Raw genomic sequence first — 72089 nt, 5'->3', positions numbered from 1 at the left:
TATGGATGGGTCCTGTCATTTTATCCAATCTGCAACCCTGTGTCATTTTATGGGCGCATTTACGCCATTCACATTGCGAGTGATTATTGAAAGATATGTTTTTATTGACATCGTGTTGCCTTTGAAGTCTTTCTGTGTATAGATTGTTTCTATATTTCTGTTCAATGATATTCTTAGGATTTTTTCTCTTTTATAGGACCCCCCTTAATATTTCCTGTAGTGTCGGCTTGTTGGTTGCATAGTCTTTTAAGCCTTGCCGGTCTTGGAAACTCTTTATCTCTCCATCCATTCTAAATGTCAGTCTTGCTGGATAGAGTATTCTTGGTTGCATGTTCTTCTCATTTATACTCTGAATATATTTTGCCAGCCCTTCCTGGCTTGCCAGGTGTCTGTGGAAAGGTCTGACGTTATTCTAATGGGCTTTCCTCTGTATGTAAGGAGCTTCTTTGTCCTAGCTGCTTTTAAGAGGGTCTGTCTTGAAACATAATTCCTCATTTTAACTATAAGGTGTTGCGAGGACTTTCGAGAACCTAAAATCTTGGGGGGAAATCTCTCTGCCTCTAGTACATGAATGTTGTTTCCATTGGTGAGATTGGGAAAATTTTCATAGACAACTTCTTCCACTATATCTTCTAGACTTCTTTCATTTTCCTCCCCTTCAGGGATTCCAATAATTCTGACGTTGGAACGTTTCATGGCATCGTTTATTTCCCTGATTCTGTTTTCGTGGCTTCTGAGCTGTTTGTTCCAGGCTTCCTCCTGATCCTTTCTCTCTATCTGTTTGTCCTCCAGATCACTAATTCTATCTTCTGTCTCAGTTACCCTAGCTTTTAGAGAATTTAGATTAGATTGGAACTCATTGAGAGCATTTTGAACATCATCCCTGGTGGCTTTCAGTTCTGCCCTAACATTGTGAACATCATCCCTGGTGGCTTTCAGTTCTGCGCTAATCAATTCTGTTTGGTCATCCATGGCTTTCTCCAACCTAGCTATTGCCTGGATAATTGTTAGTCTGAATTCCTTTTCTGACATATTGTCTATGTTGATAGCCATTAGCTCTGTTGCAGAAGGCCCATCCTCTGTATTTTTCTTCTGTTGGTATTCCTCCTCCTAGTCTTTTTGGTAAGAGATGACTGAGCAGATGCAGATGGACTTATTGTTTGTGGTTCAGTCAATGTGCACCCTGGAACGCTTCTGTGCAATCAGGATTCCCCACCCAAATGAGAGAAAAAAGAAAAGGAAAAGAAATAGAGAAGAAGAAAGAAAAAAAAAAAGGGGAAAGAACAAAGGAAAAAAAAAAAAGAGAGAGAGAGAGATATAGGAAAAAAAGGGAAGATAAAAGAGAAGGCTCAGCCCAAATGGGCCACAAGGTAAGATTTGTGGAGTATACAAACAAAAACAGACAGACAAAAAGAGTGATAAAAGTATATGACAAGAGAAAAAAATATGTATATATAAGCAAAAAAAAAAAAAAAAGGGGGGGGAAGAACCTCATCAGAAAGAACCCCAAGTATAAGGTTTATATATTATCAGGACAAACACAAATTCACAGAAACACTGACAGAAGGAAAAATTGGGAGAGTGGTTATAAATTATCAGTGTGGGTGAGGAAGGTTAATTTGATTCTTCCTGAAGGTATCTTGATATTTTTGTTAAGGGACTCAAGTTTCCTAAGTTACAGGGGGATTAGAAACTGGTTTGCCTATAGGGGTAGCATTGATTGGGGAAAGGGGATTACCTTGAAGTTTAACTCTATATGTAGAGTAGAAAATAAAAATTCAAAAATAATAAACTAGACTAAACTAAGTTAAAATTAAAAAAGAATTAAAAAATAGAAAAGCAAAAGAAAAACACGGGTGTATGTATCAAAAAGTTCAGGTTAGAAGGTTATTAAAGTATTTGATGTACTGGACATCTCAGTGTGGTGGTAAATAGGTTAAAAAATTGTCTGTATGTATAGAAAAAAGAACCAGAATATTGGTAAAGAGTTAAAAATAAAAGTTGTATTTATGAAGTAGTGGTGGTTGTTCTCTTGTAGTCTTTTTTTTTCTTCCTTCCTGATTGGTTTTCTGGGGGAGGGGCCTGCCACATGGGTTTTCAGACAATGATGTTCCCTGAGTTAGGTCCTCCCGCTCCCCTCAAGGGGGTGAGCTCTGAGGAAACTGTTTTTTTCAGCCTTTTGTTCTTTGGAGGTTTTTATGTTCTTTCATCTGCTTTCTCTTGCCTTGACAGCTTTTGATGGTTTTTGGAGGTTTAGAGGAGAGCAAACTGCACCCCGACCTCCCTCTCAGAGAGAAGCCTCAGAATGTTTTGCAAAAGCTGCTGGCAGAAAACTGTGGAAAGAACCAAGATGCCCTTCAACGGATGAATGGATAAGGAAGATGTGGTACATATACATAATGGAGTATTATGCCTCCATCAGAAAGGATTAATACCCAACTTTTGTAGCAACATGGACGGGACTGGAAGACATTATGCTGAGCGAAATAACTCAAGCAGAGTGAGTCAAGTGTCATATGGTCTCACTTATTTGTGGAGCATAACAAATAACATGGAGCCCATGGGGAGATGGAGAGGAGAGGGAGTTGAGGGAAACTGGAAGGGGAGATGAACCATGAGAGACTATGGTCTCTGAAAAACAACCAGAGGGTTTTGAAGGGGCGGGGGGTGGGAGATTGAGGAACCAGGTAGTGGGTAATAGGGAGGGCATGTACTGCATGGAGCACTGGGTGTGATGCCAAAACAATGAACACTGTTATGCTGTAAATAAACAAATTAAAAAAAAGCTGCTGGCAAGGTCGGTTCTGAGTCACTGTTCCTGGGGATGCAGGAGCTGCTCGTTGTACCCAAATCCAGGGCAGCAGTGGCTGTCTAGGCAGTTCCAGACCGCCAGAGAGGTTCTGAGCAGAGATCGCACACTGAGATTTTCCCGCTGTCCCGGGCTGGGAATGTCTGGTTTTTCCGGATGCCAGCGCTCCAGGCTAGCGCCTATGAGCACCTATCCCAAGGGAGGGTGTGGGACGCGTGCGTTTCAGGATTGCCTTCTGGCCAGGCTCCCAGCCCCTCTCGGGAGCCAGACCCCACTCATTCTCGGGCGCGCTGGCGTTCAGGCGCACTGGCGGCTCAGGGACGGAGACCTGATTTCTCCGCCGCACTCTGTCTCAGTGCCAGGGGAGGCTGTCCTGGGTCCGGGGACTTAGGTCCCTGACCCTAACCGCCCAGGTTCCCACTATTACCCCCCGCGATCCTTTGCTCTTTGTTTTTTGAGTGCTTTCAACCAGACTCCAAGTTAATGCTGGTCCCCAGATGCAGGGCACTCTCCTATTGGGGTATTACTTTCCAATCAGTCACTTCTGGTGGCTCCCTCCCCCTTTTGTTTATCTTCGGATATCAGTCAGATGCTCCCTGTGTGCTTTACCTGCCACTGGCGTCTTCTTCTCCTGTAGAGATCCAGACGTGTATAATTCTGATCTCAGGCTGATTTCATGGGTGGTCGGAGTTCTTTGGTAGGTAATCAGCTCACTTTAGGGTACAGGTTGAAATGGTGTCTCCTCCTACTTCCCCGCCATCTTGACTCCCCCGAGGTGTTCTTTATAGATTCTGGATATCAAACTTTTGTCTGTACAGTCATTTGCAAATATCTTCTCCCATTCAGTGGATTGCCTTTTTGTTTTGTTGACTGTTTCCTTTGCTGTACAGAAGCTTTTGATCTTGATGAAGTCCCAAAAGTTCATTTTCGCTTTTGTTTCCTATGCCTTTGGAGACATATCTTGAAAGAAGTTGCTGTGGCTGATATCGAAAGGTTATTGCCTATGTTCTCCTCTAGCATTCTGATGGATTCCTGTCTCACGTTGAGGTCATTTATCCATTTCGAGTTTATCTTTGTGTACGGTGTAAGAGAATGGTCGAGTTTCATTCTTCTACATATCGCTGTCCAGTTTTCCCAGCACCATTTATTGAAGAGACTGTCTTTTTCCATTGTATATTGTTTCCTATTTTGTAGAGGATTATATGACCATAGAGTTGAGGGTCCATATCTGGGCTCGTCACTCTGTTCCACTGGTCTATGTGTCTTTTTTATGCCAGTACCATGTTGTATTGGTGATCACAGCTTTGTAGTAAAGCTTGAAATCAGGTAACTGATGCCACCAGTTTTTTTTTTTTTCTGTTTTTCAACATTTCCTTAGCAATTTGGGGTCTCGTCTGATTCCATACAAATTTTAAGATTATTTGCTCCAGCTCTTTGAAAATACTGGTGGAATTCTTATCGGCATGGCATTAAAAGTATAGATTGCTCTAGGCAGTATAGACATTTTAACAATGTTTATTCTTCTGTCCCAAGAGCATGGAATGGTCTTCCATCTTTTTGTGTCTTCTTCAATTTCTTTCATGAGTGTTCTGTAGTTCCTCGAGTACAGATCCTTTACCTCTTTGGTTAGGTTTATTCCCAGGTATCTTATGGTTCTTGGTGTTATAGTAAATGGAATCGATTCTCTAATTTCCCTTTCTGTATTTTCATTGTTAATGTATAAGAAAGCCACTGATTTCTGTACATTGACTTTGTATCCTGCCACGTTACTGAATTGCTGTGAGTCCTAGTAGTTTGGGGGTAGAGTCTTGGGGGTTTACCATATAAATAATCAGGTCATTTGCGCAGATAGAGAGTTTGACTTCTTCATTGCCAATTTGGATACCTTTGATTTCTCTTTGTTGTCTGATTGCCGTTGCTAGAACTTCTAATACTATTTTGAAGAAGAGTGGTGAGAGTGGGTATACTTGTCATGTTCCTGATCTCAATGGCAAGGTTGCGAGCTTTTTCCCATTGAGGATGATATTTGTAGTGGGTTTTTCATAGACAGATTTTATGAAGTTCAGGAATGTTCCCTCTATCCCTATACTTTGAAGTATTTTAATCAGGAATGGATGCTGGATTTTGTCAAATGCTTTTTCTGCATCCATTGAGAGAACCATGTGATTCACCTTTCTTCTCTTATTGATTTGTTCTATCACATTGATTAATCTGTGAATGTTGAACCATCCTTGTAACCCAGGGATGAATCCCACCTGGTCATGCTGGAAAATCTTGTTAATATGCTGTTGCATCCTGTTTGCTAGGATCTTGTTGAGAATCTTAGCATCCATATTCATTAGGGATATTGGACTGAAAATCTCCTTTTTGGTGGGGTCTTTACCTGCTTTGGGGATCAGAGTAATGCTGGCTTCATCAAAAGGGTCTGGAGGTTTTCCTTCTGCTTCAATTTTTTGAAACAGCTTCAGGAGAATAGGTGTTATTTCTTCTTTGAAAGTTTGGTAGAATTCTCCAGGGAATCCATCAGGTCCTGGGCTCTTGTTGTTTGGGAGATTTTTGATCACTGCTTCAATCTCATTACTAGATATTGATGTATTCAGATTGTCAATTTCTTCCTGGTTCAATTTTGAGAGTTTATAGTTTTCCAGGAATGCATCCATTTCATCTAGGTTGCTTAGCTTATTGGCATATCACTATTGAGAATAATTTCTGATGATTGTTTCTACTTCCTTGGTGTTAGTTGTGCTCTCTCCCTTTTCATTCATGATTTTATTAGTTTGGAATTTCTCTCTTTTCTTTTGGATTTTGTGGCCAATGTTTTATCAATCTTGTCAGTTCTTTCAAAAAACCAGCTTCTATTTTCATTCATACATTCTACTGTATCTCTGGTTTCTACCTCATTGATCTCTGCTCTAATCTTGATTATTTCCCTTCTTGCATGTGGAGTTGGTTTGATTTGTTGTTGATTCTCCAGTTCTTTAAGGTGTAGAGACAGCTGGTGTATTCTGGATTTTTCAGTTTTTTTGAGGGAGGCTTGGATGGCTATGTATTTCCCCCTTAGAACCGCCTTTTCTGTATCCCATAGGTTTTGGACCAAAGTGTCTTCATTCTCATTGGTTTCTATGAATTTTTAATTTCTTCTTTGATCTCCTGGTTGATCCAAGCATTCTTAAGCAAGGTGGTTTAGCTTCCAGGTGTTTGAGTTCCTTCCAAACTTTTCCTTGTGGTTGAGCTCCAGTTTCAAAGCATTGTGATCTGAGAATATGCAGGGAATAATGTCAGTCTTTTGGTATTGGTTGAGTCCTGATTTGTGACCCAGTATGTGGTATAATCTCGAGAAGGTTCCATGTGCACTTGAGAAGAATGAGTATTCTGTTGTTTTAGGGTGGAATGTTCCGTATATATACCTATGAGGTCCATCTGGTCCAATTTGTTCTTCAATGCTCTTGTTTCTTTTGATTTTCTGCTTGGATGATCTGTCTATTACTGAGAGAGGTGTGTTAAGATCTCCTACTATTAGTGTATTCATATCAATATGACTCTTTATCTTGATTAATAGTTTTCTTCTTTTTTTTAAAAGATTTTCTTTATTTATTTGACAGAAATCACAAGAGACGCAGGCAGAGAGAGAGAGGAAGGGAAGCAGGCTCTCCGCTGAGAGAGAGCCCAATGTGGGACTTGATTCCAGGACCCTGAGATCATGACCTGAGACGAAGGCAGTGGCTCAACCCACTGAGCCACCCACGCGCCCCTTGATTAATAGTTTTCTTATGTAATTGGCTTCTCCCATATTGGGGGCATAATTATTTACAATTGTTAGATCATCTTGATGGATAGTCCATTTAAGGATTATGTAGTGTCCTTTCTGTATCTCTGACTACAGTCTTTCATTTAAAATCTAATTTATCTGATATGAGAATCGCTACCCCGGCCTTCTTTTGAGGCCCATTGGCATGAAAGATGCTTCTCCATCCCTTCCCTTTCATCTGGGTGTATCTTTAGGTTCAAAATGTGTCTCTTGTAGACAACATATGGATGGGTCCTGTCGTTTTATCCAATCTTCAACCCTGTGTCATTTTATTTATTTATTTATTTATTTATTTATTTTTGTTTGTTTATTTACAACATAACAGTGTTCATTGTTTTTGGGTGGGAGGTTGAGGAGCCAGGTGGTGGGTAATAGGGAGGGCACGTACTGCATGGAGCACTGGGTGTGATGCCAAAACCCTGTGTCGTTTTATGGGTGCATTTATTCTATTCACATTGAGAGTGATTTTTTTTTTGAGAGTGATTTTTGATAGATACGTTTTTATTGACATCGTGTTACCTTTGAAGTCTTTCTGTCTATAGATTCCCTCTATATTTCTGTTCAATGATATTCTTAGGATTTTTTATCTTTTATAGAATCCCCGTTAATATTTCCTGCAGTGTCAGCTTGGTGGTTGGATAGTCTTTTAGGCCTTGCTGATCTTGGAAACTCTTTATCTCTCCATCCATTTTGAATGTCAGTCTTGCTCTATAATGTATCCTTGGATGCATGTTCTTCTAATTTAGTGCCCTGAATATGTCTTGCCAGCCTTTCCTGGCTTGCCAGGTCTCTGTGGACAGGTTTGACGTTATTCTGATGGGTTTTCCTCTGTATGTAAGGAGCTTCTTTGTCCTAGTTGCTTTCAAGAGTGTCTGCCTAGAATTATAAGTCTTCATTCTTACTATTAGGTATCTCGAGGACTTTCGAGAATCTATAATTTTGGGGGAACCATTCTGCCTCTAGTACATGAACATTGTTTCCATTCGTGAGATTGGGAAAATTTTCATAGATAACTTGTTCCACTATATCTTCTAGACTTCTTTATTTTTCCTCCCCTTCGGGGATTCCAATAATTCCGACATTGGAGCATTTCATGGCATCATTTATTTCCCTGATTCTGTTTTCATGGTTTAAGCTGTTTGTTCCAGTCTTCCTCCTGATCCTTACTCTCTATCTGTTTGTCCTCCAGATCACTAATTTTATATTCTGTCTCAGTTACCCTAGCTTTTAGAGAATTTAGATTAGATTGGATCTCATTGAGAGTATTGTGAACATCCTCTTTCTCTATATGTCCAAAAGGCAGAGATGACCCCTTCCAATAGGGACCAATACCCAGCATATAATACTAAATATTGCTAATCATAGAGCCAAGAAAACTATCCTGAGAGCACCCAGGACCAAGAGCTTTCTTATGTAGGAAGGGAGGCACACCAGAATAACATCAGACCTGTCCACAGAGACCTGGGAAGCCAGAAGGTGATGGCAAGTCATATTCAGGGTACTAAATGAGAAGAAAATGCAGCCAAGCATGTTTTTTCCAGCAAGGCTGTCACTCAGAATGGATGAAAGAAAAAGAGCTTCTAGGACAGGCAGATACTGAAGAAATATGTGACCACAAAGCCATTCATGAAAAAATATTAAGGAGATTCTATAAAAGAAAAAGACCCCAAGATAATATAGACCAGAAATTTATAGAGACAATCTATAGATACAGGGACTTTACAGGCAATATTTAATGCACTAAATGCATAACTTTCAATCATCGCTCTCAACCTGAATGGCCTAAATGCTCCCTTGAAGTGGCACAGAATTTCCGATTTGATAAAAAGAAAGGAACCATCCATATGCTATCTACTAGAGACTCATTTTGAAACTAAAGACACCTCCAGATTGAAAGTGAGGGATGGAGAACAATTTGTCATGGCACCGACCTCAAAAGAAACCTGGGGTAGTAATACTCATATCAGACCAATTACATTTTAGACCCCAGACTGTAGTAAGAGATGTAGAGAGACATTGTATCCTATGTAAATGGTCTATCCAACAAGACAATCTAACAATTGTAAATATCTCTGCCCCCAACATGGGAGCATCCAACTACATATGCCAGCTATTATTCAAAATCAAGATTCATATGGATAATAATAGTAAGAGACCTTAACAATCCACTCTCAGCAATGGATAGATCATGCTAAGCAGATTCATCTTGTGTAAGGAGAAGATCAACAAAGAAACAAGAACTTTCAGTGACACAGTTGGTGCCATTGACACCATAATTGTGTCAATGATACAATTCCAATGACACATTGGACCAGCTGGACTTTATAGTTACATACAGAACATTCCACCTTAAAACAATAGAATACTCATTCTTCTCTAATGCGCACGGAACTTCTCTATAAAAGACCACATACTGGGTCATAAATCAGGTCTCAATTCCATACCAAAAACTGAGATTATTCCCTGCATGTTATCAGACCACATGCTTTCAAACTGGAACTCAAACACAAGAAAAAAAAATTGGAAGTAATTCAAATACTTGAAAGTTAAAGACCATCTTGCTAAAGAAGGATTGGGTCAACCAGGAAATTAAAGAACATAATCAATTCATGGAAATTAATTAGAATGAAAACTGATCAGTTGAAAACCTATGGGATACAGCAAATATGGTCCTGGGGGGAAGGCAGAATACATAGCCATCCAAGAATCTTTCAGAAAAGTAGAATAATCCAAGATGCACAAGCTAAACTTATACTTAAAGGACCTGGAGAAAGAACATCAAATAAAACTTAAACCAAGCTGAAGAAGAAAATAATAAAGATTATAGCAAAAATCAATGAAATAGAACCCAGAAAAACAGTAGAACACAGAAATGAAATTAGAAGCTGGTTCTTTGAAGGAATTAATAAGATCACTAAACCTCTGGACAGACTTATCCAGAAGAAAAGAGAAAGGACCCAATGAAAGTCATGAATGAAAGGGGAGTGATCATGACTACCACAAAGGAAATAGGAAAAATTATTAGAAATTATTACCAACAATTATATGCCAACAAGTCAAGCAACCTGCATGGAATGGATGACTTTCTGGAACTTATGGACTACCAAGACTGAAACAGGAAGAAATATTTATTTATTTTTAAAGAAATCTCTACATTCAATGTTGGTCTTAAGCTCATGACCCCTATATCAAGAATTGCATGCTCAGGCTGCTGGCTGGCTCGAATGTTGGTGGAATGCATGACCCTTAATATCAGGATTGTGGGTTTGAGCCCCCGTAGGAAGTGGAGATTACTTAAAAATAACATTATAAAGCAAAACAAAACAAAACAAAACAAAACAAAAAAGGAGTTGCTTGCTCCACAGACTGAGGCAGCCAGGATCAGCTTGACTTTAGATTTAAATATAAATTCTGTATTTTTAAAATTATAGATTCTGACTTTGAGCCCTTTGTAGATTAAGATATAAAAAATTAATTCATCAAAGACTCCACTCCCTAACTACTAGAACTCATACAGCAATTCCGTAACGTGGCAGGATACAAAGTCAATGTACAGAAATCAGTGGCTTTCTTATACATTAACAAGGAAAATACAGGAAGGGAAATTAGAGAATCGATTCCATTTACTATAGCACCAAGCACCATAAAATACCTGGGAATAAACCTAACCAAAGAGGTAAAGGATCTGCACTTGAGGAACTACAGAACACTCATGAAAGAAATTGAAAAAGAAACAAAAAGATGGAAGACCATTCAATGCTCTTGGATTGGAAGAATAAACATTGTTAAATGTCTATACTGCCTAGAGCAATCTATACTTTTAATGCCATTCTGATCAAAATTCCACCGGTATTTTTCAAAGAGCTGGAGCAAATAATCCTACAATTTGTATGGAATCAGAAGAGGCCCCGAATTGCTAAGGAAATGTTGAAAAACAAATACAAAACTGGTGGCACCACATTACCTGATTTCAAGCTTTACTACAAAGCTGTGATCACCAAGACAGTATGGTACTGGCATAAAAACAGACACATAAACCAGTGAAACAGAGTAGAGAGCCTAGATATGGACCCTCAACTCTATGGTCAAATAATCTTCGACAAAACAGGAAAAAATATTCAATGGAAAAAAGACAGTCTCTTCAATAAATGGTGCTGGGAAAACTGGACAGCTATATGTAGAAGAATGAAACTTGACCATTCTGTTACACCGTACATAAAGATCAACTTGAAATGGATAAAAGACCTCAATGTGAGACAGGAATCCATCAGAATCCTAGAGGAGAACATAGGAAGTAACCTCCTCGATATCAGCCACAGCAACTTCTTTCAAGATATGTCTCCAAAGGCCAAGGAAACAAAAGCGAAAATGAACTTTTGGGACTTCATCAAGATCAATAGCTTCTGCATAGCAAAGGAAACAGTCAACAAAACAAAGAGGCAACCCATGGAATGGAGAAGATATTTGTAAATGTAAGTGCAGAAGAAAGGCTGATATCCAGGACCTATAATGAACTTCTCAAAGTCAACACACACAAAATAGATAATCCTATCAAAAAATGGGAAGAAGATATGAACAGACACTTCTCCAATGAAGACATACAAATGGCTCTCAGACACATGAAAAAATGCTCATCATCACTTGCCATCAGGGAGATTAAAATTACAACCTCATTGAGATATCACCTTAAACCAGTTAGAATGGCCAAAATTAGCAAGACAGGAATCAACGTGTGTTGGAGAGGTTGTGGAGAAAGGGGAACCCACTTACACTGTTGGTGGGAATGCAAGTTGGTGCAGGCACTTTGGAGAACAGTGTGAAGAGTCCTCAAGAAATTAAGAACAGAGCTTCCCTATGACCCTGCAATTGCACTGCTGAGTATTTACCCCAATGATACAGATGGATGAGCGCCTGGGTGGCTCAGTGGGTTAAAGTCTCTGCCTTTCGCTCAGGTCATGATCCCAGGGTCCTGGGATCGAGTCTTGCATCGGGCTCTCTGCTTGGCAGGGAGCCTGTTCCTCCTCCCTCTCTCTCTGCCTGCCTCTCTCCCTACTTGCCATCTCAGTCTGTCAAATAAATAAATAAAATCTTAAAAAAAAAGATACAGATGGAGTGAAACGAAGGGCCATGTGTACCCCAATGTTTATAGCAGCAATGGCCACGGTCGCCAAACTGTGGAAAGAACCAAGATGCCCTTCAACGGATGAATGATAAGGAAGATGTGGAACCAAGATGCCCTTCAACGGATGAATGGATAAGGAAGATGTGGTACATATACACAATGGAGTATTATGCCTCCATCAGAAAGGATGAATACCCAACTTTTGTAGCAACATGGACGGGACTGGAAGAGATTATGCTGAGTGAAATACGTCAAGCAGAGAGAGTCAAGTATCATATGGTCTCACTTATTTGTGGAGCATAACAAAGAACACGGTGGACATAGGGAGATGGAGAGGAGAGGGAGTTGAGGGAAACTGGAAGGGGAGATGAACCATGAGAGACTATGGACTCTGAAAAACAACCAGAGGGTTTTGAAGGGGTGGGGGGTGGGAGGTTGAGGAGCCAGGTGGTGGGTAATAGGGAGGGCACGTACTGCATGGAGCACTGGGTGTGGTGCAAAAACAATGAACACTGTTATGCTGAAAATAAATAAAAAAAAAAGAAAAAAGAAAAAAAAAGGAAAGAAAGAAAGAAAAAAAAGGTGTGGAATTTCCATGTTTGTCTGAAGAACTATCTCAAAAAGGTCAATGTCTCAAGCAGAGAGCCTCTGATACTGATGCAGTAGGACCCCAAGGCCAGTAGCCCACAGAACTGGGGGTTCATGATGACCGAGTAGTGTAGGGAGTGACAGATGGCCACAAAGTGGTCATAGGCCATCATGGTCAGGACCAAATTGTCCAGGATTCCAAACACAATGAAAAAAATATGTATCTGGCTGAAGCATCTTTCATATGTCTTGGCTTTGCCATGAGTAAGACTCCTTCCCTTACTACATGAGTCTGAATGTTCAGCAGAATTTTGGGGATGGTGGTGGAGGTGAAACAAATGTCAGTAATGGACAGATTGGAGAGGAAGAAGTACAGGGGCCTGTGGAGGTGGGTATCTGAGCAGATGGCCAGGATGATGAGCAGATTTCCAGTGAATGTGACTAAGTATATGGACACGAACAGCCCAAAGAGCATGAATTGAGCCTCCAACTTTGTTTAAAATCCTAAGAGGAGAAATTCTGAAGCACATGTTTGATTTCCTGATTCCATGTGGATGAAATAACTAGAAGGAAAGAAAAAAAAATCAGCATTCAATGATCATCACATTGACAGCACAGAAATGTGATTGCCTTTCATTTCCAGAAAATCAATTAATAAAACTACCCTGTTTTTCCATAGTTGGTGAATTTGAAATGCTTTCATCCTTCACTTGCTTCCACTGCCATATGGAAGTGTAGTCCTATTTCCAAAGCAGTCATGCCCCTTACAGCCCAGCTACTAAGAGTGCAGTCCATGGACCAGCAGAAGCAGCATTGTCCAGAGCTTCTTTGCAGAGACTCAGGTCACATTCAGACTTGCTGAATCAGAATCCACACTGTGACAAGATCACAGGGGATTCCCCTGATTTTTCATGACTGAGTAGAATTGTTCTAGAATATCTGTGGCTTTCAGTCTTTCAACTTTTATCTCCTCATATTTATTTTCCCCTACTCCTTCCCTCAAACCTCCTTACTTCATATGTGGTCAAGTAAAGGAGGACTTCATATGTGGGCAAGTAAAGGAGGACAATAGTGAGTTCTTTTTTATACCATCTGTGTGGAGTCAATAATTTTCAACCAATAGTCTAACTATTCCAAACACTGTGTATGAATCCTACATTCAGTTTTTTAGTGCAAATATCTTTAACTTTCACAGTGATTTGCATTGCTTATGTGGCCAGATTATATTGCATAGTCATTTTGTGGCACTCTTTTCTATGTCATTGGAAAGCTCACATCTGGCCCCCTGCTCCATAGGAAGCTGGCTTCTCCCTCTCCCACTCCCCCTGCTTGTGTTCCCTTTATCACTATGTCTCTCTCAGTCAAATAAATAAATTAAATAGTTAAAAAAAAAGAATTGGTATGCATACATATTCACACACCAACACTTCAAAAAGACCTGTCTGGGTACCTGGTTAGCTCAAATCAGTTAATTGTCTGAGTCTTGGTTTTGGCTCAGGTGGTGGTTTAAGGGTCATGAAATAGAACCCAGTGTCAGGTTGGGCTACCAGTATGGATATTAAGATTAGCTCTTCCTTTCCCTCTGCCTCTACCCACACCCTCTCACTTAAATAAATCAATAAAACTTTTAAAAAATTTAAAAAAGAAAAACTGCCCACAAAATTGTTACATATTTAATGTCAGAAAATATTGATGGAGTAGAGAACTCCACCTCACAAAAGCATTGAAAATACTGGGGACAACTGTTGGCCTCAACATTATCAGGAATATAAAATATAGTTGATGGTTTCAAACAAGAAAGTGAACCTTTGGTTCCTCATTAAATTCCCTTACTACATGCGTGAATCCACAAACAGAGGAGTTCTTTTGTAGAGGGAGCAACCTTCCTCAGCTTCAGCCTCTCCTCTGAAGAATGCCCAAAGAAACAATCCCAGAGTCCCTGAGATGGGGTTTCCCCACACTCAGAGGGAATGAAATACACATCAGTTCGATGCCCATTGAAATCCTGGTACCTTGGTTCAGAGTTATGCTGATGCCCCCTGAATGCACCCAACCTCATCTAAGACAGTCCCAAGAGCATTCCCATGTCTCTTATGTTGATCCAGTAAGGGAAGACCCAAAAAGGGAAATTGTTTCAAGGTTCAGAGACAAAGAAAAATGACACCCATCCAGAATCGGATAATGTTTCAGGTTACAAACTGCAGGGCTCTGAGATCTGTCTTGTCAAATTCATGTAAGATCAGTATATAAAAATTCTAACAGCTCCAGGAAATATTAATTTGAATACCAAAGTAGTATCAGATGGTGACTTGTTCTTTGGAGCACCAAAATTAAAATTCATACAGCTAACCAAGATGGTGCCATTAGTTGTTACTACTTAGGAATCTGAATATTCTTCTAGCTCAGATTGGATAGGTACTTTTAACTGTGGTCAAGGTTTGTTGCCAATTTTTTATCAGCACACATTAATAACTGAGACATGATAATAGTATCCTGACTCATCCCTCCCACAGTGTGGCCATTACCCATTATGTGATTCTGGTAGTCTACATTAAGGGACATTACATGTAACTTAAAATATATTCTGGATTCCTTGAGGTGAATTGGTTGCACACATTGCAGTCACACAATGTGACTTTCATGAGAATTGGGATATCACTGTTTTTTTGCCTTCATGTCAGGAAGGGTCATGCTTCTAACAAGCAATTGTTTCTTTTCATGTTATAGATACTGTGACTCTTGTGATTGATCATTGAGCAAGAGGTTGCTTACATAACATATCCATTCTCCTCTTCCCTGTTATTAGAACCTGATTACACTTGGAGGTGGTCACACACCAGGTAAGATACTATATTTCCCACCTTCTATTTCAATCATTGATAGTTGGTAGAGAGTATAAGAAGCTATTGAGTGGGGATACTGGAATGTTCTTTAGAAGACTTTCCCTTCTCAAGCTCCTCCTTGACTAGAATTCACACATGATACTGGGACTCCCACAGCTGGCATATCTTGGAAAACCACACACTGTATATGTGGAAGCAGAGATTGAATGAACCCTTGTCCCTCATGTTAACATAGAGACACCATGTTCTTTCTTTGATGATGGAGACAAATTAAACTCTAATTGAATATGGACACTCTTTGGTCTTAGTTTTTCCATCTGCATAGCCAAATTCCCTAACAGCACAAAGACCTTTGTCTTCATTGAAACTCTCAGAGTCATACCAGAGGCCCAATTTTGACAACAATGTAACATTTCATCATAGATATTTGGTTTGCTCATGTAGTTATTCACCTGATCTTGTGTCTTCTTTCCTTTGGCCACAATCTTTCTCTGGTCATGTACATTTATTTATTTTATTTTATTATGCTATGTTAGTCACCATACAGTGCATCATTAGTTTTTGATGTAGTGTTCCATGATCCATTGTTTGTGTATAACAATACATTTGGGGGCACCCATGTGGCCCAGTCATTCTTCCTGCCTTCAGCTTGGGTCATGATCCCAGGGTCCTAGGATTTTGTCCCATGTTGGCCTCACTGCTCGGTGGGGAGTCTTATTCTTCCTCTAACCCTCTCCCCTGCTCATCTCTCTCTTTAATAAATAAATAATATAAAAAAACAATACATTTAAAGTGTACTGTTTTGTCCTAAGTATTGTGTAGGTTCCTAAAATTACTTTAGAATGTGTTATGTGGATGAGTGAATGAGTAAATAAATCGCATTTCTTTTTTTTTTTTTTTTGGACCCATTGTTCTTTTTTTTCCCCCCCTTTTTATTTATTTTTTCAGCGTAACAGTATTCATTCTTTTTGCACAACACCCAGTGCTCCATGCAAAACGTGCCCTCCCCATCACCCACCACCTGTTCCCCCAACCTCCCACCCCTGACCCTTCAAAACCCTCAGGTTGTTTTTCAGAGTCCATAGTCTCTTATGGTTCGCCTCCCCTCCCCAATGTCCATAGCCCGCTCCCCCTCTCCCAATCCCACCTCCCCCCAGCAACCCCCAGTTTGTTTTGTGAGATTAAGAGTCATTTATGGTTTGTCTCCCTCCCAATCCCATCTTGTTTCATTTATTCTTCTCCTATCCCCCTACCCCCCCATGTTGCTTCTCCATGTCCTCATATCAGGGAGATCTATACACAGAAAATTATAAAGTACTCATGAAAGAAATTGAGGAAGACACAAAGAAATGGAAAAATGTTCCATGCTCCTGGATTGGAAGAATAATATTGTGAAAATGTCTATGCTACCTAAAGCAATCTACACATTTAATGCAATCCCTATCAAAATACCATCCATTTTTTTCAAAGAAATGGAACAAATAATCCTAAAATTTATATGGAACCAGAAAAGACCTCGAATAGCCAAAGGAATATTGAAGAACAAAGCCAAAGTTGGTGGCATCACAATTCCGGACTTCAAGCTCTATTACAAAGCTGTCATCATCAAGACAGCATGGTACTGGCACAAAACCAGACACATAGATCAGTGGAACAGAATAGAGAGCCCAGAAATCGACCCTCAACTCTATGGTCAACTAATCTTCGACAAAGCAGGAAAGAATGTCCAATGGAAAAAAGACAGCCTCTTCAATAAATGGTGCTGGGAAAATTGGACAGCCACATGCAGAAAAATGAAATTGGACCACTTCCTTACACCACACACGGAAATAGACTCCAAATGGATGAAGAACCTCAATGTGAGAAAGGAATCCATCAAAATCCTTGAGGAGAACGCAGGCAGCAACCTCTTCGACCTCAGCCGCAGCAACATCTTCCTAGGAACAACGGCAAAGGCAAGGGAAGCAAGGGCAAAAATGAACTATTGGGATTTCATCAAGATCAAAAGCTTTTGCACAGCAAAGGAAACAGTTAACAAAACCAAAAGACAGCTGACAGAATGGGAGAAGATATTTGCAAACGACATATCAGACAAAGGGCTAGTATCCAAAATCTATAAGGAACTTAGCAAACTCAACACCCAAAGAACAAACAATCCAATCAAGAAATGGGCAGAGGACATGAACAGACATTTCTGCAAAGAAGACATCCAGATGGCCAACAGACACATGAAAAAGTGCTCCACGTCACTCGGCATCAGGGAAATACAAATCAAAACCACAATGAGATATCACCTCACACCAGTCAGAATGGCTAAAATTAACAAGTCAGGAAATGACAGATGCTGGCGAGGATGTGGAGAAAGGGGAACCCTCCTCCACTGTTGGTGGGAATGCAAGCTGGTCCAACCACTCTGGAAAACAGCATGGAGATTCCTCAAAATGTTGAAAATAGAACTACCCTATGACCCAGCAATTGCACTACTGGGTATTTACCCTAAAGATACAAACATAGTGATCCGAAGGGGCACGTGTACCTGAATGTTTATAGCAGCAATGTCTACAATAGCCAGACTATGGAAAGAACCTAGATGTCCATCAACAGATGAATGGATAAAGAAGATGTGGTATATATACACAATGGAATACTATGCAGCCATCAAAAGAAATGAAATCTTGCCATTTGCGACGACGTGGATGGAACTAGAGCATATCTTGCTTAGTGAAATAAGTCAATCGGAGAAAGACAACTATCATATGATCTCCCTGATATGAGGACATGGATAAATCGTATTTCTTAGATGGCGCTATGTGCTGGACAGTCAATCAATCACAACTACTTCCCATAAGTGTTATCTGACAACACTTATACTCATTCTTGTGCTGATGGGGAAAATATCTACAGAATAGAAAAAACATTACCATTGTCCATCAGGCACTGAATGGAAAGGTGTAATTCAAACTCACATCTACCTACCTGCAAGTCAGAATGTCTCATGGAGATTTTCTGTACCAGCTATTGGGGCTGAACAACTCCAAAGTGATTTCAGATAACATTTTCTACATAAAGTGGGTCTTCAACAGAGAATATCCTTATCCAAGGGAATATAAATGAATAAGATTCAAGGCTGAATTCATTTCCTTGGAATAAATGTTATTGGATAAATGTATGGATTAGATTTTATTATGATTGCAACAAATGACCATACTGTTGCATTAAAACAAATCAATTTTTTTCCTGTTACTTCTGGAGGTCAGAAGTCTGAAATAAGTCTCCCTGGGCTAAAATAACTCTGTCTGCAGAGAAGAGTCCATTCTAGAGGACTGGGGAGAAGAGGTTTTCTTGCCTATTCCAGCTATAGAGCCACCTGAACTCCCTGGCTCATGTGCCCTCCCTTTATTTTCAAAGCCATCAAAATAGGATTTCAAAATCTCTGTCTGACTCCAGGACGTCTGCCTTCCTCTTCCGTAACTGGAGGACCCTTGTGATCTATTGAATCTACCTGGATAATCAGAATAAATTAATTCTAGTGTCAGCTGACTACCAATGTTAATACCATTTGCAACCTTGATTCTCCCTTGGTGTAACCCAAGACATATCCAAAGATTCTGTAGATTAAGATCTGGAAATGTCTTGAGGGCATTATTCTTTCTCATAAAAGTCTTTGTGAGAGGTGTATTTACTGTCAGCACACGGGCCCTCAGTTTGAAGACTCAAACACAGAATTCATTTCAAATTCTAGAGTGAGTACTAATACTTTCCTTTTATTTATGTATTTATTTATTTATTTATTTATTTATTTATTTATTATTTCTTTCCTTTTAAAACCACGCATGAATAGGATCACGTGGTTTCCTTTTTAACATCATCCCAAAACTACCAATGACAATGTAAACCTTCAATTAAATAAATTCAATATCAAGGTTGAGGTAAAGAGCAAGGAGGTTAGAACTCTGGAAGGCAGGGAAGTTCATGAGAATGAGGAATAGAAACTGCAGTCACCTGACTTCTAATCTGGTCTCCCAGGAACACAGTCTCAGCAGGAAAATTTTCCTTTCTTTCCAGATCAGTGGCCCATGGGGAAGGGATTACTCTGAAGTGGGAGTAACAATGGAAAGAGTCCCTAATGAGTAGATATGAAGAGATGTAATATCTCCTCTGCTGCAGAATTTCAGCAAGTGAAACCCTGGACTGGCCAGGACATGATTGTTAATTTTGTGTTCCTAAGTCTGGCTGGGGGACCCATGTTTCACTGCCTCTTGCTGTCCTGTCTAGAAACAGAGCTTCAGTCTCTATCATCAAGCATCCAGGGAGTAATTCAGACCTCCACACAGAGACATTCTTCTTAGAGACTCCAACCAGGTGAGTCTGAGAGCCCGGGAGATATTTCAAAAGAGGGTCAGAGAGATTGGAAACTGAGAACTTTTGCCTGAGGTCACCTGAGACTAGATCAACTCATTTATAATTAATTATGAAATGTGTTCAAAAAAGAAGTGTACACTGGGAAAAAAAGAGACGTGTCCACTAGACTCTGCAACACAAACATCATGGTTGATGATACATGGTGGGAATGGAAGACCAACTGGATGAAAAAAGAGGAAGGGACTCGGGGTGCTAATGTGGTTCCATGGAAAGTAGAACATATCCAAGGAGTTTTGCAGCTAAGGGGAGCAGTAAAACAGTGTATTAGGCTTGGAGCATGTGTGGTGTGCTCTTTAAGATGTGGTGGTCTTGAACTTGTTCTGCATTTAAAGAAAGCCCCAGACCCACGCAGATGCTATCCCCTTGCAACAGCAGTGCTTGAGACATATATTTCTCAGAACCTTCTCACATGGAGTATTCACATAAAACATTGTGTTCAAGGGCTCCTGGGTGTCTTAGTTGGTTAAACATCTGCCTTTGTCTCAGGTTGTGATCTCAGTGTCCTGGGATCGAGCCCCACATGGGTTCCCTGCTCAGTGGGGATGCTGCTTCTCCCTCTCCTCCCTGCTCATGCTCTCTCTTATCAACTCTGTCTCTCTCTCTAAAATAAATAAATAAAATCTTTTTAAAAATTGTGTTCAGTATGCAAAGAAAGGTATGCTAACTAGCTTTATTTTGTAATACTTCATTACTGAGAGGTGTGCAAAATATGGAGACATTTATGAGGCAGAAGAAAAATCAACCAAATTTCTTCCCTGGTGATAATTCCTCATTTACCCACAGGAAAAAATTATATTGTAAGCTTTTTACATGTACTGATGACCACTGTCTGCTACCATAGCAGGATGGATACTGCTCTCACACTATTTGAGTAAGGATATTCACATTAGGAAGAACTGGTTGTTTCTCCTAAATTCAAACAGCTTATATGTGGTAGATCTGACATTCTTTTAAAAGTCCCTTCTATTGCCATACATTGTATATTTTCTTTTTCTTTTTTAAAGATTTTATTTATTTATTTGACAGATAGAGATCACAAGTAGCAAGAGAGGCAGGCAGAGAGAGAGAGGAGGAAGCAGGCTCCCCGCCAAGCAGAGAGCCCGATGCGGGGCTCGATCCCAGGACTCTGGGATCATGACCTGAGTGAAAGGCAGAGGCTTTAACCCACTGAGCCACCCAGGTGCCCCCATTGTATATTTTCTGTTGTAAATTGCACATTTATTCCCTTTGCACATTTTTCTAGAGGGATAGTCAATCAGTAAAATGTCTTGACATCACAAAAATACTACTCCTTTCTTGTTTAGATACACAGTTATTTTCCATATTTGTTAATTATCCTGGGCATCAGAGCATGGGGACTGGGGCTGGAATGCAGCCAGAACCAGGGAAGCTTTCAGTTCATCACAGTCTCTCATAATCTCCGTTACCCCTTGCATCCATTTCATTCCTCTCTGTGTTTTTGGATCCTCTTTTTTATGTTTCTTTTAGGAACAGCACACAAGATTATCATGTTATTATGGAGCCCTGTGTTTCCATGTCCAGTAGAGGTTTACTAACTAGAATCTAAGTACTATTTATACAGTCTTTGGGGAAAGATAATCTCATATTGACAGCTTGCCTTGTATCAATTCTTTCAAAATTATTGTGGCTGCGGGCAAGAAAAGCATGATAGTAACACAGTGCCAGGAGGCCATAGTGCACCGTGTGTGTGTGTGCGTAGTGTGTGTGTGTGGTGTGCATGTGTTTTACTGAGTGTCTGTGTGTGGTGTTCATGTGTTTTATTGTGTGCGTGTGTGTTATGGGGCATGAACAGTCCTCTGGGCCATGGTACCTGAGTTCATATACCCCAATATGTGACCTTTAAATGCCAGAATGCTCACCAACAGATGGAAATAAGGAAGGGATCCATCTCTATTCACAGAATACCTTGGAACACAATAAGATGCAAAGAACACGATGTGAAGGAAGGACTCCCTGTGATTTGAAGTCCCATCAGTGGCAGGAAAGCCACCTCCTTCCTCAACATTCTCTGCAGCACCCATCATCACTCTCCCTCTTGCTCATTCCTTCATCACACTGACTTCATATTGATATCTGCATATTGGAAGTAAGTGCCTTCTGCATAGTCTTTGCTCTGATTTCCCTCTGGTCACCCACCTGCCCAGATATCCTCCTGTCTCCTGCTCAGTCTTTCTGGAAATCTCTGTTAAAATGTCGCTATCTTGGTAAGTCTTCTTGAACTCCTATTAAAATTTCACACCCTCCTTCAGTATTCCTTCCCTTCATAGTATATATTGGCTAAGGGAGCGTTAAAAAAAAAAAAAAGATAAAATGGAAGGAAGTGACTTAAGAAAAAAAAAAAGGTTTTAGCAGCCTCCCCATCCACTCCTTTTTATACTTATATTTTTTTCTTCCTTACCCCTCTCACCATCTGACATGGTATATGATTTTTTATTTTTACATATATTCTTTCTCAATCATGGGATTAAGTGGACTTTTCTTATTTTTTTCTCCAAGTTTTTATTTAAATTTTAGTTAGCTAACATACAGTGCAATATTAGTTTCAGGTGTAGAATTTAGTGATTTATCATTTCCTTACAACACTGGATTCTTATCACCACAAGTGCCGTCTTTCATCCCTATCATCTGTTTCAACCATCTCTCATCCACCTCCCTCCAGCAACCTTCAGTTTGTTCTCTACAGATCAGAATCCGTTCCTGGTCTGCCTTTCTTTTCTTCCCCCACTATGTTCATTTGTTTGGTTTCTTAAATTCCACACATGAGTGAAATCATATGGTAATTGTCTTTCTCTGACTGACTTATTTTGCTTAGCTCCATCCAGGTAATTGCAAATGGCAAGATATCATTCCTTCTGATGGCTGATATCTATATCTATATCTATATCTATATCTATATCTATATCTATATCTATATCTATCTATAGCTATATCATCTATATACATACATACATACATACCACATCTTCTTTAACCATTCATCAGTCAGAGGGCATTTGAGCTCTCTTCATTGTTTGGCCATTATTGATAAAACTTCTATAAACAGCGGGTTGAATGTACTTCTTCGAATTAGTATTTTTGTTTCCTTTGGTAAATACTTGGTAGTGCAACCTACAGAAAGGGAGAAGATATTTGCAAATGACATATCTCTAAAGGGTTAGTATTCAAAATCTATAAAGAACTTATCAAACTCAATGCTCAAATAACAAATAATCCAGTTAAGAAATGGGCAGAAGACATGAATAGTTACTTCTCTAAAGAAGACATACAGATGCCTAACAGACACATTGAAGATGCTCACATCACACATAAACAGGAAAACACAAATCAAAAGGACAGAGAGATACCACCTCATACCAACCAGGATGGCTAAAATTAACAAACACAGGAAACAACAGGTGTTGTCAAGGATGTGGAGAAAGGGCAATCCTTTTGTATTATTGTTGGGAATGCAAACTGATCCAGCCACCTTGGAAAACAGTACAGAAGTCCCCAAAAAGTTAAAAATAGACCTACCCTATGGCCTAGCAATTGCACTCCAAGGTATTTACCTGAAAGCTGTATTGAGCTTTATATCTCAGTACCTTATGCTCTTTGTCTAGAAGATGTCAATACTCAACATAAATTTCTCAAATGAAGGAGAGCATTTCCCATTAAAACTGTAATACAGGACCTCTTAGAGAAAAGACTGAATGGACCAGAATATTTACTCAGGGATGCCAGGTAACTTCCCTTAAGTGGGATTGGACCTTTACAAATATGCATATTTCTTTCTTGATTACAAAATATAAATTTTAGCATGTCACTCTTTTAACAACACCCATTTGCTACAAATCAAACCTAAAATGTGGGTATCATCTCAACCTGTCAGAATGGCTAACATCAACAACATAAGAAACAACCATTGTTGGCATGAGGTGGAGAAGGGAACCTTCTTGCCCTGTTGGTAGGAACAAAAACTAGTGTAGTCACTCTGGAAACCAGTATGGAGTTTCCTCATAAAGTTAAAAATAGAACTACTATATGATCCTGTAATTGTACTGCTGGGGTATTTACACAAAGATACAAAAATACAAATTCAAAGAGATAACATTTACAGGATTATTTACAATAGCCAAATGGTGGAAACCACCCAAGTGTTCATTGACTGAAGATTGGATAAAAAAGAAATAGTATATGTATACAGTGGAATAATACACAGGTATAAAAAATGAAATATTGCCGTTTGCAATGAGGTGGATAGAACTAGAGTGTATTATGTTAAGTGAAATAAGTCACTCAGAAAAAGATGATTACCTTATGATTTCAGTCATATGTAGAAAATAAGAAACAAAACAAATGATCATAGGGAAAACAAAAGGGAAAGAGAGGCAAACCAAGATCCAGACTTTTTCTTTTTCTTTCTTTCTTTCTTTCTTTTTTTTTTTCAAAGATTTATTTATTTGACAGATAGAGATTACAAGTAGGCAGAGAGGCAGGCAGAGAGAGAGGAGGAAGCAGGCTCCCAGTCAAGCAGAGAGCCCGATGCGGGGGTCGATCCCAGGACCATGGGATCATGACCTGAGCTGAAGGCAGAGGCTTTAACCCGCTGAGCCACCCAGGCGCCCCTCTTTCTTTCTTTCTTTCTTTCTTTCTTTCTTTCTTTCTTTCTTTCTTTCTTTCTTTCTTTTTTTATTGTGTCATGTTTGTCACCATATTCTTAACCTGGAGAACAAACTGCTGCTTACCATAAGGTGGCAGGTGAAGGAGGGGTTGAAATAGGTGATGGGGATAAAGGAGGGCACTTGTCAGGATGAGCACTGGATGTTGTATGGAAGTATGGAATCGCTATACTGTCCATCTGAAACTCATACTACTCTGTATGCTAGTTAATTGGAATTTGAATAAAACTTTAAAAACTTAAAAAGTAAAGCGTAATAAATGAAGCTCTTCTGCTTGAAAATTAACCATTTTTTTTCCTTCCTCATAGTCATCTCCACCATATGGAACCAGGCAATGGTACACAAATTTCAGACTTTCTTCTTCTGGGATTTTCAGAGGGACCAGAACTGCAGCCCCTCATATTTGGGCTTTTCCTCTCCATGTACCTGATCACTGTGTTTGGAAACCTACTTCTCATCTTGGCTGTCACCTCTGACTCCCACCTCCACAACCCCATGTACTTCTTCCTGGCCAACCTGTCCTTTGTAGACATCTGTTTCACCTCCACCACCATCCCCAAGATGCTGTGGAATATCCAGACTCAGGACAATGTCATTAACTATGCAGGCTGTCTCAGCCAGATGTATTTTTTCCTACTCTATGCACAGTTGGATGTATTTCTCCTGACTGTGATGGCCTATGACCGCTTCGTGGCCATTTGTCAACCCCTGCACTACATGGTCATCATGAATCCCCAGCTCTGTGGACTGCTGGTTCTGGTGTCCTGGGTCACCAGTGTTCTCAATTCTTTGTTACAGAGTTTAATGGTTTTGCGGCTGACTTTTTGTACTGTCTTGGAAATCCCCCATTTTTTCTGCGAACTCAACCAGATTGTTGGCCGTGCCTGTTCTGACACCTTTCTTAATGACCTGGTGATATACTTTAATACTGTGCTGTTGGCTGGTGCTCCCCTGGCTGGGATCGTTTACTCTTACTCTAAGATAGTTTCCACCATATGTGGAATATCGTCAGCTCAGGGCAAATATAAAGCATTTTCCACTTGTGCATCTCATATCTCAATTGTCTCCTTATTTTATTCTACTGGTTTAGGAGTGTACCTTAGCTCTGCTGCTCCCCAGAGCTCCCATTCAAGTGCAGTAGCCTCAGTGATGTACACAGTGGTCACACCCATGCTGAACCCCTTCATCTACAGCCTGAGGAACAAAGACATAAAGTTGGCTCTGAAAAGAATCATTGGGGTTCCAGTGATGTAAAAGCCAACACCCCCATGGATGAAGAAGTCTCCATGTTTGCAGGGCTCACAGCTTCAGAGCAAAGAACTGCTAGTCTTGATTTGGATTTGGAAGTAGAATCTGCTCCATTTATTTCCTGGAATTTCCATTTGTTTGAATTCAACTTCTCCATGCATTTAATTAATTCACTTTATTAAGCTTCTACTCAGTCTGATACACAGTTTCCTCCTTTTCAATTAAATACATTTCTAATGTTTTCCCCAACCCTGGATCAAAAATGCCTGTATCTTTCATGGGGAAGTTTGGATTCTTTATAAACGAATTTCATCTCAAATGACTTTCGACATTCCATGTACATTTTACTTAGATTTCCCAAAAGGATATCCATGATCTGTATTCTTCATATGGAAGTAACTATACTTAGCCACTAAGCCCTTCACACAACTTTATTGTAGAGGAGAATACAAAACCCCAGTTTTCACCTAGAGTCTGTCAATCTTGTTACATCACTACCTTCATTTCTCTTCCTGACATTGTGGACATGGACATTGTTCCCTTTATGTCTCAGGCTATGGACAGGGATGCTCAGGCAGGAAATCCCAGGCACTCCCCTGCATCCCTGTACTTGTGGAGATTCCAACAGACACTTCCCTGACTAGATCCTGTGCTGTGGCTGCACCAACCCTTGGGTTCTTATTTTGAGTAAAAGACACACCTCAGCAACACCCATCAGAGAACTTTAATAAAAGCAGTTTTATTACTCACAGGTTCTGACGGGCATATGGGATAGCAAAGTTCATTTGGGAAAGTCTCAGATGGGGAAAGAGGCATTGACATAGAGAGAGAGAAAGTAGTTCTGAGATATCAGCCCTCATCAGGGTCCATGGCCAGAATGGTTAGAAGATTGTGGGTTGGGGCGCCTGGGTGGCTCAGCGGATTAAAGCCTCTGCCTTCAGCTCAGGTCATGATCCTAGGGTCCTGGGATCGAGCCCCACATCGGGCTCTCTGCTTAGCAGGGAGCCCGCTTCCTCCTCCTCTCTCTCTCTGCCTGCCTCTCTGCCTACTTGTAATCTCTATCTGTCAAATAAATAAATCTTTAAAAAAAAAAAGAAGATTGTGGGTTCAGGGTCTATTAGAAAATTTTATATGAATAGAATTCATCTGCTGAAGGAGAAAGCAGGGTCACTCATGTGTCATGTTGAGGTTACCCAGGACTTTCTGAAGAGGTATTTCATGGTGGGGGATAGCTTGATTGCTTCTCTGGCAATTGTGTCCCACACCTTAAAAAGTGTTCACTCCACTTTTTACTGGGTTATTTGTTTTTTGAGGGTTGAGCTTGAGAAGTTCTTTCCAGATTTTGGATATCAGCCTTTATCTGTAAAGTCATTTGCAAATATCTTCTGCCATTCCGTGGGTTGCCTCTTTGTTTTGTTGACTGTTTCCTTTGCTGCACAGAAGCTTTTTATCTTGATGAAGTCCCAAAAGTTCATTTCTGCTTTTGTTTCCCTTGCCTTTGGAGATGTGTCTTAAAGAAGTTGCTGTAGACAATGTCAAAGAGGTTACTGCTTGTGTTCTCCTCTAGGATTTTGATGGATTCCTGTCTCACATGGAGGTTTTTCTTTCATTTTGAGTTTATCTTGCTGTATGGTGTAAGGGGATGGTCCAGCTTCATTCTTCTATATGTAGCTGTCCAGTTTTCCAGCATCACACATTGAAGAGACTGTCTTTTTCCCATTGGGTATTTTTTCCTGATTTGTCAAAGATTACTTGACCATAGAGTTGAAGGTCCATTTTTGGAGTCTCTCTTCTGTTCCATTGATCTATGTGTCTGTTTTTGTGCCAATACCATACTGTCTTGGTGATCACAGCTTTGTAATATAGCTTCAAGTCAGGCAACATGATGTCCCCAGCTTTGTGTTTTCTTTTTCATCATTCCCCTGGCAATTCAGCGTCTTTTCTGATTCTACACAAATTTTAGGATTATTCATTCCCACTTTTTGAAAAATGCCAAAGGTATTTTAATAGGGATGGCATTGAAAGTGTAAATCGCTCTGGGTAGGATAAACATTTTAACAATGTTTATTCTTCCAAACCACGAGCAAGGAATGTTTTTCCATCTTTTTGTTTCTTCCTCAATTTCTTTCATAAGTGTTCTATAGTTTCGAGAGTAGAGATCCTTTTCCCCTTTGTTTAGGCTTATTCCTAGATATCTTTTTTAGATAGTTTTTGTTGCTATTGTAAATGGAATCTATTCTCTAATTTCTCTTTCTATAGTTACATTGTTGGTGTATAGAAATTTTTCTATACACTATACCGATTCTTTTCACCATGTTTACTTTATTTCACTCTACCTACATTTTTATACACTGTACTGATTTTTGTGCATTGGTCTTGTATCCTTCCATATTGCTGAATTGCTGTATGAGTTTTAGCAATTCGAGGTTGGATTCTTTTGGGTTTTCCATATGAAGTATCATGTCATCTGTGAAGAGAGAGAGTTTGACTTCTTCTTTGCCAATTTGAATGCCTTCTACTTCTTTTTGTTGTATGATTGCTGATGCTAGGACTTCTAGCACTATGTTGAACAAAAGTGGTGAGAGTGGCCATCTCTGTTGTGTTCCTGACCTTAAGGGAAAAGCTTTCAGCTTTTCCCCATCAGGAATGGTATTTTCTGTGGGCTTTTTATAGATGGCTTTTATGATACTGAATAACATTCCTCTATCCATATACTCTGACGAGTTTTAATCAGGAATGGACGTTGTATTTTGTCAAATGCTGTTTTGCATCAATTGAGAGGATCGTATGGTTCTTGTCTTTTCTCTTATTAATGTGCTCTATCATGTTGGTTGATTTGCAAATGTTGAACCTCCCTTCCATCCCAGGAATAAATCCCACTTGGTCATGGTGAATAATCCCTTTAATGTACTATTGGATCTTATTAGCAGGATCTTGTTCGGAATTTTGGCAACCATGTTCATCAGGGATATTGGTCTGTATTTCTCCTTTATGATGAGATCTTTGCCAGTTTTGGGATTAGAGTAATGCTGGCCTCATAGAAGGAGTTTGGAAGTTATTCTTCTGTTTCTAGTTTTTTGACACATAGGTATTATTTCTTCTTTAAATGTTTGGTAGAATTCCCCTGGGAAGCAATCTGGCCCTGGACTTTTGTTTTTTGGGAAGTTTTTGATTACTCCTTCAATTCCATTACTGGTTATTGGTCTTTTCAGATCGTCAGATAACCCAGTAAAAAAATTGGCAGCACAAATAAAATTAAGATAAATTTAAGTAAATAAGTGAGCTTTAATATCAAACTATGTGCATGCAAACTTAAAATTCTGTTTTAACTTGGTAAAAAAGTCAATATTTTTCTTGAATTATTGATCTGTTCTTACAAAATAAAATGGTAAACAAATTTTTTTATTCATTTTAAACTTACTAGAAAGCATTTGTGCATAAATTAAAAATCAGATGCTGTGTTGTCAAATGTCCATCTGTTCTGCTTATGGAAATACAATAAATAAAGAATTAAGACAAGCTGTTAATAAATTAAAATTCCCATGTGAAATGAAAAAAAAATTACCTGCCTAGAAAACATGCATTTTGTGTTTTGCCAAAGTATTTGCTATGTTTATCTGGATTTTGATGCATTAATATTTTTTAATATTTAAAAAATAAAAAAAAAATGGCAGAAGACATAAGACACTTCTCCAAAGAGGTCATACAAATGGATAACAGACACACAAAAAAATGTTCAACATCATTAGCCATCAAGGGAATACAAGTCAAAACCAGAATGAGACACCACCTTACACCAGTAAGAATGGCTAATTAACAAGACAAGAAACAACAGATGTTGGCAAGGATGTGGAGAAAGGGAAACCTCTTACACTGTTAGTGAGAATGCAAGTTGGTACAGCCAACTGTAAAACAGTATGAAGTTTCCCTAAGACGTTAAAAATAGAGCTCCCCTATGACCCAGCAATTGCACTACTAGGCATTTACTCCAAAGATATAGATGTAGTGAAAAGAAGGGCCACTGGTACCCCAATGTTCATAGCAACAATATTGACAATAGCCAAACTGTGGAAGGAGCAAAGCTGTCCTTCAATAGATGAATTGATAAAGACATGGTTTGTATATACAATGGAATATTACTCAGCCATTAGAGAGGATGAATACCTACCATTTATATAAACATTGATGGAACTAGAGGGCTTTATACTAAGTGAAATAAGTCAAGCAGAGGAAGACAATTATCATATGGTTTCGCTCATATGTGGAGCATAAGAAATAATGCAGAGGATCATAGGGGAAGGGAGAGAAAATGGAATGGGAAGAAATCAGAGAGGGAGACAAAACATGAGACTCTTGGCTCCAAGAATCATACCGAGGGTTCTGGAATGGAGGTGGATGGAGGAGGTGGTAACTGAAGGATGTGCTTTAAGGAGAGCATGCGATGTGATGAACACTGTGTTATATGCTCCTGATGAATTATTAAGCATTACCTCTGAGGCTAATGATATACGATATGTTGGCTAATTGAATTTAATAAAAAAAACTTAAAAAGCATTAACAAATAAACAAAGTAAGTACATCACGTGTATATTTTAGCAATGGGGATTCACTTTTTCTATTCCGTTTAAACAATGGAGCAGAAGCCTCATACTGGTGGTTTTTGTTGTTGTTGTTGTTGTTTTGTTTTTGTTTTTGTTTGTTTGGTTGGATTTTTTTTCTTTTTTTTTAACTAATGACCTATTGTATGATGACTAATGTAACATAATAAAACATAATAATAAAAAATAAAAATAAAGAACATCGAATTGACTGTTAATTTTTTTCTTCCATTTAAGGTTTAATTTCAACATAAAATGTCCTTACTCAAAAGAAGAGAAATGAATTAATTGAGAAACTAACATTCATTTGCCTCAAAAACAATTGTATTGGATAAATGTCTGTATTACATTCCTATTTCTATTGTAACCAGTTGTAACACTAGATGCTTAGAGAAACAAATTCATGCTTTTACTGTTTTGGAGGGCAGAGGCCTGAAATAAGTGTCAGTGGGCTAAAACCAACATGTCTGAGGGCCTTGCTCCTACTAGATGCTCCAGGAGAGAATCATTTCTTTCCTATTGCAGGTTCTAGTGACAACAACCATTCTTTGGCTCATTGTCCTTTCTCTATCTTTAAAGCCAGTGATGTATCATCTTCACACCTCTCTCTGATCCAACTATTCTGCCTTCCTTTCCCATATTCAGAGAATCCTGGTGATTACCCTAGTTCCACCTGCATAAATCTTGGCCAATCTTAGTTTAAGGTCAGCTGACTAGCAGTCTTATTCCATTTGCTACCTCAATCTCCCTCTTCCTATAAAAAATAACACTCAAAGTTTGTAGGTATTAGATTATGGACAGCCTCAAAAAGCTCTTATTCTGTATATTAGAAAGTATTTTCCAAAGTATTTTTTTGGATGCTACTCAAAGATCCTTATAAGAAACAAACACAGTATTTCTCATAACCCACAGAATGACTAGACATACTAGTCATTGAAAATTTTATGCAAAAAAATTATCTTTAGTGAAGAAAACCTACAAGAACCTTCACCATTGACTATCAAAGAGTGGTCCACAGACCACAACTGCAGCATCAACATCACCCAGAAGCTTGTTAGAAAAGTCAAACTCTTAGGTTCACCAGCACCTGATAAAGCAGAATCTGTATTTAAGCTAGAATACTAGGTGATTCCTATGTACTTTGAAGTTGGAGAAGTGCTGGTCTAGAGCATGTTTTTCCAACATTCTCAATTGGCCCTTGAGGCCAAGGTCATTATTTGTGTTGGGAGATGTTCTACTCAGTGGAGTTGTTTAGCAGCATCCCTCAGACTTTGAACCACCTCTGGTTGGGACCAATGGCACAGAGTTTGAGAACTGGGAGAACCCTGACAGAATGCAGTCAACATCCATCCCTTTCTGCAATGAAAGCTTTGAGAAGATCACTAAATTCTACAAGCCTCCTGTCTCCGTGGGGAATGGAGTTCACACTAGTGCTTCCTCACAGAATGGACTTCTATAAAAATTAAATCAGGCAATTCTTATAAGGTGAGGTCTAAAGGTCTAAATATATCTCTTACAATTAACAAACATTTTATAGTGACATTTTAAGCCATAACTCTGAACTTGAGATAGAATTGTGAAATTCCTAATTGTTTTGGCAAAATGTCCATGAACCCAAAGAGTGTAGGGTCCAAGGTCTTATATAAAGGAAGAAACTTAATCTTTGTTGAAAAAGAGGAAAGTAAATTTCTAGAGATAGCAGGGATTGCATCTCCACCACTAGTCAATTCATTGAAGAACCCGAGGGACCTAGTCAAAACCAATTCCTTAGTCTCAAACAGGAGAAAAATTTCACTCAGTATTGGGATAAGGTGCTGGGAGTTTAGATCTCTGAAAAGCAAAATTCATAGCATCGAGTTCCCTGTTCAGCAGGAATCCTGCTTCTCCTTCTACTCTCCCTACTTGTGTTCCCTCTCTCACTGTCTCTATCAAATAAATAAATAAAATCTTTAAAAAGAAGAGTAAGAAAAATTTGACTTCACCTTGCTTATTACCCAATCTCTTAGGAACAGGAAATCAACAGGAAACATTTCTTTTTTTGTCCACACCAGTATCCCATAGGGAAATCATGTGCCTAAATGTGGGAGGAACAAGAGGAAAATGTGCCTAATGAGCAGACCAAAGCAGCTGTAAATACGTCCTCTGCTGCAGTCCCACAGGGTGGACAACCTTGGAATGGACAAGACCTGGTCTTTTTCTGTGCAGTCCTAAGTCTGGATGGGGCACTGGAGTCTGACCCATCCTTGCTCTCTTGTCTGGGCACAGAGCTTCATACAACTCTATCATTCATGTCTATCAACCAGACAGGTATTTTGATTTCCATATAGAGACCTTTCTCTCAGAGACTCTATCAAGATGAGTTCTGCTGCCCAGGAGGGACAGGGCAGGAGAAGGTCAAGAGAATGAAAGTCAAGAGCATTTACCTGAGATCATCTGAGGGCCAATCCAGCCCAGCCCAGAGCTGAGAGTTTGCTGTGGCTGTTTGCTCAATTGAACAAGACATTTATTAATTATTCATTTATGTGTTTATAATGCTAAATATAGAAGTGAATATTGAACTCAGAAATGCAAGGTTCAACTTCTTTTTTTAAATAGGAATAGTTTATTGGCAGATTTCTTTTTTTTCCATTTTATTTATTTTTTCAGCGTAACAGTATTCATTGTTTTTGCACAACACCCAGTGCTCCATGCAAAACGTGCCCTCCTTATTACCCACCACCTGTTCCCCCAACCTCCCACCCCTGATCCTTCAAAACCCTCAGGTTGTTTTCAGAGTCCATAGTCTCTTATGGTTCGCCTCCCCTTCCAAATTTTTTTTTTTAATAAACATATAATGTATTTTTATCCCCAGGGGTACAGGTCTGTGAATCGCCAGGTTTACACACTTCACACCACTCATGATAGCACATACCCTCCCCAATGTCCATATCCCCCTCCCCCACTCCCAATCCCACCTACCCCAGCAACCCCCAGTTTGTTTTGTGAGATTAAGAGTCATTTATGGTTTGTCTCCCTCCCAATCCCATCTTGTTTCATTTATTCTTCTCCTATGCCCCTAACCCCCCATGTTGCTTCTACATGTCCTCATATCAGGGAGATCATATGATAGTTGTCTTTCTCCGATTGACTTATTTCACTAAACATGATAGGCTCTAATTCCATCCACGTCGTCGCAAATGGCAAGATTTCATTTCTTTTGATGGCTGCATAGTATTCCATTGTGTATATATACCACATCTTCTTTATCCATTCATCTGTTGATGGACAGCTAGGTTCTTTCCATAGTTTGGCTATTGTAGACATTGCTGCTATAAACATTCGGGTACACGTGCCCCTTTGGATCACTATGTTTGTATCTTTAGGGTAAATACCCAGTAGTGCAATTGCTGGGTCATAGGGTAGTTCTATTTTCAACATTTTGAGGAACCTCCATGCTGTTTTCCAGAGTGGTTGCACCAGCTTGCATTCCCACCAACAGTGGAGGAGGGTTCCCCTTTCTCCACATCCTCTCCAGCATCTGTCATTTCCTGACTTGTTAATTTTAGCCATCCTGACTGGTGTGAGGTGATATCTCATTGTGGTTTTGATTTGTATTTCCCTGATGCCGAGTGACGTGGAGCACTTTTTCATGTGTCTGTTGGCCATCTGGATGTCTTCTTTGCAGAAATGTCTGTTCATGTCCTCTGCCCATTTCTTGATTGGATTGTTTGCTCTTTGGGTGTTGAGTTTGCAAAGTTCCTTATAGATTTTGGATACTAGCCCTTTGTCTGATATGTCGTTTGCAAATACCTTCTCCCATTCTGTCAGTTGTCTTTTGGTTTTGTTAACTGTTTCCTTTGCTGTGCAAAAGCTTTTGATCTTGATGAAATCCCAATAGTTCATTTTTGCCCTTGCTTCCCTTGCCTTTGCCGTTGTTCCTAGGAAGATGTTGCTATGGCTGAGGTCGAAGAGGTTGCTGCCTGCATTCTCCTCAAGGATTTTGATGGATTCCTTTCTCACACTGAGGTCCTTCATCCATTTGGAGTCTATTTTCATGTGTGGTGTAAGGAAGTGGTCCAATTTCATTTTTCTGCATGTGGCTGTCCAATTTTCCCAGCACCATTTATTGAAGAGGCTGTCTTTTTTCCATTGGACATTCTTTCCTGCTTTGTCGAAGATTAGTTGACCATAGAGCTGAGGGTCGATTTCTGGGCTCTCTATTCTGTTCCATTGATTTATGTGTCTGTTTTTGTGCCAGTACCATGCTGTCTTGATGATGACAGCTTTGTAATAGAGCTTGAAGTCCGGAATTGTGATGCCACCCACTTTGGCTTTCTTTTTCAATATTCCTTTGGCTATTCGAGGTCTTTTCTGGTTCCATATAAATTTTAGGATTATTTGTTCCATTTCTTTGAAAAAAATGGATGGTATTTTGATAGGGATTGCATTAAATGTGTAGATTGCTTTAGGTAGCATAGACATTTTCACAATATTTATTCTTCCAATCCAGGAGCATGGAATATTTTTCCATTTCTTTGTGTCTTCCTCAATTTCTTTCATGAGTACTTTATAGTTTTCTGCATATAGATTCTTAGCCTCTTTGGTTACGTTTATTCCTAGGTATCTTATAGTTTTGGGTGCAATTGTAAATGGGATTGACTCCTTAATTTCTTTCTTCTGTCTTGTTGTTGGTGTACAGAAATGCAACTGATTTCTGTGCATTGATTTTATATCCTGACACTTTACTGAATTCCTGGACAAGTTCTAGCAGTTTTGGAGTGGAGTCTTTTGGGTTTTCCACATATAGTATCATATCATCTGCGAAGAGTGATAGTTTGACTTCTTCTTTACCAATTTGGATGCCTTTAATTTCTTTTTGTTGTCTGATTGCTGAGGCTAGGACTTCTAGTACTATGTTGAATAGCAGTGGTGATAATGGACATCCCTGCCGTGTTCCTGACCTTAGCGGAAAAGCTTTCAGCTTTTCTCCATTGAGAATGATATTTGCGGTGGGTTTTTCATAGATGGCTTTGATAATATTGAGGTATGTGCCCTCTATCCCTACACTTTGAAGAGTTTTGATCAGGACGGGATGCTGTACTTTGTCAAATGCTCTTTCAGAATCTATTGAGAGTATCATATGGTTCTTGTTCTTTCTTTTATTAATGTGTTCTATCACATCAATTGATTTGCGGATGTTGAACCAACCCTGCAGCCCTGAATAAATCCCACTTGATCGTGGTGAATAATCCTTTTGATGTACTGTGGAATCCTATTAGCTAGTATTTTGGCGAGAATTTTTGCGTCTGTGTTCATCAAGGATATTGGTCTGTAGTTCTCTTTTTTGGTGGGATCCTTGTCTGGTTTTGGGATCAAGGTGATGCTGGCCTCATAAAATGAGTTTGGAAATTTTCCTTCCATTTTTATTTTTTGGAACAGTTTCAGGAGAATAGGAATGAGTTCTTCTTGAAATGTTTGGTAGAATTCCCCTGGGAAGCCGTCTGGCCCTGGGCTTTTGTTTGTTTGGAGATTTTTGATGACTGTTTCAATCTCCTTACTGGTTATGGGCCTGTTCAGGTTTTCTATTTCTTCCTGGTTCAGTTGTGGTAGTTTATATGTCTCTAGAAATGCATCCATTTCTTCCAGATTGTCCAATTTGTTGGCGTAGAGTTGCTCATAGTATGTTCTTATAATTGTCTGTATTTCTTTGGTGTTAGTTGTGATCTCTCCTCTTTCATTCATGATTTTATTGATTTGGGTACTTTCTCTTTTCTTTTTGATGAGTCTGGCCAGGGGTTTATCAATCTTATTGATTCTTTCAAAGAACCACCTCCTAGTTTCATTGACTTTTTCTATTGTTTTTTTGGTTTCTATTTCATTGATTTCTGCTCTGATCTTTATGATTTCTCTTCTCCTGCTGGGTTTAGGGTTTCTTTCTTGTTCTTTCTCCAGCTCCTTTACGTGTAGGGTTAGGTTGTGTACTTGAGACCTTTCTTGTTTCTTGAGAAAGGCTTGTACCGCTATATATTTTCCTCTCAGCACTGCCTTTGCTGTGTCCCACAGATTTTGAACTGTTGTGTTTTCATTATCATTTGTTTCCATGAATTTTTTCAATTCTTCTTTAATTTCCTGGTTAGCCCATTCATTCTTTAGAAGGATGCTGTTTAGTCTCCATGTATTTGGGTTCTTTCCAGCTTTCCTCTTGTGATTGAGTTCTAGCTTCAGAGCATTGTGGTCTGAAAATATGCAGGGAATGATCCTAATCTTTTGATACCGGTTGAGACCTGATTTGTGACCCAGGATGTGATCTATTCTGGAGAAGGTTCCATGTGCACTAGAGAAGAACGTGTATTCTGTTGCTTTGGGAGGAAATGTTCTGAATATATCTGTGATGTCCATCTGGTCCAGTGTGTCATTTAAGGCCTTTATTTCCTTGTTGATCTTTTGCTTGGATGATCTGTCCATTTCAGTGAGGGGAGTGTTCAAGTCCCCTACTATTATTGTATTATTATTGATGTGTTTCTTTGATTTTGTTATTAATTGGTTGATATAGTTGGCTGCTCCCACGTTAGGGGCATAGATATTTAAAATTGTTAGATCTTCTTGTTGGACAGACCCTTTGAGTAGGATATAGTGTCCTTCCTCATCTCTTATTATAGTCTTTGGCTTAAAATCTAATTGATCTGATATAAGGATTGCCACCCCAGCTTTCTTCTGATGCCCATTAGCATGGTAAATTGTTTTCCACCCCCTCACTTTAAATCTGGAGGTGTCTTCGCGTCTAAAATGAGTTTCTTGTAGGCAACATACTGATGGGTTTTGTTTTTTTATCCATTCTGATACCCTGTGTCTTTTGATTGGGGCATTTAGCCCATTAACATTCAGGGTAACTATTGAGAGATATGAATTTAGTGCCATTATTAGCCTGTAAGGTGACTGTTACTGTATATTGTCTCTGTACCTTTCTGATCTACTACTTTTAGGCTCTCTCTTTGCTTAGAGGACCCCTTTCAATATTTCCTGGAGAGCTGGTTTGGTGTTTGCAAATTCTTTCAGTTTTTGTTTGTCCTGGAAGCTTATCATCTCTCCTTCTATTTTCAATGATAGCCTAGTTGGATAGAGTATTCTTGGCTTCATGTTTTTCTTGTTTAGTGCTCTGAATATATCATGCCAGCTCTTCCTGGCCTGCCAGGTCTCTGTGGATAAGTCTGCTGCCAATCTAATATTTTTACCATTGTATTTTACAGACTTCTTTTCTCGGGCTGCTTTCAGGATTTTCTCTTTGTCACTTGTAAATTTTACTATTAGGTGACGGGGTGTGGACCTCTTCTTGTTGACTTTGAGGGGGGTTCTCTGCACCTCCTGGATTTTGATGCTTGTTCCCTTTGCCATATTAGGGAAATTCTCTCCAATGATTCTCTCCAATAGACCTTCTGCTCCCCTCTCTGTTTCTTCTTCTTCTGGAATCCCAATTATTCTAATGTTGTTTCATCTTATGGTGTCACTTATCTCTCGAATTCTCCCCTCATGGTCCAGTAGCTGTTTGTCCCTCTTTTGTTCAGCTTCTTTATTCTCTGTCATTTGGTCTTCTATTTCACTAATTCTTTCTTCTGCCTCATTTATCCTAGCAGTGAGAGCCTCCATTTTGATTGCACCTCATTAATAGCTTTTTTTATTTCAACTTGGTTAGATTTTAGTTCTTTAATTTCTCCAGAAAGGGCTTTAATATCTCCAGAGAGGGTTTCTCTAATATCTTCCTTGCCTTTTTCGAGCCCGGCTAGAATGTTCAGAACAGTCATTCTGAACTCTTGATCTGACATATTACCAATGTCTGTGTTGATTATGTCCCTAGCCTTCGGTACTGTCTCTTGTTCTTTTGTTTGTGGTGATTTTTTCCGCCTTGTCATTTTGTCCAGATAAGAGGATATGAAGGAGCAAATAAACTACTAAAAGGGTGGCAAAGACCCCAGAAAAATGTGCTGTAACCAAATCAGAAGAGACCCCTAATTGTGGGGGGGAGAAAGGGAATAAAAACAGGTTCTTTCAGAAATTGGTTGATTTTCTGTTTCTAGAGTTGCTGTTCTTCTTCTCTTTGCTCTCCCGCTGGATTTGTAGGTGTTTGCAATGTTTAGATAAGCTATCGAGCTGATCTCCTGCTACCTGATGTAGTCTCAGGCTGCTACTTCTCCGCCATCTTGACTCCTCCTAAAATGTAAGTTTTAAAAGACACTAAGAGCTTATGGAACAAAGGAGAAAAGTAGGAATGAGAATAGGTTAAGCATGGAGCTTTCTCCATCAAGAGTTTGAAACACAAAGGCAATCTAAAATTAACTTTATAGGGGCACCTGGGTGGCTCAATCTGTTAAGCGTCTGCCTTTGGCTCAGGTCATGATCCCAAGGTCCTGGGATTGAGCCCCACATTGGGCTCCCTGCTCATGGGGAAGCCTGCTTCTCCCTCTCCCATTGCTCATGCTCTCTCTCTCGCTGTGTCTCTGTCAAATTAAAAATCTTTAAAAAAATAAAATTAACTTTATAAGGAGGCATCAAATAGTGTTAGTATAATGACATCAACATGGATCACTAATTCAACAATTAAAGTGCTAAAGACTTGGAAACAGGGGGCTTGGCTGCCTCAAGGGTTGGGCATGTGGCTTTTTATTTTGAGTTTATGAGTTTTAGTCTCATGTAAGGGTAGAGATTATTTTGAAAAAACTTAAAAATTTAGAAAAAAAGAGTATAACAAAAAGTCTTTTAAAAAGTGGGGAGGTGGGGACACCTGGGTGGCTCAGTGGGTTAAGCCACTGCCTTCGGCTCAGGTCATGATCTCGGGGTCCTGGGATCGAGTCCCGTGTCAGGCTCTCTGCTCAGTGGGGAGCCTGCTTCTCTCTCTCTCTCTCTCTGCCTGCCTCTCTATCTACTTGTGATCTCTCTCTGTCAAATAAATAAATAAAATCTTTAAAAAAAGTGGGGAGGATATGGTCCATATATACAATGGAATATTACACAGCCATCAGAAAGGATAAATGTCTAACATTTGTATCAACATGGATGGGACTGGAGGAGATTATGCTGAGTGAAATAAGTCAAGCAGAGAAAGTCAATTATCATATGGTTTCACTTACTTGTGGAGCATAAGAAATAACATGGAGGACATTATGAGAAGGAAAAGAAAAGTGAATTGGGAGAAGTTGGAGGGGGAGACAAAGCATGAGAGACTGTGGACTCTGAGAAACAAACTGAGGGTTTTAGAGGGGAGGGGGTTGGGAGAGTAGGTGAGCCTGCTGGTGGGTATTAAAGAGGGAAGGTATTGCATGGAGCACTGGGTGTGATGCATAAACAATGAATCTTGGAACACTGAAAAATAAAATAAAATATTTTTAAAAATGGGAGGAGGCATTATCTAACATTATAATTTCATCTTATATAAAGATGTATTAATTCATAGTTGTTTAGGAAGAATTGGTGAACATTAGTGAAATGATAAAGAATACCTTCCAACTGAGGGCAGCAAATGATATGACTTTAAGAAATAGATCTAATCACAAAAGGCTGAAAGGTAGAATAGGAAATAACAAAAATGTGAACACAGGTTGGAAATATGTATAAAAGGTGATTTAGTACTTCAAATGATGCAGAAGAACTTTCTACACTTAAGCTAGAAGGGAGAGGAAAATATGACTGAATGATAGGTTTGAGCACACAAAGTATATTAACTTTCCTACTACCGTCTAATACATCTACACATACATAAGAGAACTAAAGGTCAAATGGCAAAGTTGGTAGGAAAACTACAATTCTCATGTTTGAAAAAATGCAATCAAAACCAAGAATATAAACACTCCAAACCCACCAAAGAAAAGCGCAGAACCATCACAGACAATTGGCGATAGAGAAAACAAACACCTAAGAAACCCACAAATGTACTCATTCTCACCAGTAAGGAAGTAATTGCAATGTCAAGCTTTTTTAGTATATCCCCTTTCACCTATTAAATTAAAAACATAATAATACCCAACTTTTGTATCAACATGGATGGGACTGGAAGAGATTATGCTGAGTGAAATAAGTCAAGCAGAGAGATTCAATTATCATATGGTTTCGCTTATTTGTGGAGCATAAGGAAAAACATGCAGGATATGGGGAGCTGGAGAGGAGAAGAGAGTTGGGGGAAATTGGAGGGGGAGATGAACCATGAGATAGTGTGGACTCTGAGAAACAATCTGAGGGTTTTGGAGGGGAGGCGTGTGGGAGGTTGGGTGAACCTTGTGGTGGGTATTATGGAGAGCATGTATTGCATGGAGCACTGGGTGTGGTGCATAAGCAATGAATTCTCGTATGCTAAAAAGAAATTAAAAAAAAAATGATTGGTGTGTCCAGAATGAAAAAGGACACTGTGAAATATATGCCTCATGATCCATTGGTCTGGATCTTTCATCAATATCTGGACACACTCAAATTATCCTTGGCTCAAGAAGAATAAAAAGAATGCTGTCCCTTGAGTGCATATCCCATTTGTAGCTAATATCCTACATTTCTATTCTCCTTAATGGCAAAGATTCTTGGACTGGTTTCTACATTGATGAGACCACTCTCTGCTACCCATCACCATTCTTCCATCAGCACTAGTTAATCCTCAACAATCCCTCCTACATGGTTGATTTCAATGTTCATGTTTCTTTTTAAAATCATAAAAGAATATTAATTATTTAGTTGAGCAAGCCTACAACAACAGTGATATCCCAGTGCTGGGCTAGGGTAGATTGCCTCAGGTGGCTTCAGGTAAATATTCTTACCGTATTATTATTTTTATTATTATTAACCCTATGCTGGCCCTTTCTTGCAGTACCTGCTGGGTTTCCAGACTCACCTACATGGGAGTGTCTGTGTGGAAGTCCAAATTCCTCTCTCAATGGCTGATGATGGATATTAGGCTCTCTTTTCAAACAATGCAGCAGGAGTCTTCTACTCAGACTTAGGATTCCAGAAGAAACATCCATGTCCATCTCAGCCCAAGGTTGCACCTGCTGAGGGACAACAGCAGAAGAGATATTTACAGCTTTCTACCTGCTCCTTAGACAAATTTCCCTCCTGTTTCTCCAACCCCTGGGCACATCATCTCACATAGGACATTGGTCCTCACGGATAGGAATTTCTTTCCTAGTTTCCTGTTCCCAAGACACCAGCTTACCAGTCAGGAGAATATATTTATTACTCTTCCCTGAACTCACTTGCCTCCCACAGAACTAACCTCCTAGCATCTTATCCCAACCCAGAGTACAAGATTTTGCCAAATCTAAGACTAAAGGGGATTCCTTTATTAGGCTCCTTGGGTCTTGAAAATATTGACTCACTGTGTGGGCACAGCACTGGTATCTCCAGACAATTGCTCTTCTATCCTTCAAGAGGTGAGGAACTGCATTCTTTTGGCATGAAACCATGAGGAGTATAGTTTTGCCTTCCATGACACTTGCCAAAAAAATTAAGAGTACAGTGTTTTAAGATAAATTAAGATTTATTGTGTCATCTTAATATATAAAACATTTTGGTAATTAAAAGGAAAAAAAATATATGTATATATATTTGGGTATAGAGCTTGAGGTTAACCAGATGCAAAGTCTTCTGGAGATGGAAGGTGGTGCCAAATCACAACAATGTGAATGTATTTTATCACATTGAGCTGTGTAGTTAAAAATGGTTAAGAGGCACCTGGGTGGCTCAATCAGTCAAGCCTAAGACCCTTGATGTCAGCTCAGGTCTTGATCTCAGGGTAGCGAGTTCAAGCCATATGTTTGGTTCTGAACTAGGCATGGAGCCTATTTAAAAATAAAATAAAATAAGAGGTGGGTGAGAGAGGTCATTGGAGTTGAGAAGCCCATCTGCTCTGATGACCACAGGGTAATGAAAGGAAGTGTTGAATCTCTAAATTGTACATTTGAACCTAATATTTCACTGTATGTTAACTAACTTGAATTTTTTGTGTGTGTGGGTGTGGGGAAAACAGTTAATTTTAAAAATTGCAGGGACAAAGTAAAGCAGAACTAACTTGAACTTAAATAAAACCTTAAAAAATAAGAGTATATTGGGGCATGTGGCTGGCTCACTCCCTTGAGTCTGCCTTCAGCTCAGATCATGATCCCAGGTCCTGGGAAAGAGTCCTACATCAGGGTCGGGGTCATGGACCCTAATCAGTGTGGATCCTACTTCTCCCTCTCCCTCTGCCCTTCCCCTTGCCTGTGCCCTCTTGATCTCTGTCAAACACATAAATAAAATATTCATAAAAATGAGTATACTTAATGAATGCTGAGAAATTTATAGAATTATTGAATCATTATATTATACCACTGAAATGAATAAAACACTTATGTTAATTACAGTTAAATTAAAAATGTTTAAGACAAATAAAAATAAATAAAAAGACAAAAGAAAAAAAAAAGGTTAGGTATGATTGTCCATATGGGACTAAGGTAATCACAATGGACTTCCAAATGTTGATGAAGGAGACAAAAGAGTTGGTGTTGGAGAGACTTTGAAAATGCTGCCCTGTTGGGTCTGAAGGTGGAGGAAGTGCCAGGAGCCCAGGAATGCAGGAAGCCAGGAAGGAGACTGGCATCGAAAAGAACACAGATTATCCCTTGAGCATCTGGAAGGAGATCAAACCTGCAGATATCTTGCTATTAGCCCAATGAGACTCCTTCCAAGGTTCTGCCTCCAGAACTGTAAAAGCACTTACAGGTTTTTTTTAAGCAACTAGGGTGAGGCTATTTTACAGCGGCAGGAAGAATCTCATTTGGATGTAGTCAATAAAATTATTTGAGGATATTAAGTTTAGTCTTTCCAATTCGTTCATAGCTTCCCTTGGATGAGGGCAATTTACATTTAAATAACCCACATTAATTAGAAAAAAATAAATCAATTTGGAGACATTCTGCCCCATTAGCTGGTATAGTGAATTCCTTGCAGCATAAATGTGAGTGTGGTCTGACTCTGAGGCCTTTGAGGCAGTGACATAGGAAAGGAACTCAGCACCATAATTAAGGTCAGAGAAACACTGAGGCTACACCAGACCCAAGTACGTCTTCAGAAAGATCCCGGTAACCTCAATATGACATGTGAGTGACAATGTTTTCCTTCCATGCTAGAATTTCACTCTTATGTTTTAAGCTTGTCAATAGAGACTGAACCTGCAAACCCATAGCCACTCCTCTCATGGGCCCCAATAAAGGCAGGACCCTCAGTTATGGGCTTTCTCTCATGTGCTCTGAATCTCTATACCAACCCCCTAGACTTTTCTTACTCTACCCCCCAGTAACAACTAATAAGCCTGGTTTTGTTAGAGTTCTCTGATGGGCAGCACTGAGGTGTGTATTGCAATCACAACAAGAACCCAAGGGCTGTTGCAGCCACAGCAGAGACTCTGGTCAAGGAAATGTCTGTGGGAATGTCCACAAGCACAAAGATGCAGGGGAGTGCCTGGGCTTTCCTGCCTGAGCACCCTGCCAGGAGCCTGACACTTAGACAGAAGAGTGTTAAGGTCCACATTATCAGGAAGAGGAGTGAAGGTACTGATGTAAAAAAAAAAAAAAAAACAACATTGGAAGCCTCTGTTCATGATTAAAACTTGTTAACGTGTTACAAACTTCTGTATATCAAAACATTGTGAAATTGACTTGAGCCTAAATTGTTGTCAAGACAGGTGAATACAAAAAACACAAATCCTATAAAATAAAAAGCTGTTATATTTTAAAAGTTGAATCAAAACCAATGAAGAAAGCAAGGCTTTGGAAATAAATGTGTTTGAACAATTGGTGCTTAGTTAAATAACATAAATTTCTATCTTAATGTCAACCACTTACTGACATAAAGTGACTGAAGATGTAGAAAAATAAAATGACTAAAATGAACTTGTAGAAAAAAATGTAAAATAGCCACGGACATCTAGAAGAAACATTAGATTAATCCTCTGAGCATAAACCAGATGGAAGTAAAAGAACTGAGAACATATCTTAGAACGTTTGTTCTAGTGCTTTGAAAAATGTCATTGGTATTTTGATCAGGAGGATGTTGAAAGTATAGATGGCTCTGGGCACCATAGACATTTAACAGTGTTTATTCTTCCAATCCATGAGCATGGAATCTTCTTCCATCTTTTTGTGTCTTTTTAAATTTCTTTCATGAGTGTTCTGTAGTTCCTAGGGTATAGACTCTTTATGTCTTTGGTTAGGTTTATTCCAACGTATCCTATGATTTTAGGTGCTATTGTAAATGGAATCAATTCTCTAATTTCTCTTTCTTAGTTACATTGTTAGTGCATGAGAAAGCAACTGATTTTTGTGCATTGATTTTGTATCCTGCCATATTACTAAATTGCTGTATGAATTCTAGTAATTTGGGGGTGGAGTCTTTTGGATTTTTCACATAAAGTGTCATGTCATCTGCAAAGAGAGAGAGTTTGACTTCTTCTTTGCCAATGTGAATACATTTTATTTCTTTTTCTTGTCTGATTACTCTTGTGAGGATTTCTAGTACTATGTTGAATAATAGTGGTGAAAATGGGCATCCTTGTCCTGTTCCTAATCTTAAGGGAAATGTTCTCAGCCTTTCCCTACTGGTTTTTATTAGGTAGATTTTATGAAGTTGAGGAATATTCCCTCTACTCCTACACTCTGAAGAGTTTTAATTATGAAAGAATGCGGTATTTTGTCAAATGCTTTTTCCACATAATTGAGAGGACCATGTGGTTCTTGTCTCTTCTCTTATTTATGTGTTCTGGCACATTGATTTATTTGTGAATGTTGAGGTACCCTTGCAACCCAGGGATAAACCGACCTGGTCATGGTAGATAATCCTTTTAATGTACTGTTGGATCCTATTAGCTAGGATTTTGTTGAGAATTTTGGTATCCATATTCATCAGAGGTATTTGTCTGTAATTCTCCTTTTTGATGGGGTCTTTTCCTGGTTTTGGGATCAAGGTCGTGTTGACCTCATAGAAAGAGCTTGGGAGTTTTGCTTCTGTTTCTTTCTTTCTTTCTTTTTGAAACAGCTTCAGGAGAATAGATATTATTTCTTCTTTGAATGTTTGGTAGACTTCCGCTGGGCATCCATCAGCCCCTGGACTGTTGTTTTTAAGGAGGTTTTTGATCACTACTTCCATCTCGTTACTGGTAATGGGTCTATTCAGGTTGTCAATTTCTTCCTCTTTCAGTCTTGGTAGTTTTTAGGTTTCCAGGAATGCATCCATTTCTTCCACATTACTTAACTGACTGGTGTATAGCTGTTGGTGATAATTTCTCATAATGGTATTTATTTTCTTGGTGTTAGTCATGATTTCTCTCCTTTCATTCATAATTTTATGAAATTGGGTCCTTTTTCTTTTCTTTTGGATAAGTCTGGCCAGTGGTTTATAGATCTTTCAAAGAACCAGCTTCTAGTTTCATTGATGTATTCTACTGTGTTTCTGGTTTCTAATTCATTGATATTTGCTCTAATCTTAATTATTTCTCTTCTCATGTGTGGGGTAGGCTTAATTTGTTGTTGATACTCCAGATCTTTAAGGTACTGTGACAGTTTGTGTATTCGGGATTTTTCTTTTTTCTTCCTTTCTTTCTTTTTTCTTTCTTTCTTTTCTTTTCTTTTCTTTTTTTTTTTTTGAGTGAGGCTTGGATAACTATATATTATTGCTTAGGACTACCTTTGCCATATCCCATAGGTTTTGGACCGATATGTCTTTATTCTCATTTGTTTCCATGAATTCTTTAAGTTCTTCTTTGATTTCCTGGTTGACCCAAAAAGCTTTGAACAAGTCTTTAGCTTCCAAGTGTTTGAATTTCTTCCAACCTTTTTCTTATGATTGAGCTCCAGTTTCAAGGCACTGTGGTCTGAGAATATGCAAGGAATAATCTCAATCTTTTAGTATCTGTTGAGATCTGATTTGTGACCCAGTATATAGTCTATTCTGGAGAAAGTTCCATGTGCACTCCAGAATTTGTATGGAAACAGAAAAGACCCTGAATCACCAAGGAATTATTGAAAAAGAAAAACAAAGCTGGAGGGCATCACATTGCCTGATTTCAAGCTATATTACAAAGCTGTGATCACTGAGACAGCATGGTACTGGCACTACAACAGACACATAGACCAATGAAACAGAATAGAGAGCTCAGACACAGACCCTCAGCTCTGTGGTCAAATAATTTTCAACAAAGCAAGATAAAATACCTAATGGAAAAAAGACAGTCTCTTCAGTAAATGGTGCTGGGATAATTGGACAGCTATATATAGAAGAATGAAATTAGACCACTCCCTTACACCATACACAAAAAATGAACTCAAAATAGATGAAAGACCTCAATTTGAGACAGGAAGCCATCAAAAACCTAGAGGAGAACATAGGCAGTAACCTCTTTGACCTTGACAACAGCAACTTCTTTCAAGACCCATCTCCAAAGGCAAGGGAAACAGGAGCAAAAATGAACTTTTGGGACTTCATCAAGATATCATGAGTGCTGTGAAGTGTGTAAACCTGGTGATTCACAGACCTGTACCCCTGGGGATAAAAATACATTATATGTTTATAAAAAAAAAATTGGAAGGGGAGGCGAACCATAAGAGACTATGGACTCTGAAAAACAACCTGAGGGTTTTGAAGGGTCAGGGGTGGGAGGTTGGCAGAACAGGTGGTGGGTAATAGGGAGGGCACGTTTTGCATGGAGCACTGGGTGTTGTGCAAAAACAATGAATACTGTTACGCTGAAAAAATAAATAAATTTAAAAAAAAAAGCTGCTGCACAGCAAAGGAAACAGTCAACAAAACGAAGAGGTAACTGATAGAGCGAGAGAAGATATTTGCAAATGAAACTACAAAGGGCTGATAGCCAAGATCTAGAAATAACGTCTCAAACTTAACACCCCCAAAAAAACAAATAGTCAAGTCAAAAAATGGGCAGAAGACATGAACAGACACTTTTCCAAAGAAGATATACAAATGGCTAACAGACACATGAAATAATAGTCATTTCATTAGTCATCAGGAAAATTCAAATCCAAACGACACTGAGATACCACCTTACACCAGTTAGAATGGCAAAAATTAACAAGGCAAGAAACAAGTGTTGGAGAGGCTGTGGAAAAAGAAGAACCCTCTTAATCTGTTGGTGGGAATGCAAGTTGGTGCAGCCACTTTGGAAAACAGTGTGGAAATTCCCCCCAAAATTAAAAATAGAGCTACCCTATGACCTGGCAATTGTACTACTGGGTATTAATCCCAAAGATACAGATGTAGTGAAAAGAAGGGCCATATGCACTGCAATGTTCATCACAGAAATGTCCATAATACCCAAATTGTGGAAAGAGCCAAGATGAACTTCAACAGATGAATAGATAAAGAAGATGTGACCCATATATACAATGGAATATTACTCAGCCATCAGAAAGGATGAATACCCAGCTTTTGAATCAACATGGACAGGAGTGGAGGAGATTACATTGAGTGAAATAGTCAAGCAGAGAAAGTCAGTATCATATGGTTTCACTTATTTATGGAACATAAGGAATAGCATGGAGGACAGTAAAAGAAGGAACAGGAAGATCAAAGGGGATAAATCAGAGGAGGAGATGCAGGAGGAGAAACTATGTGCTCTGGGAATCGAACTGATGGGTTTCAAAGGGAGAGGGGTGGGGGGATGGATGAGCTTGGTGAAGGGTATTAAGGAGGGCATGAGGATTGCCTGAGAACTGGGTGTTATACACAAACAACGAATTATGTAACATTACATCAAAACCTAATGATGTACTGTATGATGAGTAATATAATGGAATAAAAAAATAACTGAGAATATAATTGATGGATTCTAGGGCATGATCTCCACATTTTCTAGTTTCTTGGGCTGGAATACCACTGAATGTAAATTCTAAGAAAATTTAAAAAGAAGTATAAAACTAGAGAAAATATATAGAACACATTGGATATTACAGAAAATAAAATGTAGACATGAGAAAAGATACTTTAAAGCAATTAGAATAAAAGTATCTAAGATGCGAAAAGATCCAAGTATGGAAACCAAAAATATAGGAAGAATATATGCTAATGTGCTAAACTTTGTAACAATCTAGTGAAATGAAATTATAGTATTAAGGAAACCTTAATCAATCTCACTGTAGGCTGTGATATATTTCTAAGGATGCAGCCCCCCAGAGACAGAACAATTCTTAGCTGGAGTGTTGACTTCTAGAAGTGGGCATTTATATTTTAGGCAATAAAGTATAACAATAATATTTGACTGGAGGCAATATAACCTGGTGCCTGAGAGAGCCTCAGAATAAGGCAGTCCTCCATAGACCTCAGAAGGTGTGAGCCTTTTCACCACAGCCTGAAACTGGGGTAAGTCAGCTACATACTATTAGCTCTATCTCCTCCTCCATAATAAACAGGGAATGATACTAATCACATGAGTATTTTTGGAAAACTTACATGAGATAATGTGTTTAAACACTTTAAACAGTGCTGGAAGACTGCTATCATTATTTTCTGTTATCAAGATCCATATCAATAACCAAATTTCTTGGGCATCCGAGTCTCTCAGTCAGTTAAGCCGCTGCATTCAGCTCAGGACATGTGGAAGTGCCTGCTGAACAGGTAGTCTGCTCCTCCCTCTTCCTCTCCTCCACCATGTGCAGTCTCTCTCTCAAATAAATAAATAAAATCTTAAAACAAAACAAAACACATCCTAACAAATTTTTCTAGTTCAAAAGCTTTCATTAAATCAGTGCATTTTTTTTTCTGGGCCTGACTCTATTTAACCAGCCACCCATCTATTTTTCACTGAACAAATACTCACTGAGCATAAACTCCATACTGAGAACTGTACTAGGCACTACACTTTCAAAGATAAGTATGAGACAGTTCTGAAATTCAAGGAATCTATATTGTGGACAGCTGAGAAATTTAGTAAAATTGATGTCACTGGAAGGAAAGTGAATAAGATCATGGAAAAATAAAAGGCAGGGGGCAAATTTTTGAGTTGATTCACATGACTGGAGAAAACATCTCTGTAAATGAGTTTTTAGGACATTTCCAAAATAGGCACATATCTTGTGCCTGAGTATATATATATTAAATATATGAGATTTGACTTATTGTTTTAAGAAATCCACCCATTACCAAATATTATTGAGAAAATACCAGCTTGTATTCACACCAAGTGAAAATGACTGATTATAAAGTGAAAACAGGAACCCAGGTTACAAACTGAAGAAAAATAAAGAAGACCCTTGTCTTCCTTGACAAGGAAAGAATGCTTTAAAATGTGTACACCTGGAGAAAAAATAAAAATATTGGATGAAGAAAGTCAGGATGTCTGGAGGCCCAGCTACTCAAGTGAGTCCTATAATGGTCCTGATACTGAGAGGAAACATCCTATCAAGGAGCCTATTCATGGTCCCCTTCATGTCCCTGTTCCTCAAGCTAGAGATGAAAGGGTTCAGCATGGGGGTGACAATGGTGTACATCACCGAGGCTACCAGATTCATCCTAGTGGATGAAGTTGCTGTAGAACTGTGGTCTACTCCAAGGCCAGTGCCATAGAACAAGGAGACCATTGAGTGGTGACACCAGCATGTAGAAATGGCTCTGTATTTGCCTACAACTAAGGAAGTGTTGGGTATGGAAGAAATAATTTGATTGTAAGAGAAGTATTCCTTGGAAAGGACCACAATCATAGGGCCAGTTGCAGAATACAACACCATGTCATTGATGAGGGTGTCAGAACAGGCAAGTTTCAGGATTTCAGGAAGATCACAAAAAAGTGTGGGATTTCCATGATTGTGCAGAAGGACAGCCTCAAAAGGGTCAAGGTCTTCAGCAGGGAGCCTGTGACTCCAGTACTGCAAGACCAGCAGCCCACAGAGCTGGGGGTTCATGATGACCTGGTAGTGCAGGGGGATGACAGATGGCCACATGGTGGTCATAGGCCATCATGATTAGGAGCAAATTGTCCAGGCATCCAAACTCACATGCAAAAAAATATATATATATCTGACTGAGGTTTCCTACATATATTATGGCTTTGTCGTGAGTCTGGATGTTCAGCAACATCTTAGAGACAGTGGTGGAGGTGAAACAGATGTCAGCAGAGGACAGGTTGGAGAGGAAGAAGTACATGGGTGTGTGGAGGTGGTAGTCTGAGCAGATGGCCATGATGATGAGCAGGTTCCCAGTTAGCAAGACTAAGTATATGAGCAGGAACAGCCCAAAGAGCATGAACTGAACCTCCAATGTCACTGAAAACTCCAGAAGGAGAAATACTGCAGCATGTGTTTGATTTCCTGATTCCTTGTGGATGAAATAACTAGAAGGAACAAGGAAAAAAATTCAACTTTCAACGACCATCACATTGACAGCACAGAAGTGTGATTGCCTTTAATTTTCAGCAAATGGATTAATAAAGTATTACTCTGTTATAATTCCTTCAGTTGGGGAATTTGAAATGCTTTCATCCCTCTGCTGCCTCTACTATCTGGAAATGTAGTCCTGGATCCAAAGCAGTCATGCCTGTTATAGCTCGGCTACTCAGTGTTGTCCAAGGGCCAGCGGGAGCAGTATTGCCCAGCTTCTTTGAATGCAGAGTCCAGGCCACATTCAGACTTGCTGAATCTGAATCCATATTGTGACAAGATTCCAGGGATTCCCATGCTCAGTCATGACTGAATAGTGCTGGTCTAGGTCATCTGTGGTTTTCAGTCCTTCGCCTTTTATCTCCTCACTTTTATTTTCCTCTACATCTTCCCTCAAACAACCTTACTTCATATGTATGCAAAAATAGGACTCGATAATTAGGGCTATTCTCTGCCATCTGTGTAGAGGCAACAATTTTCATACATTGGTCTTTATTATTCCAAACACTGTGTATGGATCCTATCTTTAGTTTTTCAGAGCAAGTATCTATGACTTTCACAATGATTTGTATTGCTTACATGACCAGATTACATTATTTTGCATGTTCATTTTGTGACACTCTGTCATTGGAAAGCCTGCTGATATCCCTTCTTTTATCTTTGAGTAGAATTTGTTTAAGTCTCATTTTTAAAGTAAATAAATAAGCATATTACACTGATGTTATATTAGGGCATGTTTTGTTTTTAAGTTTAGGATTCCAAGTTCTGCACATTTCATGACTCCAAGTCAAGGCTCTTCTCATTGTGTGGGGCTGCCTCAGGAAGTGCCTCACAAATTACAGGAAAGGGTAACATTGGACTAAAGCAGAACCAGAGAGGTGAGCAGACATAAAGGATGGTGGGTTTCTGCTGCAGGAGAGTGTCCCTGCAATGATGCTCTGAGAAGAGAAGCAAGAAAACTGAAATGTAGTAAGGAGCAAGAATCCTCTTCAGACATGAAATTTTCAAAATTCTAAATCAATCCCATTTCAGTATCTCATCAACCTGACTGTTTTCCCAGAAGACATGGTTAATAAAAGCTTTCCATTTTCCCAGAGTACTTACTGGACTGCTCTGCCTTCCCCCGATCCCTCACTCAATTGATTTGGCTTTATGGGCCTTCCTTTCAAGGAAAATTGATATAGAAAGGACAAGAAGTCAGGGTCAGGTGCTGGTGGACATCTCAGAGAGGCATGGAGAGGATGCTGTTAGCCTGTGGCTGATGAGGAGCGGGTGAGCTCTATAGAGTTCTATAGAGGGGGATTCACAGACTGAATTGTCAGAACTCCTTATTAAATAAATTCCCTTCATGTTACTCAATTCTCTAAGCAATTCAGCTCTCCTGAATGCAAGGGACCATAAATAAAGGAAAGTTTTCTACCACTTCAGTCCCTGTGTCTCCACCTTGGGGACCAGCTGCATACTCTGTTTCTCCCAATGACTCCATCTCCCCTGGAATGGACATCTTTGCAGTGTATCTAACCTCTCTTGTAGGCACATGAAAAAGACCACCCTGTGAGCCTCTGAGCTGCTGTGACATTGGAAGTGACATTTTCCAGTGTCTGACTCAGAGATATACCTATGTATCCTGACCACATCCATCCTAACTAGGACCCCCCCCACCACCGCCTAGGACCATCGCCCTGTCTTCTATTTAGAGCACTTGAGACAGATTTTGAAGAAAATGTATAAATCTTTACATCTGATGGATAGTTAATGTTTTGGCTACAGAGGTAGAATTTTCTTCATACATGCACCCCAGATCCAGTTATTCAGGCTTTTAATTTGGGATAAAGGCATTCACGTCTTTAAACACACACGGGGATTTTTTTTTTCTGACTATATACCCAGGTAGGCTATTCAGAACATTCCTTTCTAATGGGGAAGAGTACTTCCTGTGTTTTCTTGTTGTTGTGCTTATTTGAGTATAGCTGACACATTGTCACATTAGCTTCAAATATACAAGGGAGGGATTTGACAAGTTTATGCACTATGTTATGTTCACCCCAAGTGTAGCTACCATCTTTATGTAGCTGTTACAGTATCATTGACTACATTCCTTATATTGTGCCTTTTATTCTTATGAGTTATTCCTTCCATAAATGGAAGTTCACCCACTCTGCCCATCCTGCCACACTCCTCTCTCTAGACACCATAAGTTTGTTCTCTGTATTTATAGGTCTGATTCTGTTTTTTGCTCATTTTTTTTAGATTCCACTTATGAGGGGAATCATAGGTATTTGTCTTTCTCAGACTAACTTTTTTCACTTAGCATAATATCCTCTGGGTCCATCCATGTTGTCTCAAATGGCACAATTTCATTATTTGCTATGTCTGAGAAATATTCCTGTGTGTTGGGGGTTGTACCACATTTTTCCTAACCGTTCATCTATTGATAGACATTTAGGTTGCTTCCATATCTTGGCTTGTAAATAATGCAGCAGTAAACATAAGGCTACATATACTTTATTCTCAACTTACTCTTTTTGTTTTCTTTGGAAACAGTCATGGAATTATTGGATCAAATTGTAGTTGTATTTTGAAGTTTTTGAAGAACCCCTATAATGTTTTCTGGGTAACTGCACCAGTGTGAATTCACAAGAACAGTGCAGGAGGGCTCCCCTTTCTCCACACTCTTCACCAACACCAGTTGTTTCTTGTATTGTTGATTTTAGCCATTTTGACAGGTGTGAAATGATCTCTCATTGTGGTTTTGATTTGCATTTCTCTCAGGGTGAGTGATGTTGAACATCTTTTCATTTGTCTATGGCTATATGTATGTCTTCTTTAGAGAAATGTCTTCTCAGATCCACTGCCGCCTTTTTAACTGGATTGTTTGTTTGTTTTTTTAAAGATTTTTTTTTATTTATTTGACAGAGATCACAAATAGGCAGAGAGGCAAGCAGAGACAGAGAGGAGGAAGCAGGCTCCCCACTGAGCAGAGAACCTGATGCAGGGCTCGATCCCAGGACCCTGGGATCATGACCTGACCCAAAGGCAGAGGCTTTAATCCACTGAACCACCCAGGCACCCCTGGATTGTTTTTTTTTTTAATACTAGCCCTTTATCTGATATGTCTTTTGCAAATATCTTCTCCCATTCTGTCAGTTGTCTTTTGGTTTTGTTAACTGTTTCCTTTGCTGTGCAAAAGCTTTTGATCTTGATGAAATCCCAATAGTTCATTTTTGCCCTTGCTTCCCTTGCCTTTGCCGTTGTTCCTAGGAAGATGTTGCTACGGCTGAGGTCGAAGAGGTTGCTGCCTGCATTCTCCTCAAGGATTTTGATGGATTCCTTTCTCACATTGAGGTCCTTCATCCATTTGGAGTCTATTTCCGTGTGTGGTGTAAGGAAGTGGTCCAATTTCATTTTTCTGCATGTGGCTGTCCAATTTTCCCAGCACCATTTATTGAAGAGGCTGTCTTTTTTCCATTGGACATTCTTTCCTGCTTTGTCGAAGATTAGTTGACCATAGAGTTGAGGGTCGATTTCTGGGCTCTCTATTCTGTTCCACTGATCTATGTGTCTGTTTTTGTGTCAGTACCATGCTGTCTTAATGATGACAGCTTTGTAATAGAGCTTGAAGTCCGGAATTGTGATGCCACCCACTTTGGCTTTCTTTTTCAATATTCCTTTGGCTATTCGAGGTCTTTTCTGGTTCCATATAAATTTTTTTTTAAATTTATTTATTTTTATTTGTTTATTTACAGCATAACAGTGTTCATTGTTTTGGCATCACACCCAGTGCTCCATGCAGTACGTGCCCTCCCCATTACCCACCACCTGGTCCCTCAACCTCCCAACCCCCCCACCCCCCCGCCACCCCTTCATAACCCTCTAGTTGTTTATAAATTTTAGGATTATTTGTTCCATTTCTTTGAAAAAAATGGATGGTATTTTGATAGGGATTGCATTAAATGTGTAGATTGCTTTAGGTAGCATAGACACTTTTTTCCCCATTTTATTTATTTTTTCAGTGTAACAGTATTCATTCTTTTTGCACAACACCCAGTGCTCCATGCAAAACGTGCCCTCCCCATTACCCACCACCTGTTCCCCCAACCTCCCACCCCTGACCCTTCAAAACCCTCAGGTTGTTTTTCAGAGTCCATAGTCTCTTATGGTTCGCCTCCCCTTCCAAATTTTTTTTTAATAAACATATAATGTATTTTTATACCCAGGGGTACAGGTCTGTGAATCGCCAGGTTTACACACTTCACAGAACTCACGATAGCACTTACCCTCCCCAATGTCCATAGCCCCCTCCCCCTCTCCCAATCCCACCTCCCCCCAGCAACCCCCAGTTTGTTTTGTGAGATTAAGAGTCATTTATGGTCTGTCTCCCTCCCAATCCCATCTTGTTTCATTTATTCTTCTCCTATCCCCCTACCCCCCCATGTTGCTTCTCCATGTCCTCATATCAGGGAGATCATATGATAGTTGTCTTTCTCCGATTGACTTATTTCACTAAGCATGATACGCTCTAATTCCATCCACGTCATCGCAAATGGCATGATTTCATTTCTTTTGATGGCTGCATAGTATTCCATTGTGTATATATACCACATCTTCTGTTTCCATTCATCTGTTGATGGACATCTAGGTTCTTTCCATAGTTTGGCTATTATAGACATTGCTGCTATAAACATTTGGGTACATGTGCCCCTTCGGATCACTATGTTTGTATCTTTAGGGTAAATACCCAGTAGTGCAATTGCTGGGTCATAGGGTAGTTCTATTTTCAACATTTTGAGGAACCTCCATGCTGTTTTCCAGAGTGGTTGCACCAGCTTGCATTCCCACCAACAGTGGAGGAGGGTTCCCCTTTCTCCACATCCTCGCCAGCATCTGTCATTTCCTGACTTGTTAATTTTAGCCATCCTGACTGGTGTGAGGTGATATCTCATTGTGGTTTTGATTTGTATTTCCCTGATGCCGAGTGACGTGGAGCACTTTTTCATGTGTCTGTTGGCCATCTGGATGTCTTCTTTGCAGAAATGTCTGTTCATGTCCTCTGCCCATTTCTTGATTGGATTGTTTGTTCTTTGGGTGTTGAGTTTGCTAAGTTCCTTACAGATTTTGGATACTAGCCCTTTATCTGATATGTCGTTTGCAAATATCTTCTCCCATTCTGTCAGTTGTCTTTTGGTTTTGTTAACTGTTTCCTTTGCTGTGCAAAAGCTTTTGATCTTGATGAAATCCCAATAGTTCATTTTTGCCCTTGCTTCCCTTGCCTTTGCCGTTGTTCCTAGGAAGATGTTGCTACGGCTGAGGTCGAAGAGGTTGCTGCCTGCGTTCTCCTCAAGGATTTTGATGGATTCCTTTCTCACATTGAGGTCCTTCATCCATTTGGAGTCTATTTCCGTGTGTGGTGTAAGGAAGTGGTCCAATTTCATTTTTCTGCATGTGGCTGTCCAATTTTCCCAGCACCATTTATTGAAGAGGCTGTCTTTTTTCCATTGGACATTCTTTCCTGCTTTGTCGAAGATGAGTTGACCATAGAGTTGAGGGTCGATTTCTGGGCTCTCTATTCTGTTCCACTGATCTATGTGTCTGTTTTTGTGCCAGTACCATGCTGTCTTGATGATGACAGCTTTGTAATAGAGCTTGAAGTCCGGAATTGTGATGCCACCCACTTTGGCTTTCTTTTTCAATATTCCTTTGGCTATTCGAAGTCTTTTCTGGTTCCATATAAATTTTAGGATTACTTGTTCCATTTCTTTGAAAAAAATGGATGGTATTTTGATAGGGATTGCATTAAATGTGTAGATTGCTTTAGGTAGCATAGACATTTTCACAATATTTATTCTTCCAATCCAGGAGCATGGAACATTTTTCCATTTTTTTGTGTCTTCCTCAATTTCTTTCATGAGTACTTTATAATTTTCTGTGTATAGATTCTTAGTCTCTTTGGTTAGATTTATTCCTAGGTATCTTATAGTTTTGGGTACCATTGTAAATGGGATTGACTCCTTAATTTCTCTTTCTTCTGTCTTGTTGTTGGTGTACAGAAATGCAACTGATTTCTGTGCATTGATTTTATATCCTGACACTTTACTGAATTCCTGGACAAGTTCTAGCAGTTTTGGAGTGGCGTCTTTTGGGTTTTCCACATATAGTATCATATCATCTGCGAAGAGTGATAGTTTGACTTCTTCTTTACCAATTTGGATGCCTTTAATTTCTTTTTGTTGTCTGATTGCTGAGGCTAGGACTTCTAGTACTATGTTGAATGGCAGTGGTGATAATGGACATCCCTGCCGTGTTCCTGACCTTAACGGCAAAGCTTTCAGTTTTTCTCCATTGAGAATGATATTTGCGGTGGGTTTTTCATAGATGGCTTTGATAATATTGAGGTATGTGCCCTCTATCCCCACACTTTGAAGAGTTTTGATCAGGAAGGGATGCTGTACTTTGTCAAATGCTTTTTCAGCATCTATTGAGAGTATCCTATGGTTCTTGTTCTTTCTTTTATTAATGTGTTGTATCACATTGATTGATTTGCGGATGTTGAACCAACCCTGCAGCCCTGGAATAAATCCCACTTGATCGTGGTGAATAATCCTTTTAATGTACTGTTGAATCCTATTGGCTAGTATTTTGGCGAGAATTTTTGCGTCTGTGTTCATCAAGGATATTGGTCTGTAGTTCTCTTTTTTGGTGGGATCCTTGTCTGGTTTTGGGATCAAGGTGATGCTGGCCTCATAAAATGAGTTTGGAAGTTTTCCTTCCATTTCTATTTTTTGGAACAGTTTCAGGAGAATAGGAATTAGTTCTTCTTTAAATGTTTGGTAGAATTCCCCTGGGAAGCCGTAAATGACGTTTTCTTTTTGTTGGGTTTTGTGAGTTCTTTATAATTCTAGATATTAACCCTTTATTAGAGATATAATTTGCAAATATCTTCTTGCCATTCAGTAGCTTGTTTTTTTGCTTTATTGTTCCTTTGCTATGCAAGGGCTTTTAAATTTGATGTCGTCCCCATAGTTCATTTTTGCTTTTGTTTCCATAACCTTAAGAGACTTATCTAGAAAAAAATGTTGCTATGGTCAATGTCAGAGAAATTACTGCCTCTTCTTTCTTCTAGGATTTTTATGTTTTCAGGTCTCACATTGAGATCTTTAATCCATTTTGAGTTTATATATGTGTATGTAATTAGAGAGTAGTCCAATTCCATTTTTTACATGTAGCTGTCTAATCATCCCAACACCATTTAGTAAAAAGATGGTCTTTTCCCCATATTCTTGCCTCTGTTGTTATATTAAATGATTATATAATCATAATCTTCTATCTGGGGTCGCTAGTCTGTTCCATTGTTTCTATTTTTGTGCCAGTCCCATACTATTTTGATTACTATAACTTTGTAATGAATCTTGGAATCTGGTATTGTGATAGCTCTGTTCTTTCTTGGAACTGCTTTGGCTATTCAGGGTTTTCCTGAGGTTCCATCCAAATTTTAGTATTTGTTCTCGTTTTATGAAATCTGCTATTGGCATTCTGATAGAAATTGCATTAAATCTGTAGATTGCTTTGGGTAATATGGACATTTTCACAATATTAATTCTTTATTAAAAATTACTTTAATATTATGTTAAATTAATTAAAAATTAAAAATTAATATTAATTCCTTCATTTACTGAGCATGATATTCCTTTCCTTGTCATCTTGTTCATGTCATCTTCAGTTTATTTCAGTAATATGTTATAGTTTTTGGAGTACAGGTCTTTTAACTCTTTGGTTAAATTTATTCCTAAATATTTTATTTTGTTTGGTGCAATTGTAAATAGTGTTTTTAAAATTATTTTTCTCTTTGCTACTTCATTGTTACTATATAAAAATGTTACTGATTTCTGGGTATTGATTTTATAACTTGTATTTTACGGAACTCGTTTATTATTTCGAGTAGTTTCTTTGTAGGGTCTGTAGGATTTTCAGTGCATAATAGTCATGTCATGTGCAAATAATGCCAGTTTTACTTCTTTTTTTTTTCCAAATATGGATACCCCTTATTCCTTTTTCTTGTCTGATTGCCATGGCTAAGATTTCGAGTAACATGTGAATAAAAGTGGTGAGAGAAGACATCTTTGTCTCATCCCTGATATTCAGGGAGAAGGTATCAGTTTTTCACCATTTATGTTGTTAACTGTGGGTTTTTCATGTAAGGCCTTTCTAATGGCATTAGATGAAATGGATGCATTCCTGGAAAACTGTAAACACCCAAAATTGAACCAGGAAGAAATCGACAACCTGAATAGACCAATATCTAGTAATGAGATTGAAGCAGTGATCAAAAACCTCCCAAAAAACAAGAGCCCAGGCCCTGACAGATTCCCTGGAGAATTCTACGAAACTTTCAAAGAAGAAATAACACCAATTCTTCTGAAGCTGTTCCAAAAATTTGAAGCAGAAGGAAAACTTCCAGACTCTTTTTATGAATCCCACATTACCGTGATCCCCAAACCAGGCAAAGACCCTACCAGAAAGGAGAATTTCGGACCAATATCACTGATGAATATGGATGCAAAGATTCTCAACAAGATCCTAGCAAACAGGATCCAACAGCACATTAAGAAGATTATCCACCATGACCAGGTGGGATTCATCCTTGGCTTACAAGGTTGGTTCAACATTCGCAAATCAATCAATGTGATAGAACACATCAATAAGAGAAGAGAGAAGAACTACATGGTCCTCTCAATTGATGCAGAAAAAGCATTTGACAAACTCCAGCACCCGTTCCTGATTAAAACGCTTCAAAGTATAGGGATAGAGGGAACATTCCTGAACTTCATAAAATGTATCTATGAAAGACACACAGCAAATATCATCCTCAATGGGAAAAAGCTTGCAGCCTTCCTGTTGAGTTCAGCAACACAACAAGGATGCCCACTCTCACCACTCTTGTTCAACATATTATTAGAAGTCCTAGCAATGGCAATCAGACAACAAAGAGAAATCAAAGGTATCCAAATTTGCAAGGAAGAAATCAAACTCTCTCTCTTTGCAGATGACACGATTCTTTATATGGAAAACCCCAAAGACTCCACCCCCAAACTACTAGAACTCATACAGCAATTCAGTAACGTGGCAGGATACAAAGTCAATGTACAGAAATCAGTGGCTTTCTTATACACTAACAATGAAAATACAGAAAGGGAAATTAGAGAATTGATTCCATTTACTATAGCACCAAGAACCGTAAGATACCTGGGCATAAACCTAACCAAAGAGGTAAAGGACCTATACTCGAGGAACTACAGAACACTCATGAAAGAAATTGAGAAGACACAAAAAGATGGAAGACTTTTTCATGCACTTGGATTGGAAGAATAAACATTGTTAAAATGTCTATACTGCCTAGAGCAATCTACACTTTTAATGCCATTCCAATAAAAATACCACTGGTATTTTTCAAGGAGCTGGAACAAATAATCCTAAAATTTGTATGGAATCAGAAGAGACCCCAAATTGCTAAGGAAATGTTGAAAAACAAAACCAAAACTGGCGGCATTACGTTACCCAATTTCAAGCTTTACTACAAAGTGGTGATCACCAAGACAGCGTGGTACTGGCATAAAAACAGACACATACAACAGTGGAACAGAGTAGAGAGCCCAGATATGGAACCTCAACTCTATCGTCAAATAATCTTCAATAAAACAGGAAAAAATATACAATGGAAAAAAGAAAGTCTCTTCAATAAATGGTGCTGGGAAAACTGGACAGCAATATGTACAAGAATGAAACTCGACCATTCTCTTACACCATACACAAAGATAAACTCGAAATGGATGAAAGACCTCAACGTGAGACAGGAATCCATCAGAATACTAGAGGAGAACATAGGCAGTAAACTCTTCGATATCAGCCACAGCAACTTCTTTCAAGATATGTCTCCAAAGCCAAGGAAACAAAAGCGAAAATGAACTTTTGGGACTTCATCAAGATCACAAGCTTCTGCACAGCAAAGGAAACAGTCAACAAAACAAAAAGGCAACCCACGGGATGGGAGAAGATATTTTCAAATGACAGTACAGACAAAAGGTTGATATCCAAGATCTATAAAGAACTCCTCAAATCAACACACACAAAAGAGATAATTATATCAAAAAATGGGCAGAAGATATGAACAGACACTTCTCCAACGAAGACATACAAATGGCTATCAGACACATGAAAAAATGTTCATCATCACTAGCCATTAGGGAGATTCAGATTAAAACATCATTGAGATACCACCTGACACCAGTTAGAATGGCAAAAATTAGCAAAACAGGAAACAACGTGTGTTGGAGAGGATGTGGAGAAAGGGGAACCCTCTTCCACTGTTGGTAGGAATGCAAGTTGGTGCAGCCACTTTGGAGAACAGTGTGGAGATTCCTCGAGAAACTAAAAATAGAGCTTCCCTATGACCCTGTAATTGCACTGCTGGGTATTTACCCCAACGATACAGATGGAGTGAAAAGAAGAGCCATCTGTACCCCAATGTTTATTGCAGCAATGGCTACGGTCGCCAAACTGTGGAAAGAACCAAGATGCCCTTCAGTGGATGAATGGATATGGAAAATGTGGTCCATATGCATGATGGAGTATTATGCCTCCATTAGAAAGGATGAATACCCAACTTTTGTAGCAACATGGACGGGACTGGAAGAGATTATGCTGAGAGAAATAAGTCAAGCAGAGAGAGTCAGGTATCATATGGTCTCACTTATTTGTGGAGCATAACAAATAACATGGAGGACATAGGGAGATGGAGAGGAGAAGGGAGTTGAGGGAAATTGGAAGTGGAGATGAACCATGAGAGACTATGGACTCTGAAAAACAACCAGAGCATTTTCAAGGGGTGGTGAGTGGTGGGAGGTTAAGGAACAAGGTAGTGCATAATAGGGAGGGCAGGTAGTGCATGGAGCACTGGGTGTGGTGCAAAAACAATGAACACTGTTACGCTGAAAATAAACAAATTAAAAAAAAAGAATCAAAGTTAAGTCTTCTCCAATGCTTTTTCTAAATCTATTGAGATTATCATATGCTTTTCAGCTTTCATTGTGTCGATGTGGTATATGACACTGATTCACAAATATTGAACCATTCTTACATTCTTGAAATAAATCCCACCTGATCATGGTGAAGATTCCTTCTAATGTATTGTTGTATAGGTCTGATAAAATTTTCTTGAGGATTTTTGCATCTTCATAAGGGGTGTTGGTCTATATTTTTCTTTTCTTGAGGTGTCTTAGACTGGTTCTGCTATCAGGGTATGGCTGGCCTTATACACTATATTTGTTTTTTTAAATTAACATATAATGTATTATTTGATTCAGGGGTACAGTTCTGTGAATCATCAGTCTTACACAATTCACAGGACACACCATATGGTGTGGGGTACCATAGTTCATACTCTCCCCAATGTCCATAACCCAGCCATCCTATCCTTCCCCCACCAGCCCTGAGCAACCCTCGGTTTGCTTCCTAATATATTTGTAAACTTTCCTTCCTCTTGTTTTTTGGAAGTTTTGTCATCAGTAGGTATTAAGTCTTCTTTAAATGCCTGGTAGACTTCCCCTGTGCATCTATCTGGCCTTAAACTTGTACTTCTGGGTGGTTTTTTGATTTCCAATTCAATTTTACTACTTATAATTGATCTGTTGAGATTTTCATTTCTTCCTGGTTCTGTTTTGGAAGATTATATGTTTCTAGGACTTTATCCATTGTTCTAGGTTATCCAGTTTGTTGGCATCCACTTTTTCATGGTAATCTCATAATTGTTTATATTTCTATGGCATCAGTTTTTACTTCTCATTTCTCATTTTTTGTTTTGTTTGTGTCATTTCTCTTTTCTTTTCTGAAAATTTTCATTTTAATGAAAATTCATTATTTTTCTTTATAGAGTGGTCCAATTCATCTAAAGTTCATAACTTTTCAAGAACCAGGTCTTGGTTGCATTGAACCTTTTCCATTGCTTTTCTTAGTCTCTGTGTCATGTATTTCTGTTCTGATCTTTATTATTTCCTTTCCTTTACTCATGTTGGACTTCCTTTGTTCTTTGGTTGTTCTTTCAAATACAAAATTGATACTTGGAAATGATTTAGTTCAGGCATATTAAATGTGAATTGTATTAATTTAATTTCATTTATTGTATATCCATATAGACACTTTGCTTTCTTTCTAGTTAAAAGAGATATCTTCCACAGATATAGTGAAAAGAAGGGCCATATGCACCACAATGTTCATAGCAGCATTATCCATAGTAGTCAAATTGTGGAAAGAGCCAAGATGCCCTTCAACATACAAATGGATAAAGAAGATATGATCCACATATACAATTGAGTATTACACCTCCATCAGAAAAGATGAATAACCAATTTTTGTATCATTATGGATGGGACTGGAAGGGATTATGCTGAGTGAAATAAGTCAAGCAGAGAAAGTCAATTATCATATGGTTTCACTTAATTGTGGAACAAAGAGTAACATGGAGGATATTAGGAGAAGGAAAGGAAAAGTGAGATGGGGAAGTGGGAGGGGAAGATGAACCATAAGAGACCATGGACTATGAGAAACAAACTAAGGGTCTTGAAGGGGAGGGGAGCAGGGTGTTGGGTGAGCCTGGTGGTGGGTACTAAGGAGGGCACGTATTGCATGATGCACTGGGTATGGTGTATAAACAATGAATCTTGGAACACTGAGAAAATTAAATTAAATTTAAAATAAAGAGAGATCATCCATCCAGTTTGATGTGAATCATCTATACCAGTGCTCTAGAATCTACCCTCAGACATGTTCTACTTTCTTCTTTCAAATCTATCATTGAAGAATGATCATATATAATACACTGCACCTACTTCAATATAGAGTTTGGCACATGTGACAAGCAGAGCATACCATAAGGAGTTATAGGTTGAATCATCATATTGTACATCTGAAACTAATGTAACTTTGTATGTTGACTATCCTTTAATTAAAAAAATGAATAAAGTATACCATTTGCTGGATTAAAGGAGTTGTACAAAACTTAGAAGCACATTCTAAATGATTCCAATTGTAGATAATTCCAGAAAGTATAAAATAACCTTTAACTACTTGGTTATGTAACTTATTAAAACTTGAGTCCCCTGATCCTCAGTAATCTTATATCTGAAGATAACACGGGATAATAAAACTAATTTCAGGAAGATATTGTGGGTAATAAGAATATCATCTCAAGGTTAAGGCAATATGCAAGGAGGTCAGACCTCTGGAAGTCAGGCAATTTCATAAGAATGTGCACATATAACTGGATTCACCTGACTTCTACTTTGGTCTCCCATGAACAGTGTATTAGCAGGAAAAGTTTCCTTTCTGTCCAGGCCACTGTCCCACAGGGAATGAGGCACTCTGAGGTGGGAGTAACAATGGAAACAGTGCCTAATGAGCAGACACAGGGAGCTGTAAATATATCTTCAGCTGCAAGACCTCAGCATGTGAAACATTGGACTGGCAAGGACATGGTTATTTTTGTCTTCCTTAGTCTGGCTGGGTGACCCATGTTGCACTGCTCCCTGCTGACCTGGCTGGGAATAGAGCTTTGATCTTCATCATCAACCATCCAGGGAGGAATTCAGGTCTCCACAGAGACTTTCATCTTAGAGGCCCCACCAGGTAAATCTGAGATCTCAGCAGGTATTTCAAGAAAGGAGGAGGGAGAAAGGAATCTGAGAACTTCTACCTGAGGTCACCTGAGACTAGCTAGACTCAGTTAAAATTATTTATATAATGTGTTCAAAAGCGAAACGTCCATTGGATTCAGCAATGCAGGCATCATTGTTGACAGTACATGGTGGGAAGAGAAGTCCATTTGGATGAGACAGGGGAAGGAATGGGCGTCCTAAAATGGTTCCAGTAAAATTAGAACATAACCCAAGAGTTTTGCAACAGAGGGGAGCAGGAAAATGGAATATTAGGACTGGAGATGTTTGCAGTGAGCTTTTTAAGATGTGGGGGTTTTGAGCGTGTTCTGCAGTTACAGAAAGCCCCAGACCCAGGCAGGTAGCTATTTCCTTGCAACAGCAGTTCCTGAGACATGCATTTCTCAGCATCTTCTCTCAAAGTGAGTATTCAAATAAAAAATTTGTTTCATAGCAAAAAAGGATATGCTAACTAGTTTTACTCTGTACTACTTCCTTACCAAGAGGTGTGTAAACGATGGAGACATCGATGAGATAGAAGAGAAAACTCAGATAAATATGTTCACTGGTGAAAATAACTTATTTACTCACAGGGAGGAACTGTACTATAAGCTTCTTGTAGTGACTAACGCTGTCTGCCACCCTAGGAAGGTGGATACTGTTATCCCCACTATTTCAGTAAGGGTATTCACATTTGGAATGGATTATTTGTGTCTCCCAAGTTTAAACATTGTATTTTGGTCGATCTGATATTCAAAGCCTGGTTTTCTGATTCAAAGCATTTTGCACTTAAAATCATTCAGAAAAGTCTTTCATTATTTCATCTTTAAAATCCTCTTGGGGTGTCTGGGTGGCTCAGTAGGTTAAACATCTGCCTTCAGCCCAGGTCATGATCCCAAGGTCCTGGGATCTAGCCCCATGTCAGGTTCCCTGCTCAGCTGGGAACATGCTTCTCCTTCTCCCCACCCTGCTGCTGGTGCTCTCTGGAGCTTGCATTCTCTCTCACTCTCTCTCTCTCTCACTCACTCACACTATCTCTGTCAAATAAATAAATAAGTAAAATCTTTTTAAATACTGTAAAAAATAAAAATCCCCTTCTGTTGTCATACATTGTATATTTTCTATGTATTTGTCATATGTTGTAAATTTCAGGTTTATTCCCTTTGCTCATTTTTCTGGAGGGATATTAAAGCAGTAAAATGTCTTGACATCATAAAAATATCACTCCGTTCTTATTTGTTTTCTGCCTTTTTAATTATTCTGGGCATCAGGGGATATGAATGGGGGCTGGAATGTTGCCAGAACCAGGGAAGCTTTCTGTTCATGATGGTCTCTCAGGGATGCCTAAGCTTATTAGATCTCCTTTACCCCTTTTGTCCATTGCCTTCTCTGTTTTTTTTTTTTTTGGAACTCTTTTTTGTCTGTCTTTAAATATAGGATACAGTGTAATCGTATTAAAATGGAGGCCCATGTTTCCATGTCTATGGGAAGCTTACTAACCAGAATTTAAGTTTTAGTTACACATTCCTCAGGTTGAAAGTAGTCTGATGTTGACAGCTTGCCTTGTACCATTTCTTTCAACAATATTGTTGCTAGTGGCTAGAAAAGCATAATAATAACGCAGTGCCAGGAGACCATAGTGCATGTGTGTGTGTGTGTGTGTGTGTGTGTGTGTGTGTGTGTGTGGTTTGTGGGTGCATCTGTGTGTGCATGTGTGTTGTGGGGCATGAGCAGTGCTCAGGACAAGGGTACCAGCGTTCATATAGTCTAGTAAGTGACCCTTAAATGCCAGAGTCTTCACCAATGGATGGAAATAAGGAAGGGATCTGTCTCTATTCACAGAATACCTTGGAATACAAGGTATTCTGTAAACAAAACAACATATGAAGGAAGGACTCCCTGTGGCTTGATGTCCCATCAGTGGCAGGAAAGCCACCTCCTTCCTCAACATTCTCTGCCACCACCTGTCATCACTCTTGCTCTTGCTCCTCACCACACTGACTTCATTTTGAGATTTGCATAGCTGAAGTAAGTGCTTTCTTCAGGGTCTTTGCTCTGTTATTCCTGCAGGGCACACATCTTCCCTGGATATCCTCATACCTTCTGCTTAGTTTTTCTGGAAGCCTCTGTTAAAATGTCAGCTTCTTGGTAGGTCTTCCTGAATGCCAATTAAAACTTAACACCTTCCCAATCTGATCCATTTTATAAAGATTTTTTTCCTTCCTATCACCTGTCACTATCTGAAATAGTATATGATTTTACATATATATATACATATATATAAATATATGTCATATATTTATATATATATTTCTCTGTCATTGGATTGTATGGACTTATTTTTGTGTATTTATTTATTTTCACTTTTTAGCTTACTTTTTGCATTTTTTCATTTCATTTCATTTCATTTTCATTTTTCTTCATTATGTTCAGTTAGCCTATAGAACATCATTGCTTTTTGTTGTAGTGTTCAGTGATTCAATTGTTGCATATAACACTCACTGGTCATCACAACATGTGCCCTCCTTAATACCCATCTCCTGGATACCACATCCCCCAACACCTCTCGCTCTGAAACCCTCAGTTTGTTTCCCTGAGTCCAGAGTCTCTCATGGTTCATCTACCTCTCTGATTTTTTTCCCATTCAGTTTTCCCTCCCTTCCCCTGTGGTCCTCTGTGCTCTTCTTATGTTCCACATACGAGTGAAACCATATGATAATTGTCATTCTCTTCTTGACTTATTTCACTGAGCATAATCTCCTCCAGTTCCATCCATTTAGATGCAAATTGTGCATATTCATCCTTTCTGATGGCTGAGTAATATTGCATTGTATATATGAACACATATATATCTTTATTTTATATGTATATCTATTTTATATCTATATCTATATCTATATCATATATCTTTATCCATTCATCTATATCTATATCATAAATCTTTATCCATTCATCTGCTGAAGGACAGCTTGGCTCCTTCCATAGTTTTATTGTCGTGGAGATTGCTGCTATGAACATTAGAGCACATGTGCCCCTTCTTTTTTACTATGTCTGTATCTTTAGGGTAAATAACTAGTAGTGCAATCAATGTATCACAGGGTATCTTAATTTTGGCTTGAGGAACATCCACACTGTTTTCCAAAGTGGCTATACCAGCTTGCATTCCCACCAACAGTGTAAGAGGGTTCCACTTTCTCCACAACGTTGCCAACATTTGTAGTTTCCTGCCTTGTTAATTTTTGCCATTCTAACTGGTGTACGATGGTGTCTTGTTGTGGTTTTGATTTATATTTCCCTGATGGCTAGTGATGTTGAACATTTTTTCATGTGTCTGCTAGCCATTTGTATATCTTCTTTGGAGGAGCATCTCTTCATGTCTTATGCCCATTTCTCAACTGGATTATTCATTTTTTGAGTGTTGAGTCTGAGAAGTTCTTTCTAGACCTTTGGATACCAGCCCTTTATCCGAAATGTCATCTTCAAATATCTTTTCACATTCTGTGGATTGCCTCTTAGCTTTGTTGACTGTTTTCTTTGCTGTGCAAAAGCTTTTTATCTTGAGGAAATCCCATTTTTGCTTTTGTTTCCCTTGCCTTTAGAGACGTGTCTTGAAAAAAGTTTCTATGGCCAAGGTCAAAGAGGTTATTGCCTGTGTTCTCCTCTAGGATTTTGACAGATTCCTATCTCACATTGAGGTCTTCCATCCATTTAGATTTTATCTTTGTATATGGTGTAGGAGAATGGTCTAGTTTCATTATTCTGTATATAGCTGTCCAATTTTCCAACACCATTTATTGAAGAGACTATTTTTACATTGGATTTTTTTCCCTGCTTTGCTGAAGATTATTTGACCATAAAGTTGAGGGTCCATTTCTGGCTCTCTATTCTATTCCACTGGTTTATGTGTCTGTTTCTGTGCCAGTACTGTGCTGTCTTGGAGATCACAGCTTTGTAATGTAGCTTGAAAGCAGGCAACATGGGAGTCCTGGCTTTGTTGTTCTTTTTCATTATTGTCTTGGCAATTAGGGGTCTTTTCTGGTTTCATACAAATTTTAGGATTGTTTGTTCCAGCTCTTTGAAAAGTGAAAATGGTATTTTAATAGGGATGGCAATGAAAGTGTAAATTGGTCTGGGCAGCATAGACATTTTCACATGTTTATTCTTCCAACCCATGAGCCTGGATTATTTTTTCCATCTTTTTGTGTTTTCTTCAATTTCTTTCATAAGAGTTCTGAGTTTCTAGAGTGTAGATCCTTTACCTCTTTTGTTAGGTTTATTCCTGGGTATCTTATGGTTTTTGGAGCTGTTGTAAATGGAACTGATTCCTTAACTTCTCTTTCTTCAGTTATGTTGTTAGTGTATAGAAATGAAATTGATTCCTATGCAGTGATTTTTTAAAAATTTTATTTTTTTTAAATTTCTTTTCAGTGTTTTAGAACTCATTGTTAATGCACCACACCCAGGGTTCCATGCAATACATGCCCTCATTAATACCCACCATTAGTCTCACCCAACCTCCCACGTTCTCCCCTCAAAATCCCTCAGTTTGTTTCTCAGAGTCCACAGACTCTCATGCTTCATCTGCCTTCCAGTTTCCCCCAACTCACTTGTCTCCATCTCCCCATGTCCTCCATGTTATTCCTTATGCTTCAAAATAAGTGAAACCATAAGATAATTTGACTCTCTCTGCTTGTCTTATTTCACTCAGCATAATCTCTTCAAGTCCTATCCATGTTGATACAAATTTGGGTATTCATCCTTTCTGATGGAGGCATAATACTCCATAGTGTATATGGACCACATCTTCCTTATCCATTCATCCGTTTAAGGGCATCTTGGTTCTTTCCACTTTGGCGACTGTGACCATTGCTGCTATGAACATTGGAGTACAGATGGCCCTTCCTTTCACTTCATCTGTATCTTTGGGATAAATACACAGTTTTTGCAATTGCAGGGTCATAAGGCAGCAGTATCACCTCACACCTGTCAGGATGGCTAAAATCAACATCACGAGAAATAAGAGTCATTGGTGAGGATGTGAAAAAAGGGAGCACTCTTGCCTTTTTTGGGGAATGCAAAAAGGTGCAGCCATTCTAGAAAACAGCATGGAATTACCTCAAAAAGTTACAAATAAAACTGCCCTATGATCCAGCAATTTCAATGCCAGGTGTTTATCCAAAGAATACAAAATACTAATTCAAAGGCATACATGCATGGAATGTTTTTAGCAGCATTATCCACAACAGCCAAACTATGGAAATAGCCCAAGTGTTAGTCAATAGGTGAATGATACAGAAGATGTGGAATATATATGTATATAATCTCCATGAAATATTACTCATTCATAATACAAAATGAAATCTTGCCATTTGCAATGAGATGGATGAAGCTGGAGAGTTTTTTTTTTTTTAATTTATTTTTTTCAGTGTAACAGTATTCATTGTTTTTGCACAACACCCAGTGCTCCATGCAATACGTGCCCTCCCTATTACCCACCACCTGGTTCCCCCAACCTCCCACACCTGCCCCTTCAAAACCCTCAGGTTGTTTTTCAGAGTCCATAGTCTCTTATGGTTTGCCTCCCCTTCCAATTTTTTTTTATAAACATATAATGTATTTTTATCCCCAGGGGTACAGGTCTGTGAATCGCCAGGTTTACACACTTCACAGCACTCACGATAGAAGCTAGAGAGTTTTACGCTAAGTGAAAGGAGTCAGTCAGAGAAGGACAAGTGCCACAAGGTTTTGGTTGTATGTGGAATTTAAGAAACAAAACAAATAAGAATAGGGGAAATAAAAGAAAGGAGAAAAAGCAAGAAAGAGACTCTTAACTATAGAGAACACCCTTCTGGTTACCAGAGGGGGGTTGGTGGTGTGTGGGTGACATGGGAGATGGGAATTAAAAGGGGACTTGTGATGAGCACCTGGAATTGTATGGAAGTGTTGAATCACTGTATTGTCCATTTGAAACAAATATTACATTGTTGGTTAACTAACTGACACTTAAAGAAAAACTTTAAAAATGAAAAATAAAGGTTAATAAATTAAAGGAGGCCATTTACTTGAAAACATTTATGTTCTTTTTTTTTCTTTCCTTGTAGTCACCACTACTACATGGAAGCAGACAATGATACAGGAATTTCAGAGTTTCTTCTTCTGTGATTATCAGAGGAACGAGAACTACAGCCCCTCATATTTGGGCTCTTCCTCTCCATGTACCTGATCACTGTGTTTGGAAACGTGCTCATCATCCTGGCTGTCAGCTCTGATTCCCACCTACACACCCCCATGTACTTCTTCCTGGCCAACCTGTCCTTTGTAGACATCTGTGTCACCTCCACCACCATCCCCAAGATGCTGTGGAACATCCAGACTCAGAGCAAAGTCATAACTTATGCAGGCTGCATCACACAGATGTATTTTTTCATAGTCTTTGCAGACTGGGATGACTATCTCCTGACTGTGATGGCCTATGACCGCTTCATGGCCATCTGTCATCCCTTGCAATACACGGTCATCATGAATCCCCATCACTGTGGACTGCTGGTTCTGGTGTCCTGGGTCATCAGTGTTCTGAATTCCTTGTTACAGAGCTTGATGTTGTTGCGGCTGTCCTTCTGTACAGAGGTGGAAATCCCCCATTTTTTCTGTGAACTCAACCAGGTAGTTGGGCATGCCTGTTCTAATACCTTTCTTAATGACATGGTGATGAATTTGGGAATTCTGCTGGGTGGTGGTCCCCTTGCTGGGATCCTTTATTCGTACTTTAAGATCATTTCCTCCATACATAGAATCTCATCAGCTCAGGGCAAGTATAAAGCATTTTCCACGTGTACATCTCACCTCTCTGTTGTCTCCTTATTTTATTGTACAAGCCTAGGAGTGTACCTTAGCTCTGCAGCTACCCAGAGCTCCCACGCAAGTGCAGTAGCCTCAGTGATGTACACAGTGGTCACACCCATGCTGAACCCCTTCATCTATAGCCTGAGGAACAGAGACATAAAGAGGGCTCTGAAAAGAATCACTGGGATTCCAGTGATGTAAAGGCCAATGGTTCTTGGGTTGAAGAAATGCCCATGATTTCAGGGCTCAGAGTCTCATAGCCAGGAACTACTTTTCTTTTATCTGACTAGGAAAGTGGAATCTGTGCCTTCTGTTTGTTTCCTGGAATTTCCAATTGTTTGAATTCAAGTTTTCCACACATTTAAGTAACTCACTTATTAACCTTCTGTTCTGTGTGATATCAACAGTATTCTACATTGTCCACTTTTATACATTCCCAATATTTTCCTGAATCTTGGTCACAAATGCCTGGGAATTTCTGTATCTTAAATGGTACAAGTTGGATTTCTTAAAAATAATTTCATTTCAATGACTTATATCATGCCAAGTAAATTTTCCCTAGATTTCCCAAAAGAATAGTCATGAGTTTCATTCTTCATTTGGAAATAACCACACTTGGCCACTAAGTCTTTCATGTAAAATATTTGTAGATGAAAAATACAAAACCATAGCTTTCACCATGAGTCTGCCAGGCTTTTTACATCATATCCTCAATCCTCTTCCTGATAAGGTGGACTCTATTACTGTTCTGTTTAAGTGTCAGGCTCCTGGCAGGGATGCTCAGGCTAGGAAATCCCGGGCACTCTCCCACACCCCTGTGCTTGTGGACATTCCCACAGATGCTTCCCTGACCAGAGACTTGCTCTGGCTGGACCAGACCTTGGGTTCTTACTGTGACTGCAAGACACAACTCAGCAACACCCATCAGAGAACTCTAACAAAATCAGGTTTATTAATCACAGGTCCTAGAGGGCACGAGAGGTCTCAAAGGCCATTCAGGGAGGTCTCAGAGGTGGACAGATGTTTGAGAGGGAGAGGCAGAGCCCCTCTGAGGGATCAA

General features: G+C 39.1%; 1 protein-coding gene and 2 pseudogenes across 1 annotated transcript; 2 read left to right on the top strand and 1 right to left on the bottom strand.

Annotated features, from left to right (window-relative positions):
• The first annotated feature begins 24583 nt into the window (after positions 1-24583).
• Positions 24584-25525, top strand: LOC123932717 (olfactory receptor 7A5-like). Its single transcript, XM_045991278.1, has one exon. It carries the CDS (start codon positions 24593-24595, stop codon positions 25523-25525), a length of 933 nt encoding a protein of 310 aa, XP_045847234.1. The 5' UTR covers positions 24584-24592.
• A 23941-nt stretch (positions 25526-49466) lies between these two features.
• LOC123932186 lies at positions 49467-50289 on the bottom strand (annotated as a pseudogene).
• A 19981-nt stretch (positions 50290-70270) lies between these two features.
• LOC123932843 lies at positions 70271-71230 on the top strand (annotated as a pseudogene).
• The last annotated feature ends 859 nt before the right edge of the window (positions 71231-72089 follow it).

The sequence above is a fragment of the Meles meles genome, chromosome 20 (genome assembly GCF_922984935.1).
Source record: "Meles meles chromosome 20, mMelMel3.1 paternal haplotype, whole genome shotgun sequence".
In the NCBI taxonomy this organism is placed as follows: Eukaryota; Metazoa; Chordata; class Mammalia; order Carnivora; family Mustelidae; genus Meles; species Meles meles.
This window is presented reverse-complemented; position numbering and strand designations above follow the sequence as displayed.

Bases quoted from the DNA above. Each gene is read 5' to 3' on its own strand.
- LOC123932717 (XM_045991278.1), top strand. From the start codon at position 24,593: ATGGAACCAGGCAATGGTACACAAATTTCAGACTTTCTTCTTCTGGGA.